This window comes from Lipophrys pholis, assembly GCF_963383615.2.
Source record: "Lipophrys pholis genome assembly, chromosome: 2".
Lineage (NCBI taxonomy): Eukaryota > Metazoa > Chordata > Actinopteri > Blenniiformes > Blenniidae > Lipophrys > Lipophrys pholis.
In genome coordinates, this window is record NC_137636.1 from 4,130,470 (window position 1) to 4,202,558 (window position 72,089).

General features: G+C 45.0%; 1 protein-coding gene across 2 annotated transcripts; it reads right to left on the reverse strand.

Annotated features, from left to right (window-relative positions):
* Positions 1 to 7,963: 7,963 nt before the first annotated feature.
* Positions 7,964 to 48,244, reverse strand: tle3b (TLE family member 3, transcriptional corepressor b). Of its 2 annotated transcripts, none has more exons than XM_080458374.1 (21): positions 47,821 to 48,244; positions 47,189 to 47,425; positions 46,664 to 46,764; positions 45,645 to 45,708; positions 43,139 to 43,183; positions 34,113 to 34,175; positions 32,856 to 32,930; positions 23,741 to 23,945; positions 22,514 to 22,530; positions 17,519 to 17,641; positions 16,755 to 16,805; positions 16,358 to 16,513; positions 15,287 to 15,422; positions 14,455 to 14,633; positions 13,208 to 13,284; positions 12,875 to 13,124; positions 11,346 to 11,593; positions 10,567 to 10,714; positions 10,321 to 10,471; positions 9,442 to 9,518; positions 7,964 to 8,945 (listed from the first exon to the last, which is right to left on the reverse strand). In XM_080458374.1, exons 2-21 carry the CDS (start codon positions 47,210 to 47,212, stop codon positions 8,838 to 8,840), a joined length of 2,298 nt encoding a protein of 765 aa, XP_080314500.1. In that variant the 5' UTR covers positions 47,213 to 47,425; positions 47,821 to 48,244; the 3' UTR covers positions 7,964 to 8,837. The 2 variants fall into 2 exon arrangements, with proteins under 2 accessions (XP_080314500.1, XP_080314499.1); XM_080458373.1 differs by having other exon boundaries at positions 32,826 to 32,930.
* Positions 48,245 to 72,089: the final 23,845 nt, after the last annotated feature.

The window sequence follows — 72,089 nt, forward strand, 5'->3', positions numbered from 1 at the left end:
TAGAATATGAACCGCGAGACAAACCACTACGGGTCGGCCATGTTTGTTTTCAAATGGATGAGCAGAAGGAAGAGGAGGGAGGAGGAGAGATGAGCAGTAACAGCCTCCATCAGTCTCAGCAGGAATAGCGACCGTGAAAGAATCTTTCCACCTCGGGAGCCGGGATGAAAACTTCACGGATGCAGTGGATCAGAACACCGGTGTCGTGTAAACGGACCCCCCCCCCAAAGTGAAGAAAGTTTTGCAGATACACTCGAATTTGTTGTCGTGTAAACGGGGCCTGAAACGAAAACACAAGAGCAATACATTTTCACTTGAGACGTGTGAACAAGGCCTCTGTTGCCCCCTTCTTGTTGCCCTCACCGTGAGGCTGCGTTGCCCCTGTGTTGCAGGCATGTCCGCTGGTCCGCCGGTCCACTGGTCCACTGGTCCCCTGGTCCACTGGTCCACTGGTCCCCTGGTCCCCTGGTCCACTGGTCCCCTGGTCCCCTGGTCCCCTGGTCCCCTGGTCCCCTGGTCCACTGGTCCGTCTCACTCTGAGAGTTATCATGGCCGATCTGAAGAACCGCCGTCTCATTAAAGAGCCAATTACTTGATTCATGGCCGTGGAACTGCTGGAGAAAGGATGGAGGGCCGAGGGGCTCGTCAAGTGATCTGTGGTGTTGGTGGGTGGAAAACTACCCCCCAACACACACACACACACACACACACACACACACACACACACACACACACACACACACACCACCGCAGTAACACACTTTGCTCCCGACACACACAAAAGCCCTTTTCCAGCCTTCCTGAGGACAATAGCTGTGCAGCGAGGTGAGACTGCAGGAGGAAAAGCATTTATCCTGGCGGAGTGGTGCTGATGACCCTCCCTGCCGCCTCCTCTCCTGCTCTCCTCCCTGCGGGCGAACACAGGAAGCTTTTGTGTCGGCTGGACGGGGAGTGGAGGAGGTGGGGTGGTGGGGGTGGGGGATGGAGAGCTGGAGGCGGGCGGACCGCTGTCACACCACACACAGCTTTTTCAGGACACGGGCTGCACTTTTGACATGTGTCTACTGACATTACCCATGATGCAGCCCCCCCCCCCCCCTCCCCCCGCCAGGGTTGTCTCCTCGTCTCACAGGGGTAATGGTGTGTGAGACAGGTCGAGTGTGTGTGTGTGTGTGTGTGTGTGTGTGTGTGTGTGTGTGTGTGTGTGTGTGTGTGTGTGTGTGTGTGTGTGTGTGTGTGACAGAGAGAAACTGGCACAGAGTCGACGAGGAGTAGAACTGCTTTTGCTTTCTGCAGTTGGTCTGTTTCCTCTGGTTGTTTCTTCCTCTTTCACAGTGTCACAGTGTTTACATACAACACTGCTAACGCTCATGATTCTATTCCGATGTGTGAGCTGCGGGTTCAGGCTCGTCGTGTTTCACATCACGACAACCTGTCTTTCATCTCTGTGTGATTAAAGCAGTTAAATCACTAATAAATCTGTTCAGCTGCAGGATGTCAGGGTTCCTATGAGGCTCAAAAAATCAGTTCACTGATGCACTAAATATATTTTTTAGAACCGGTCCCACAGATTATTAGCAATGAAAACAGCTGCAACATTATGTAGAATCACTAAAAATACTCCAGAATTACCATCAACTCCCCAAAATCCTATAGAATGCCTGTAAAAAATGACCAAAACAGATTTAGAATGATCATATGTCCATTAAAAGTGCTCTTGAATCACAACCAAACCACTAAAATGGTTCCAGAATGACCACATATCCAATCCGATTCCTGTAAAATTACAAAAGAAATGGTGCTTGAATGCCCCAGTTGAAAATATTTAAGTGACCTTTGCGGTTAAATGCTAAAAGGTAAACTAGTGAAACTCCTCAATCAATATTAAAACCCTTTAAAATGTCCAGGATCTCCTTAAATATGTAAAAAAAAATGAGATTCAGAGTCTGTTGGTGGACTAAAGGTTCCTCCAAACACTCCCTGGTCTTCTTCACGTAGGTTGTGATGGAAACATCAGAGGTGTGCCTGATGCTGCTTCCTGCCGTCGGCCTTCAGTCACAGAGCTCCTGGATTATCCACACAGATTAAATCCAGTTTACACAGCGGTGGTACGTTCCGGCGGGCTTGTGTCCGCTGCTTTGAGACCTCGTCCTTCGCTCTGCTGCCACTGTGACAGCCGCAGTCAAACCCCCCCTTCCTCCTCCTCCTCCTCCTCCTCCTCCTCCTCCTCTTCTTCCTCCTCCTCCTCCTCCTCTTCCCTTTCCTTTGTTTCTGTTTGAACCGTTTGTCACTTCAGCACTTAACTTCAAACTAATTATCTTTTCAGCCCGAGGCACTTTTTCAAACAACGTCAACATAACACACACACACACACACACACACACACACACACACACACACACACACACACACACACACACACACACAGTCGCAGATTATTGGAATGTTTTATTTGAGATTATTTCCTCGAGGGGTGTTTGTGTTTTTGTCGTTTCTTTTCTTTTGTTTACTTGTTGTTTTTGTGTTTGCATGTTTCTTATCTTGCTTTTGTTGTTATGTTATTTTGCCGTGTTTGTTTTTGTTTTGGGGTTCGATATTGTTCTCTGTTCGTAGTCTTTTGTCTGTTTGTGCCTCTTCTGTTTATTTGTTGTTGTTTTGGTGGCTCTTCGTATTTCTTTTTGTTTCAGTTTACATTTTTCTGTTTCTTGTCTTATTTTGCTTGATTTTTATTAGTTTGTTTTGTTTTCTCTTGGATTTTGTTTGTTTTTGTCCAATATTATCTTCTTTTGTTTATCTGTTGTCTTTGATGTTTTTTGTTTTCATTTGTTTATTTCTTTGGGTTTAGTTTGTTTTTTTGGTTTAGTTTATTAAGTCAGAGATTTTTGTGTTCGTTTTGTTTTCTTCTTTTGTTTTGTTTGATGTTGGGTCGTTGAATTTCTTATGTGGTTTGTTAATTTTATGTTTCTTTTTGGGGGTTTTTATTTTCTCTTTCTTTATTCTCTGTTTATTCATTGTTTTGGTTTTGTTAGGTTTTCAGATTATTTGTTGTTTTTCATCTCGTTTCTCGATTAATTATTTTTGCAGAACAAAACTAAAAACAAGGTTCCCAGGTTCCCCTGCAGGTTAATCTGACAGATTCTGGTTCTAGTCTGAGAAGCCTGCGTTGTGTTTTCAGAGGTGACAGTAATAGTTGGAGCTGCTCAGCAGTTTCTCTTTGGTCCCGTGATCCTCATTATCTCTGAGGACTTGCTCATTACTGCTCCGACTGATGGAGGAGGAAGGAAGGAAGTTTATAATCATGTTCAATTAGTGCTCCTTCACACTTTATCTCAGCCCTTCCACTCTGCTAATGACTCATTTGTACCAATTATTTGCTTTGCTGAGCTTGTTAACCCGCGTGTTCACCTTGGCGCTTAAAGTGAGGAGACTTTTACTGTTTCCATTTTACGGGTCCGACGAAAGAGAAAGAGCCGATTCCTCTGGCCGACACAGAACTCTTTGCAGGTTCTCCCTCGTGGGGCTTTTCTCCAGGTTCCGAGTCTGAAAACATGATTGAGGTTCACTGCTGACTCGACATGTCCGGTCGTCGTCCTGCGATGGACTAAAGGTGTTTTCAGTTTGATCCGGACCAAAGTTCTCTTTGTTTGGGCGTCTTGAACGTTCCCGAACTCTGAACCGGATCTAACAAGCGATCTCTGTTTCCAGCGGGGGGGGGGGGGGGGGGGGGGGGGGGGGGGGGGGCATGGGGGTGACTTAGTGCGCAATGCATTCTGGGTAAACAAACAAAGCTGGCCACGTCAATCAGAAGAAGCAGAAGCACAAAGAAAAAGTTTGTAAATATCTTGCGGGCAGACGTGAAGCAGTGAGGAAGACTCATTGATGTCTGGTCTGATGACTGTATATCATGGTTGTTTTTAGACACGAGCTAATTAGCCTAGCCACCACGGGCTAAAGCAGCGGGACTTCCTCTTTCGGTCTGGACCAATCAGTGAGCTGTGTTTCTTCTTTACTTCCTCTCTGGTCAGTGCTGGTTTCAGGCGACAGCGCCCCCCGAGTGAGCAGCTGTTGTAACTGCGTGGCGTTTCCCAGGCGGTGTGGTCCGGTCCCAAAGTGCTGCTTGAATGTCAGAACCAGCGTTCAAGACAGGAAAAGTAGTGGACAACTTCCACTTGTCTGAAGTCGTCATCCCATCCATCCCAGAGCAGCCAGTGAAGACAAATAGGAATTACTCACAATCTTTCAGGCAGCAGTCAGTTTCAGCCATGAGCAGATCAGGTGAGTCATGGCGGTTCAAGCCTTCCATCTTGGCAGTGATAGTGCAACACGAGCGGAGGCCAAAGGCTCCCGGGCAGCAGCCACGGAGAGGAAAGTCAGCAGCGACCAGCGTCGATGGCTTCATCTACTGGAAGTCTGAATAATTCCGCCCGCAATGGCAACAAATTCTGATTTAATCTAGTTTCAGTCCACAGTGGACTTAGTCGACAAAGTGTTTCTCCAGAATATCCAGTCACTGGAAATATCCATCATGGTATTCTGGTTTCAATATGCAATACTGGCACAGATTTAACATTGGCAATACAAAACATGTATTTTATTTTATTCTCAATGTCAAAAACACGAGCATGGCATTTTCACAAAAGACAATCTCGCACGAATTAAGCATAAGTCAAGTCACCTTTATTTATATAGCACTTTAAAACAACTGCTTATTTCCACTTGGCCCGTGGCCATCTTTGTTTTCAGACAAGAGGCTGAATAAAGAGGGAATATATTTACTTCATTATCCTGACAGCTTCGCTTTGCTAGCAGAATCTGTTAAAAAATAATAAAATTTGAAAAAAATATGTTTTCTTTGAAATTCTGACAGTTAGCTTGGTGGTTTGGCGGTTTGGCGCCTCCTGCAGGCCGGTATGTTTGATTGAAACCCTGAACTGGTGTTCACTGTGAAAAACGTCTCATTGGTAAAGTGAAAAAAACTAACGAACCCACAGGAGCGACGTCTCCAACACGTCGGATTTGATTACGAGAGGCGTGTTTGCATGAGGTGACTGTAATCAGATTACCCATGGTGGCGCTCTGATCTTTCGCCTTCACGTTGAGCAGGAAGCTGTTAGCCGGTCTTCGTTTTCTTTGTACCTGCGGAGCTTTCAGCAGAAATGGAGGGAATCCAGTGGCCTCGCTGCTCCGTGTGATCAAAGATCAAAAGAAGAGCTTTTATAGCAGAGAAAGCATCGAATTATACACAACAATATGAATCCTCAGAGCGCGCACACACACACACACACACACACACACACACACACACACACACACACACACACACACACACACACACACACACACACACACACACACACACACACACACACACACACACACACACACACACACACACACACACACACACACACACAGACAAAGAGCCCCTCTAATTTGAACGCTGGTCCTGAGTGGGCTCTCGTGTCGTGCAGAGGCTGATGAAAGTGTCTCATCTTGAGGACGGGTCAGAGGATGGAGTGAGGCGCGTTCAAAGGGACCTAAATGACCTCTGGGAGCCGAAGCGCCTCCTCGCCCGGCCTCCCCGCCGCCTCCCTCCTTTAATCTCCTGCCGCTCTCTGAAACCTCTTGGTTATCCAGGGAGGCCGAGCGGCGGAGAGCTTCCTGTGTTTTCATCTGTTGTCTGGCGCACACTCCCAGTCTTCCTCCAGGCCACTCGGTGGAGTGGGATCGATGTTGCCGGGAGCAGCAGAGAAACATCCGAGGAGACGTGGGAGATGAAGACATAAGAGGCCGTCCGGGAGAGAAAAGGCTTCTCTATTCCGTCTCCGCGGCTGTGAAAGAGGTGAACCGAGACGGCTGTCAGCAGCTCTCCTCCCGACGGTCCAGAGCTTCCACGGCGAAGAAGAAAAACTCCTCACATCACGTCTTCACAAACCAACCGAAGAGGCTCCGCAAAGGACATTCCCTCCAGCGAAACATCAAGATTTATGCCAACAACCAAACACAGAGAAGAGAGAAAGATCTCTCCTCGCTGCGTTTCCTGTCTAACTGCTACTCAGAGGAGACGCTCCGGTATGGAGGAACACCCAGAGGGTGCTGGTCTATTCCGGCCGGGTCCGAGGAGAAGCTCCTGGCTCAGACAGCAGCCGCCTCTCTCTTGTTTCCCTTCACTGGAGGAGACACTTAATTCAGGTGAAAAGTTCAATCAAAAAGATCAAACTGAGTGACGCCCTCACAAAAGTCTTGTAAGGCGTGCAGTCGCTGTAGTCCAGTGGGAGAAGTCCTGTGTTCGATTTCCAGCTTTGCAATAGTTCGATCAAGAATTCCTTCACGTTTAGTTCACTTGAAAGATGCACTTTTTCTGTTTGGTTCGTTGGTTATCCTCCAGTTTGTGCTCAACCTTTCCATTGGGTGCTCGAGCGCCGGCACACTCATGGAATCGGCGTGAATCTATGACCCCCTGGAGCTGTGGACAGTCGCTGTAATAAGAATCCAACTTGGTCGTCTGTTCATACGAATGTCTTTCTACTCCCATTGTTAATGTTTATAGCGCGTCGTTCTCTGCAGCATGTGTGTGGTTCCATTACAAAAGCAAACAAACAGCACCAAGTCGTGGCCCAACATGTTAACGGCCACATCCACACGGGCCCAAACCATCTTCTTTCTCCCCGGGGGTCTCAGAAAGAATTCCGTCCACATGCCACTATGAACACGGCTCAACATGAGGTTACATGTTAAAAAACACATGTTTGCGCCTCTAAAGCTCCGCCTCCTGTGGATGATCGGCCAAAAACGAACCATTTTTGGCCGATTTTGGCCGCTAATTATGGTATCGAGATGGTATTCAATTCTTACTGTATTCATGATCAATTTATGGTTTAATCTCTGATGTCTTGAGGAGAAACATTTATTTATTGGTTACTGTATTGATGAAAGAATGTTTTATTATAAATCGAATTATTCTTTGGTACAATAAGTGGATATATTTCGCCATGATTGTTCAATTTGTGTGTCGTTGTGTGAATGTTTAAATATTTTGAGCCTCTGGTGGTTGAGCCTTTGTACTGCTGCTGTTTCGCTCTGTTAGCGTTAGCTTTAGCATTTGTGTAAATAATCTTAATCCGTTTACTGAAGAAATGCCTCATTAATGATCCTGAACGAACCTCTGGAGCTAGCAGTAGCAGTAGCATCCTGCAGGTGAAGCAGGAAATGCCGGTTTGTGACACACAAGGTACCAGATTACATTCCACACACACACACACACTGTGGCTCACCAAATATCCTCACCGACACACACATCGAGACATGACATAGTTACTCAGGTACACGTACGTACACACACACACACACACACACACACACACAGCAGGAGGTGAGTACATTCATTTTCACTCGTGGAGGTTTTGGCCGAGGAGCTGCGACTTCTGACTGTGCCTGAGAGAGGTAGGTGTGTGTGTGTGTGTGTGTGTGTGTGTGTGTGTGTGTGTGTGTGTGTGTGTGTGTGTGTGTGTGTGTGTGTGTGTGTGTGTGTGTGTGTGTGTGCTGAAGGTGTCGTGCATATGGCGGAGCTGTGTAGATTTCAACGCGGAGCCTCCAACGTTACACGTCTGTTGTCGTGATCACATATATCTTCCACTTCCGAAACACAAGTACACGATAACAAATTACGTTTTTATATATATATATATATATATATTAAATATATGTTGCTATTGTGATTATACACTTCACACACATTTCATTTATAGATATACGTAACTAGAATTTGTAACGGTGGATATTGTTACAATTTGATAGACGTATTTTCCTGGCGACCGGATCCTCGTTAATCTGAACCGACGTGTTAAATAACTATACATGAATAATTATAGAGCATCTTCCTCCATCAGACCAACTTAACGAGTCCCTCACCTGCTGGCAGCTCAGCCAATCCCAACGCTTCAATCATGGAGGAAACGTGCGATTCTAGAAAAACAGTTTTATTGATTTATTAACACCTGTACATTTCTTTTCAGTGCCGACAGCGTTGCTACATACTTTGGTGTGGTGTGGGGGGAACGGGGGGGGGGGGGGACGGGGGGAGGGCTTATCGCCTCCGTTTCCAGTAGGAGCTCCTGCTCCGGATCGTCCGTCCAAACAGAACACAAAGCGAAGGTCCCTCCTCCTCCTCACCAGCCACCAAATATAATCCAGAGAACACGAGTCAGCCAGGGTCCGAGCGAGCTCCGATTGACGGGGAAAAAAACAAACAGCACGGACAAACCAGCACACGTAGGACACCGTTTAAAGGCATCTATATATATATTTTTATATATATATATATATATGAAATAAATTTACATCCGATGGTCCAAAGTCTCCGTGTCTGTCGTCCAATCAGAGAGCGGCAACAAAAAAGGCCGTTTAAAAATCTCCTCCCGACGTCTGTAGGACGTCTCCAGAGTGTGCTTCACTAAAAACCAACCAGTAAAAACTGCTACGCTAACGTCTGGCGGCGCTCCGGTATCGCAGAGCGGATCCTCAAAACAAAAACAAAAAAAAAAAAAAAAAATCACAAGTACAGCCAGGACCTGAAAATATATTTATATATTCTGATAATATATAGAAAATGTTGAGTATTTAATCCGTATGTACACTTTGCACAGGAATGAAGCGCTGCTTCACCGGGTTACATCCCCCAAAAAAAAAAAAATTCTTCGGGTAAAAGGGAGAAATTGTGCGACCAGGGAAGGAATCCTCCGGAATCAGAGCGCCGGGGGGGGCGGAGTACCTCAGGGAACCGTCCTGGGCCCGGGGCCACGGGTCTGTGCTGGTCTCGGTAGAAGTGACGCGGCTCCTCAGTAGATCACCTCGTACACTGTGGCCTTCTTGTCTCCCGACCCCGTCACGATGTATTTATCGTCAGCAGAGATGTCGCAGCTCAGGACCGACGACGACTCCTTCGACTGGACGAGGAAAACAAAGAGTCACCGTCAGCGCAGGTCCTTCATCAACCAGCTGTGTGTGTGTGTGTGTGTGTGTGTGTGTGTGTGTGTGTGTGTGTGTGTGTGTGTCCATTTGCTGCACAGCTGTGTGTAGTTGACTGTAATTACTGATGAATTAGAGCTGAAACGGTTTAATTATGTGGACGTGATTCAGACCACACACGCACGCACACACACACACGCACGCACGCACGCACGCGCACACGCACGCGCACACGCACCTCAATCATCAGCATTATTACTAACATTATCTCCACAATCATCCGCATATTTAACAGCATTATCACCTTATTATCAGCATGATCACAATCATTATTAACATTCTCATTATTAATGCCATTAATTTCATCTTTATACTTTAACAAACTATCATCTACGTTCCATGTATGAAGGATGTGAGTAAAGTAGGAACCTGGAATGTTTAAAAAAGAAAAACGTTTGTTGTTTGTGTTGTTACCTGGAAGATGCTGGCACCATACGGAGTCCTCCATGCGTTCAGCAGGTTGTCTTTTCCTGTGCTCACGAACCATTTACCTGCGCACACACACACACACACGAGGTGGTGAGACACACACACACACACACACACACTCACAGTAACCTGGACCATTAAAAGCTGCTCGGGGGAAACTGGCGTCACATCAACAGTCATAAAAAAGCACATAATGAAGGAGAGTCACAGCACTTCCTCTCAGATAATTATTTAAATCAGCCTCTGATTAATTACCCCTCCGACTAGTGGGCTAATGATTTAATTAGTGACGGAGGGCGGTGGAGCAGGCGCTGTGGTCTGGAGGAGATACCAGCTGAAAACTGAAAGCAGCCGCTCCGCCCGGCCGACTCAAACGTCACAGAGAAATAGAAACATTCCCTGAAGAATTGGACTGGAGGACTGGGAGGACTGGAGGGACTGGAATGACTGGAGGGACTGGGGGGACTGGAGGGACTGGAGGGACTGGGGGGACTGGAGGGACTGGAGGGACTGGAGGACTGGGAGCCACAAGGTTTCAACATTTCTACTGAGTCTGAGGACGTTTTGGCTGTTTATTATTAAAATAGATAAAAATATTACATTATCAGCTATATTGCTTTTAAAATAGCCACATTATGTTATTGGCTTTACATTACTTAAAATATCCCAAATTGTGTCATTCATGTCTCTAACTGTTCCATTAAAGGCTTTATTATGTTTAAAATAGCCAAAATCATGATGTCATCAGCAGGTATAACGTTATTGTGGTGACAAGCCGTCACAGGATCCTTTTATTGTGCGACTCGTCGTAGTTGATTTCATGGTAGAAAACGGCGTCAGAGTTCAGTAAACACTGCGTCTCACCACAGTAGGCGAACTTGAGCGAGAGGACGCAGCTCTCATGCAGGTGCAGCTGGTACTTGTCTGGCTTGGTGTGGTGAAGCACCTCCACGTTGCTGCTCTCCATGCCCACGGCCAGCCACTCCCCGGTGGGACAGTACCCCAGAGAGAAGATCTGCAACGGGAGGTCGAGCGGTGAGGTGTCAGACAGAGTCTCGGAGGAACACGAGGAACACGAGGAACACGAGGACGGTTCCTGTGAGCTTCTACCTGTGAGGTGAAGTCGTGCTGCTGCAGCTGCCGGCCCTCCCTCAGGTCCCAGGACCGCACCGTGTTGTCCAGGCCGCCGGTCCACAGCTTGGTCCCGTCGTGGGAGATGTCGATGCAGCTGGCGCCGTCTGTGTGGCCTTGGAACTGCCTGAAGACAAAAGGAAACAGGAAGTGAGGCGAGAGAGAGGAGGAGGAGGAGGAGGAAGAGGAGGAGGAAGAGGCTCCTCGAACCTGTTTCACACTCTAGTTCTGGTCTGAATCACTTTGTTGCTGTAAATCAGTTCAGGGGCCGCTTACAGCTCAATGTCGTCTTTTCTCAAATGAACGCAAAAATCTTTTATAATATATTTGCAAATCTACCATGATAGATCATGAAAATCAGTCTGAGAAATCTCTACAAACTTTTTAAATAGTACGGAAAGAGGACAAAAACAGTGATGATTTAGAAAGACGTCTAAAAACTCAAAAAATGGGTCAAAACATTCCAAACAAACTTTCCCAGACGAGTCTAAAAGATGTCATCAACCGGTCTAAAGTGTTATTTACAAACATCCAAAGACCGGTTTGAAAAAAATCACTATTAAGTCACTACTCTTGAGAAACATGTTAAAACTTCAGTGTTTGGTAGATCAGAGTCTCGTGGGGCCTGAAGTTTGACGCTCCTGCTTTAGAACATGAAGAAGAATCTCATCCTGAAGAGACGCTGAGATGTTTATTCTGTCGTTCCAGACTTTTAGACACTAAAACCTAAATGTACAGGCTGGAAGCAGAACGCCGACCTGACGAGGGTCTGGTTGTGCAGGTCCCACACGGCGATGTTCCCGTCGGAGCAGCAGGAGAAGCAGACCTTGGCGTCGGGGCTGATGGCCAGGGCGTAGCAGGCCGGGGCCGACGACGTGAGCTCGGCCTTGATGCGGGGCGTCTGCGAGGCCAGGTCCCAGATGGTCAGCGTGCTGGCCTCGCCGCCCACGATCAGAGTGCGGCCGTCAGGCAGCAGCTTGCAGGAGCGGATGTAGTTGTCTCGGTTCTGCGGCGGAAACGGAGAAGAGCCGACTTTCAAACACAAACAGCTGAACAGTCGCAACGGTCCGCTCAGTGGAGGAGCAGAAAAACATTTCAGATTGATATATTCACGTGTTCCGTCTCGTTCTCGAGCTTTGTTCAGCTCAAATTCTTCTTCGGGGGAAGGATTTCAGGTTTTTTGGGCCTTTTTAAACATTCCACCGAGCATAGCGTGGGCGCTGTGGAGGATTAGCCACAGCATCTCAGTTTTCGATGAGAGTACAGCCGCAGCCGACTGATTGGTCCACTTAGTATCTGTGTTTTCAAGGAACATCAGTAATCGGCCTTTTCTCACCAGCGTCCATTTCTCACATCTGATTACTTCCTACTGTCAGAGATTTGTGCTGTTCCGAACTGAGCATGTGCAGAAGTGCTTACTCCGGCGCCGCAGCGCCGACGTTTCAAAGCTCAGTTAAAACAAGCAGTGAGCACAAAGCTGCGTCTGTCAACAACAACGTGAGGATTCATTCGGCCAATGTGACGATCCTCACTGACCAATCAGCAGACGGCTGTGTTGCAGCTCCTCCTGATCTGACCCGCTCCGTGGTGCTCGGTACCTCAACGGCGGGGTGACAAAATATCGTAACTGTTGGTTACGATTGTTTCGGTACCAGCCACAACTTTTGCAGTAAAACCTGCCGTGGGACATTCTGTGCAGTGGAACCGAGGCTAAACTGTCCCGTCATCATGAGAGTCAGACTGTGAAAGACTCCAACTTTAAAAACCGTCACGCATCTCGTTACTTCATTGGGATTTTAAATACAACCTTCTGGAGGAGCGCTGACGTAACTACAGATTCACAAGTCCATCTCGGTCTGTCCATGTCTCCCAGTGTCCTTGGAGAAGACACTAAATGTGCAGAGTGGTGTGTTGGCACCTCGTGTTCTGGCGAGTTTCTCTGCTCTAAGTGGAGCGGATCGTTTCTATCTCGGCCTTAGTAAAGATGTGGATGTCAGCTTTAACAAGAGCTGCAGCTGCTGGCCCGGCTCCTGCACATCGATCGGACTGTGGGATTAAATCTGCCCCCGACGGCTTCATACGACCCGGCTGCACCTCCGGGCCACGAGTCCACCGGCGTGAAGCGGCCGGCTCAGAATGAGGAACGGGAGGCAGTTGGGGGAAGTAATGAGCTGCGTAATGGCAGCCAGGGCCGTCCAATCAGAACATCATTACTCAGCAGTGAGGATTATTTCAGCGCGGTGGAGGACGACTGTGGATTTTGTGGGGCTGCAGGAGGAGTCCTCACCAGACAGTCCAGCTGAGACACCGGGCTCTTGCTGCCCGGCTGGCTGATGTCCCAGATCTTCACGCAGCCTTTGCCGCCGGTGTAGACGTGACGCGTGGGGTTGCTGATGGTGACGGCGCACACCACCTCGCCGTGGCTCAGCGTGTTGATCTGCCGGGCGTGCCGCGGGATGCCCGGGCCGATCAGGGCGTCCGGAGGGAACGGCACCGGCTGCATCTGCCCGTCTGCGCTGACGTGGAAGGAGTACGCTCTGCAGGGGGCGGAGCCTCAGCGTGAGAGGAGAATGTACTCAAGACACAGAAAATACTCGAATCCAGTAACCGAAATACTCACGGTTTTCCTCCAGAGATGGAGGTGAGGCTGGCAGGAAGTCCCGGAGCCCTCATGTGAGGATGAGGATCGAATCCCGCCTGGACAAACAGACGAGACGTCACAACTACTGGATTACAGTTACTAGTTACTCCTTTATAAAGTACCAGGTGTGAGGGTGATGTAAAGCAGGATGTCAGCAGAAGTCACATCACTTAGCGGAGGAAGATGCTCTATAATCTCACAAAACCCTCAGTAAGCATAATATTATTAATAATTTCAGTGGTAACAATCGTTTAGGGTTGCTAATGCTACTTTGATTAGCGGCTAATGCTAATCAGGATATTTTTCAAGTTGCTAGCAGGAGTTCGTTCAGGATTATTGAGACGCTTCTTCTCACAAATGATTTAAAAAAAAGTGACCATGAAGACCAACGTTTGAGCTAATGCTAACAGCCAGGTGAGTGAGTGAGTGAGTGAGTGAGTGAGTGAGTGAGTGAGTGAGTGAGTGAGTGAGTGAGTGAGTGAGTGAGTGAGTGAGTGAGTGAGTGAGTGAGTGAGTGAGTGAGTGAGTGAGTGAGTGAGAGACAGAGACAGAGACAGAGACAGAGACAGAGACAGAGACAGAGAGAGAGAGAGAGGCTTTACAACCGTTTTGAAGTCAAAAGCTTCAGTATTTCTGCTGCTATATTTCTGATTTAGTAACTACGGCTGAAAGTAGAAATGTGTGACTTCAAGACGGTTCTCAACACGGCAACATGCATCAGCCGACAGAGATAAACGAGACTGCTAATGTTCAGAATGCAGCGCGCGCCTCGCTTCCGCAGCCAACGCCTGCAGGAACTCTCGTTCTGACGTTTCCAGGCAAATCCCTTGAAAGGCGGCGAGCCGGGCTGCATACAGAGAAGCTTTACACAAGGCTACAACATCCCACTTGCTAATGCTAATGAAAGCCTGGGAGATTTTCAAACATGGAGATGCATTTTGGGGGCGAGCCTCTTTTTTTTTTTTCTTTCTTTGAAAGCCTTCAGAGTGCTAACTAACTAACATCAAAGGGAAGGAGCCGCACCGTCTTTGTACTTCCTCATTATGTACACACAACAAGCCGCAGCCAGCCGAGCAGAAACATTCGCAGGCGCGGAAGCCCGGCGTGAATGCTCAAGTTTCTCAAAGTCATTCTGCAGACTGACTTCATAACCCGGAGTGGCGCCGAGGATTCAAACAGGAGGGACTAATGAAGAAGAGGGAACGTGGAGACGGCGGAATACGTACAATCGGTGAGCGTCCGTACGCGGCGGCGGCGGCGGCTGCGGCGCTCATCTGAGGCGAGATGAGACCCGGGTAGACGGCCGGGCTGGTGAGGGAGCCGTTCATCTCGTGGTGACCCATCATGGCGAACGGCGTGGCGTAGGAACCGGCGATGGACAGCGGGGTGCGGAGGGCGGGGGCAGCTGAGGACGAGAACAAACAGCAGAGCTGGTGAGACACTGAACGTGTTCAGAACACATTTTATTGACGTATTTATTATGAATGTCGGCTTTGATCACATGACCGGAGGAAACCATGTTAACTTTAACATTTTAATCCTCAACTCAGTTTAATATGAGGAACAAGTTCAGCCCTGAACAACAACCTAAAAATGTTCAAATGAATGTAAACACCCAGGGATGCACCGATAACACAGACGAGTAAAAGCCTTTAGTCTACCTGCTGCTGACGTTACTGACCGATGACATCACGCAATACTCATACTGTATATAATACACACTACTGTTATCAGTAACGGTACGTATCGGTTTATACTAGTTTCATGTCCTTCATTTGCAGCTCTGATCGTCTCTCTAAATGTTGTTGCATCCAAATATTCAGCAAATAAACTTTGTGTTTTGTGGATTTTGGTGAAAGTCTGTGACTTAGAGGCTGAAGAGGTCAAAGTATCCAGAATATAACAGTATTTTGATGTGTGAGTTTACAAATAATAAACATTAAAAAGTTATCAAACTGTTCCAGTGTTTTCTTAATGTCAGAGATTGTGAATGTCTCAGATTTCACTGTTGAGAGAATCTGTGTTGTCGATATAAGGAGGTGGTGTGGTTGCTGGTACCTAGCGCCTCCATGCCGGGCGGTTTGCTCATGGTCAGAGGTCGCAGCCCCGGCGTGGTGCTGGTGCCCGGAGTGGGCGCCTCGCTCCGGGGCGTGGGCGTGTTGGACTTGAGGCTCGGCGTGGACGACTTGTCGTTCTGAAACAGAGGAAAACTTTTACCTCCTGCTGGAAGTGCAAACACACACATAACCCCCCCCGCCCCCCTCTCCCTCCCTCCCTCCCTCCACCCTCCACCCACCCATTCCAGGCGGTGAGTCAAAAATACCCCCACAGCCAATGAGTGACAAACTGAGAAGACGACTCGAGGTAATCCAATCTAACACCGACACTTCATTACTGTGTGTGTGTGTGTGTGTGTGTGTGTGTGTGTGTGTGTGTGTGTGTGTGTGTGTGTGTGTGTGTGTGTGTGTGTGTGTGTGTGATAAAACTCTGCTGAGGAGTCAAGCTTGTTAGAAGCAGCTCGACATGCAAGATGGCCGTCCAAACGCTTCTTAGAACTAATCCATCTCCTCCGTCCTCTGCAGTGTGTGTGTGTGTGTGTGTGTGTGTGTGTGTGTGTGTGTGTGTGTGTGTGTGTGTGTGTGTGTGTGTGTGGTGACACTCTAATGAGGGTCGGGGGAATGCTGGGTGTCAGTGTGGGTGGGAGGGAGTGATGTGGATTATAAATCTAAGTGGTTTATGTGAGTCTATCTGTGCCGTGCTTTGGGTTTACAGGAGACGGGGGTCTGGTGGGTGGGGGGGTGGGGGGGGGGGGGGTGACGGGGAGAAGAGACAACGCAGAAAACAGGAGCAGTCTTCCCGCTAGCGTGTCTCGGGGTTATTTACAGCGCCGAGCCGGGCCGGGGGAGAAATGACCATTTATTGGGTAAGCCATAAAGGAGATTGAGAGGACTGAGCCACCGGTTTGATTTCCTGAGAGTGCGCTCACCCTCGGCCCCCTCCAGCCACAAGCCAGCCAACTGCTAAGCCTGCGTATTAGTCTTTCACACACCCACGCTACTTGACAGATGCCCTCTGGTGTGAGTGCACCGCCCCCACCCCACCCCACCCCACCCCACCCCCATCACTCACGTGGGCGTGGTCCTTGGCTTTAGAGGACGGCGTGCTGCCCGAGGACGCCACGGAGGCAGGGCTATTGGGGGCGGCGTCCTTCTTCAAGACCCGGGATTTATCCAGACCGTTCTCCGGAGGGGAGTGAGCGGGGCTGGTGCGAGGGGTGGCGGGATCCTGCAGACAGACAGACAGACAGACAGACAGACAGACAGACAGACAGACAGACAGACAGACAGACAGACAGACAGACAGACAGACAGACAGACAGACAGACAGACAGACAGACAGAATGAGTAAACAGTGCAGGAAATCCACTGCCGTCCACATTGAGGTCAAACAAACCCAGCAGAGACACAGGTTTCATTCACCGTCACACCCCACACTCAGTCTTACGTGAACGACGGCGTGCACTCACCTCGTTGGAAACGTCCACCACCAGGTCGTCGCTCTTGTCTCCGTCGCTGTCCTGAAATGATTGGAGCAGTGGGAAGGTCAGATTACCTGAGACAGCGCTACCAAGGACAGCTTCATCCGGGCTCATAACGTGATGTCAGGCCACTTGTTCACAACGTTTCAAGTACAAACACAATTTTATTTCAGAAAGATTTTACGTTTCCACAGGACTGTTTTGAAAACAATGTCTGCTCACATGGGAATGGCAGAAACGCTAAAAACGATGTAGTTAGCATGTTTGGCCAGGAGCTGGCGCTGGCGGTTGTTTTTGTAATGAAACTAGACACACATGCTGAGAGCAATAAACGTTAACAAATGGGAGAACACAGACATTCTAGTGGACAGACTGTCAACTAAGTCCCAGGAGAACATGGACTGGGAGTCGTGGCACTGGAGGAAAACTTATTGTTCATCTACTGAGCATGTGCAGCTCTTTAAGCCCCCCCGACATGTTCTGATGTCCCGCCTCACACTATTCAGCCACTTCAGTGAAATTATTATTTGCAGGTAAACTTCACCTACAAGACTTTCAGGAAGTACAAAATTCAGAGGAAACAAACACTGCCTACATTAGCCAGTGATGTTTCAGTCGTTTCTGAACACCACACACACACACTCACCCACACACCCACACACACACACACACACCCACACACACCCACACACACCCACACACACACGCCCACCCACACACCCACACCCACAAACGGATCTGAACACACTCACATATCTGCTCATGCTGTCTTTGTCGTCCACTTTCCGTTTCTTGGAGTCGAGGCCGTAGTCCGAGGAGCCGCGGTGCTTCTCGCTGGCCGCCCGCAGGCTGTCCGACGGCGACACCGAGTTATTCTGCCAACAGCAACACAAAGGGTCAGTCGGTACAAAAACGCACGTTGCTGTGTGGGGCCTGAATATCACATGGAACAAACTGGTCTTCAGCCTGCGGCTGCTGTAGGGACTTTATGGGGTGGAGTTTGCAGGATGCAGAATAAACTCAGTCAGCTGCATGTTTGGAGGCTTTGACACACCATGTGACAAACCTGCAGGCCGCTCACTCTCAGACTTTCTGTCCATGTGCAAACTGATCCTGCTGCTGGTTCATGTGTGAACACAGCGACCATTGAACACACTGAACAGACGATAAAACAACATGCACAGATCTTTGTTTGTGGGATGAAGGAATTCAAGCAGATTATTTTTAAGAGCTGCCAGCTGGTAAAAATACCAACATATCGTGTCTTTATTTTTGTTGGGCAATGTGGATGTCAGCTGAAGTTATCAATTCATCAGCAACCACTAAACAAACTACATGAAAGCTTGAACTTTCTAGCCACAATATGTGCCTTTTAATGGCGCGTCATGTGAAAGATCACTTGTTGTTGATCAGTGTGTGTTTACGTAGGTTGCCGTGGAAACGACTGTAGAGCTGCGTTCCATCATTCTACACCTCCATTCCTCCCGACGTTGAAGCATTTCATTCAGACATCCAGAAATAAAGTGAAAGGAGCAGAAATTCCCTATGTAATGCTGAAATGTTGAATAATAAGCCCCAAGCTCATTCACGCATTATCATTTATTTATTTTTCCTCTATGGCCACTCCGGGGCTCTGGACTAAAACAAGACAGACGTGAAAAAAAACACCACGAGAGCGACGAGGAGACTCAATGTTTTCTGGCTCTTTGGTCTGCATCCGAGGTTCAGGTCAAACTAGATGGAGCGACCCGGACCAAACCACTGTTACAGTCCGTCTCCTGGTTCCTGGACGAGCGCTACATTGGTGAAATCAGTGAATTAGGACGTTTTGGAGTGACGCAATGACGTGGCTCTCACTTGGCTCCGTTAACGGTGGAAAAACAACCAGTTCTTTGGCGGAGCTCATTTAAGAACCGGCCCTGAACTAGAACCTGGTTCTTGTTGATGTAAAAGTCCTAACACACAGCTAATGTTTGGTAGCACCAGCTCCAAAACTGACAAATTAAAGTAAGAAGCTCATTGAAGCTTCACAAAATAAAACTGCAGTGTTTTATGTCAGTAATGATTCACTGGCGTGTTGCTGGAGCCTCAACATTAATCTATAGCGGATTATCTCAGACCCCGGTGAGCAGGCATAACTGGATGATCTCCCTCCACCGGGAGCTGCTCACGGTGACGTCGGAGGGAACGCGGTCGTTCGAGGTGAGACGCAGAGCGAGCAGAGACCCTTTCTGGGACAGATCGCCGGCGAAGCACGAAGGAAAGACGGCGCAGCTGAGCAAACCCTCCGATGCAGAAATTCACGGGAAGACAAAAGGCACAGTGTGCAAACAGGACGGCGTGCAGAGTGGACCGAGCGAAAACAAACAGACAAATACAGGAGGTGAGATGTAATCCTCCTGCAGAGGCTCGGCGCAAACAGGTCATTTAAAACTACATGAACTGGATAAATCACACACAGGATGCACTGCTGACAGCGATATATGTCTGTGACAACAAAGAGGGAGCACAAACTCTCATAGTGTCGCTGTTACATCCACGTAACTTTCATTACAAGAACCTGCACTCTACAATCGAACATGTTCCAACTTCTAAACTTGTTCCACCAAACCTAGTAAATAGTAAACATTTGGAAGAAAACATTGATTTTTTTTTTATTTCTTAAAGCTGATAAATCATTGATGCTACCATGAAAGCTAACTACCTAGCATTGACCTCAAAGCCATAATGTCAGGGTGAGTTTGTAAAAACACCCACAATGCAACAGCTATCGGAGAAGCTTTCTGGACATTTCACTGGGTTTTGCATGATTAAAAGCAGTTTTGTGTTGAGACTGTAGTCATTTTCTGCAGTAATTGTTTGGTTTTGTGGAAAAAGGAATGATTCCATCATGTATTCTCTGCGCCATAACAAAGAAAAACTTTAAAGTTTCAATGTAAAGGGTATTTTGGTATAATTTACCGGTCTGGCCCTCTCCAACCAAAATCTAAAAATATATATATACACGTTATATAGTTTTACCAGACAGATTCTTGCAGAGTCTGTGCGTCTGTGTAAAACATCCGAGTATCAGAAGCAGACTGAATGCAAAGTTCACGAAAATGAAGCGTATTAAAGAGGAGGAAGGAAGAGAAAGGGGCCATTGAGGGAACCTGGACAAGAGGGGCATGTGAAGAGACAAAGAGGGAGCTGCCAGCACAGAGAAGAGCCATGAAAGAGGCAGAGTGAGAAAATGAGGAGGAAGAAAGACAAGAGAGCAAAACAGGAAAGGAACTTGGCAGGCAATGAGAGCGTAGCAGTGTGGCAATGAGTTCTCCCCGCTAGTGGGAATGCCCGGACAGGCTGGCTCGCTGTCAGAGGCTGCAAACAGGGTTTTTGTAGTCTGGGCACTGGTGTGGCCGGGTGGCACTGCCAAACAGGCCGAAAGGCGGGGGGGGGGGGGGGGGGGGGGTTCGCTACAAAAACCTCTTCCTTCCACAGTAAACACACCGAGAGCAACAAGAGGAGGAAGAACCTGCAACCTTCTGATTGGGAGACGACCGCTCTACCAGCCGAGCCATGCTCAACGTTTCACATGTTCAAGTGGAAACGGCAAACTTTTAGTGTTTAGGGCTGAAAACACAACGGTTCTGAAACGCTGCTACTGCACACCAACCCTACAGCCGTAGGAAATAGCTGTCCTGCACATGCTCAGTAGATGGACAACAACAACGTTTTCCTCCGTCGCGTCACGACTCCCAGTTCATATTCTCCTGGGACTTGGTACTTTTATTTTGACAGTCACTATAATAATCTAACTTGGTCGTCTTGCCCACTGGAATGTTTGTGTTCTTCAGGTGTTAATGTTTGTTTTCTGCGAGCATGTGTGTGGTTTCATTCCAAAAACAAACGGCGTCAACTCGTGGCCTGGCATGCTCACATCATCGCTTTCAGCGTTTGTGCCGTTTGCGTGGAAACGGACAATCCTTTTTTTCAAAAAGTTGCAGCGTAAAGGCAAAGCTTTTGCAAACAAAAGGTTATGCGTTTTCACTTGGAACGTTGTGTAAACAGAAACACGAGAAAGTATGATAGAACAGAGTAGATGTGAAGAAGATATGCGCTGATTCAGCAGTTAATCAGTCTCTTGAGCCAAGCACCATTCCAGACTCAGTATAGAAATATATATGTGGTTAAAAATAACAAAACAAAGAAAATCCCCTTCACTGGAACTTCAGCAGCTTTCACACTTGTATCGTTTGTTCATTAAAGCTCTGCAGCAGAATTCACGTCCACAGAAACAGTGTGTTTTTCCCCTCATACGATGCAGCAGCCACGGTTCACTTTCAGTGATTGGACTTGTTCACTCGGTTCACCCGGGTTCAGTCTTTAATCCTCCGACAGACCGAACAAGACAGGGGATCGAACCGCCTGCCATGGGTTCATGTGAATGCAAAATGAACCAAACCCCAACGCAAACTTTCACTTTTTATTCCAACTCTGATGGAGACCAAACAAACAAACAAACAAACAAACACCCACTGACACAGAGCGCTGCAGCTTCTGTCCGACCGGCAGCTTCCTGCCTCCCTCAAAGAATGTAAACATGCTCAGCCACTGTTGTGGAAAAGCGTTTTGGTCTGGCTCGGAGTGGAGAAACTGTCTGACTGACAGAAACCTGCAGTGTGTGTGTGTGTGTGTGTGTGTGTGTGTGTGTGTGTGTGTGTGTGTGTGTGTGTGTGTGTGTGTGTGTGTGTGTGTGTGTGTGTGTGTGTGTGTGTGTGTGTGTGTGTGTGAGTGAGAAACATGAAACAGAGACCGCTCAGTCTCAATAACCCTCCGACTCTCCTATCAGATGACCTGAGACAACAGCCCAGTGTGTGCGTGCGTGTGTGTGTGTGTGTGTGTGTGTGCGTGTGTGTGTGTGTGTGTGTGTGTGCGTGTGTGTGTGTGTGTGTGTGTGTGTGTGTGTGTGTGTGTGTGTGTGTGTGTGCGCATCGGATAAGGAGCTATTGGCAGCCGCTCGTCACCATCGTGGGGGTGGGGGTGGGGGGGTTTGGTTCCCTTCAGCCTTCAGACATGAGTGGGCTCATTCAGGACGGCCAGTCACTAAGAACTCAATCTGTCGGAGCAGATCGGACTGAGCGTCACGCCTCAGCTCCCTGAGAACTTTACGCCAGTGCAATAAACAGCGACTTTAACATGAGAAGGAAGAGACGAGGGACTGGGTGGAGATGTCCACGATAAGACGGCCACTGGAACCAAAGTGGAGGTACATGGGTGGGGGGGGGGGGGGGGGGGTGTAAGAGAAAGAGTGAAAAGGAGTCGGGCAGTGGACACATGCAACAATAAATCCTCTGAAGTGGTTGAGGAAGACGAGAAGGAGAGTCAAAGTCACTTTTAATTGGCCTGAAATGAAAGGAGGGCGCAGACTACTAATCCTCAGCCAGTGATTGGAGTCATCTTCCACCTGGATTAGATTGCACTGGCTTATTTGGCCAGACCTCATTATTTGATTTCTGTCGGCTTAGAAACCCACACCCCACCCCACCTCCAGCACAACCCCCCACCCACCCCACCTCCAGAACAACCACACAGAGGATCTCCACAGAGAACATGAATTTCTATTCTAACGCCGTGTTTAAGTTGATCCAAAGTACAACTAATCACCAAACACTGAGAACCAGAGACCGACAAAATACACAACAACAACAACAACACACTGACACACACTGACACACACAGACACACAGAGGAGTGTGTGAACGTACCGTGCTGGACTCGCGTTCTTTCAGAGGCATGGCCAGAGGCGAGTGAAAAGATGAGGGTCCAGGAGAGAGAAAGCAAAACACAAATTAGTACGAGAGTCGACCTCAAACAGAAACTTAATTGTTCGGATGTTTTCAGGATTTTCTAATAAAATCGTTGTTTCAGCCTTTATAAAACTATGAACGATGCTGTGGGCTTCAGGGCTTCAATCTGAGGGAGCGCGGCTCCACTAAGGCCTTTTTCACGCCACAATGTTTTGAGTGAAAACTGGTTTTTGTTGCAGCAGCTCCTTTATGCATCGTGTATGTTGTCGGTGTAATAATTCATCATCACAGGGGTTTCAATCAGGGGTGTCAAACGTGAGGCCTGTTGGCCAGAACGCGACCCGCAAGAGGCTCCAACTCACCAAACCACCAAGGAAATGGAAGAAATTTCAAAGAAATCAATGATTTTCTAACAAATTCCTTCAGAGTAGCAGAAACAACACGACAGAGACCCCAGATGAGACATTGATTAGTTTTATGAAAATAGACATTTTCATTCAGCACGAGAAGAGATTTGTCTTTTCACTGCTTGTGGAGCCGAACGGCTGGCGACAATAACGTCTTAGAAAGAGACGAAGTGAAGGGATTCCAGGATTTAAACTACAAGTTTCGAGAACAAGGTGCGGAGGAAAGTTCAACACTTTAAAAAGCAGCTTTAAAGGTTTGTAATGTGGAGCAGCGACGAGCAGCGACAGAGTTACGGCTTGCAAACCTAATAAAAAGTGGAGCCTTCATGTTGGGCAACATAAATTTATACGACAGCGGCACTCATGGAAACATGTTTACAGTTTACAGCCGCAGTTCCTCCTTTTTTTCTAAAGTTAGTTTGAACTGTTTTCGTGTCAGAATAAATCCCGGGTGAGGCCAACAAAACTTCACGAAGGCCTGGATAAATATTTCCTCACACGGTGGCTCGGTACACAAACACTTAGATTGAAAAACATGCCCTGACGTGTGTGTGTGTGTGTGTGTGTGTGTGTGTGTGTGTGTGTGTGTGTGTGTGTGTGTGTGTGTGTGTGTGTGTGTGTGTGTGTGTGTGTGTGTGTTAAATAGATTTGGCTGGAAGAACCTGTTCCTGGCAGGTAGTCACCGAGCAGTGTGTGTGTGTGTGTGTGTGTGTGTGTGTGTGTGTGTGTGTGTGTGTGTGTGTGTGTGTGTGTGTGTGTGCGCGGCTGTGCTCCTCACCTCGGTGCTCCAGGTCGTGGTGATTCTTCTCGTCCTTCACAGGTAGGTGTGCCTGGCTGCCCAGCGCTCCCAGCGCCAGCAGGCCGGAGCCGGCGCCGGTCACCGGGGGGAGGCCGGGCGGCTGCAGGCCCGACGGGTGGGGGGGCAGCTGCACCGGGTGGCCGTGGGCGGTGTGCGAGAGGTGCTGCGCCTGGAGCTGCTGCTGCTGTAAACAATTGCAAGAGGGACGACACAGAGGACAAGTGGGTCGGCTGGGTAGTGAACCTGTGAACGACCGCTGTAGGTTCGTGCGCCAAACGCCGGCTCGTCCGGCGCAGCGGTTCAAGGCTAAAGCGTTTATGCATAAACAGCAGAGCGAGAGAGCGGCTGCCAACCAGCTGATCCAGCTCAGTCGCCGTCTGACAGCGAGGGAGAACACACTGCAAATACACTGCAGCTGCATGGCGGGAAACGAAGAACACATGCCTGTCTTTTCACTCATTCTCACCCATCAGCCACAACATTAGGACCACCTTCTCATACGCCGTAGCACAGTGAGGTAACTTTATTCAACATTTTCAAGTGAAAACAGAAAACTTCTGGAGCGTTTTGAGTGTCTGGTTATACGACAACGATGGAACTTTTCAAAAATGCTCCAACTCCGTCGTCGTGTAAACGGGAGAAAACGCAACTTTCTGGAAACACTTGGGCTCCGTTGCCGTGGAGACGGCGGAAACGCTGCTACTACTGGGTTTCAAGATTTCTAAACGCGAAACTTTGATTGTTGCGTTTGTACTGTTGCCACGGCTTTTCAGAAATTTGTTTCCATTTATCGTCCAGTCACATTTAGAACTTAGACTTGTGCTAAATGCAGAAAATACTAAAGCGATGCGGTCTGGTGTTTCTCTCTGTATCGTGACCTCAGAAGGTTCCTCCACTGTGTCTTAACAAGAGCTTCAAAGTTTAAGATTTCATTATTCCTAATGGGCAGATATTTGTAAACATTCTTGTGTAAATAATAAATCACACTTTTCTTGCCATTTGAGTTGATAGCAAACGACTTGTTGCTGCCACCTTCCTCCGTCTTTTAGTTTATGGTGATATGTTTTATATAAAAGCCTCAGCACGTTCTGCTCCCTCTGGCCGAAGGGTCATAAGATTCTAAAAGTTCCTTCTATTTGATATCATCGCACCTTGTTTCACCGTGGTCATAATGTTATGGCTGATCAGTGTTTTTCTTATTAGAAAAGTCTTTATTCTTGATGTTACTTTGCTAAAAGAAGAAAACAAAAATCAAGTTATTGACTATTAAGTTGCAGGGCTGCGAAAGAAAATCAAAGAAGCGGCAGAAATTTGTCAAATTTCAAGTCGTCACAGGAAAATCTAAAATAATTGCAAATCAAATACTAAATAAACAAAATATAAAGTTAGCATAAACTTTCATGGGTGTACCAGTAGACGTTACATGTTCATAAGAGCTTTCCATAAACAAACTGACTTTATGTGAACAAACAGAACAAAATCTAAACCTTTTCAATCCTAAACAGAGAAAATTAACAAACGATCATGTGTGAGAAGCTTCAGACGCACATTATTAATACTAAGATTTGACTAAAGAAAAGTATTAGACTGTTCCTCCCCTAGGGGGGGGCGCCAGAGAGCCTGAACTGGGAGCAACTGTAATGGGAACAAATTGTAATTACACTAAAACTGAAACAGGTACCACAGTTGCAGACTAAACATAAAGATTTAACACAAAATCCAAAATGGCAGGAGAAGAGTTTTATCGTTTCCGGATCCAAACAGCTTCTAAAAATATCACCTTATAATGTGAAAAACATCTGGAAAAACCACCGTTCAACCAAAAAAATACTGTGCGACACAAAAGATGGAAGGAAAACTCAGAGGTAGACCAAGAAGCACCGAGTTCACTTTACTGTATTTTCTGGATTATAAGTCACTACAAGTACTTTTTTTAAAATCAGAAGTCAAGACTATTCCCTTAAACATCAACCGAACTAACAAATCCCAAATATCTTCACATAACGAGACATCTGAGAGGTGTACGATCTTATTTCACTCTGTTAATCTTGGAAAAACTACAGAGAACATTGTATCAATTTGTATTTCTGTCATATGGTAAATTTCAAAATGTTCATTTATTTCAGTTTTACTGTGCAGCTTTTTTTTTTTCACGAGACATTTTCTTTGCTTTGTCGGTTAAATATGGAAAGAAAAAACATTTCTGTGGTGCTGTAGCAGCGTTTTGCTGTCATGCAGTGACACCTAGTGGTCAGGGACGGTATATACTGTATATTCTGATGGATAGGTCACATGACCAGCCAAACTTCTCAAAAGATCGGCAACTCATAGTCTTAAGAATTTGGTAATCCTGAGTTGTTGTTTTTTAATATATTTCCACTTTATCAATGTACCAAGTCTAAGTGTAATTTGATAACGTTTAACGATTTATTCACAAAGAAAAATCAAACAGAGTTGAATGTTTGAACGATTCTTTAGTCGTCTTCAAACGACTGATTTTGTTTGTACACAAATGTGAGAATTTGACCTTTGACCTGGAGTTGGTTTATTCTGCCAGAATCAGATCACGCTCTACGCTTGTTCGAAGACGAGTCCACTTATCGCTGCTCGCGGCTCGTTGTACCTCTGCGGGAGTACGTGACCTTTACCTGGCGGCCGTGTCGGACTCCACACGGTGTCACGTGTTCCCGCTTCAATCTGAGCTCGGATCAAATCGATAGGTCTACACTCGAAAACCTTAAAAACCTTTCAACACTCTGGAAAACCAAGGGAGCATGGCCTCCTCCAGCAAAACGCTGTTAAGTAGGGGTGTGTGTGTGTGTGTGTGTGTGTGTGTGTGTGTGTGTGTGTGTGTGTGTGTGTGCGCGCGCTGAGAGTCCTGAGAGAGACGGAGGCAGTCGGAGTAGATAGACAGCGGTTAAATAGCCACTCATGCTAGAGGGAAGCAAGTGCTTTAAAACAAGGTTAAATAACACTTAGCACATCCATCAACTGCCTCTTCAAAAAGGAAAAAAAGAAAAAGGAAAAAACACGATTGTGATTCTGCTTGTTAGATAGAACTTCAATACCCTCATCCATACATTCATTACATAAAACGGAGAAAGTAGAGGAGGGTAGAGCTCGTGGCTCGCCACATTTAAAGGTTTATTTAGCAGCCGGCCGTTATTCAGTCGGCTCATTACGCCGAGCCGGACCTGGAATCGCACGATGAATGGAAGCGACTGAGGGGCGGCATCGTTAATCGATATTGTGCTGGTGCGCAGAGCAGCCCTATTTGTTGTGAAAGAGCGAGAGGGGGAGGGGGAGGGGGGGAGAACAAGGAAAGATGGGAGCGGCGGAATCAGAAAATAACGAGAGAATAACGAGAGAGCGAGTGAGGGATGGAGGCAGGGACGTCCCCATTGAGTGTGCCTAATGAGGAAGAGCGTGCAGGGATCATTATCAAGAAGCCTCATTAGCAAGTTGTGGCTGAGGAGAGGAGAGGGAGCCGCCGAGAGAAAAGAGGGGGGAAATTTCAGAAAATAAATTGCTTCCAATTCAATATTCATGGATAAAGAGCTGGCTTCCTTTCACACTTATCTTTTTTCATTATGTGTAAATGCCGCGGCAGCTCAGGCAACTTCCACAGGAAACAGGCAATTAAAGTTAACTAGGCGAAGCCTGCTCCCCGCAGGACGCCACTGTCAGGTGGAACCGGCGTCGACGCCAACCAGCTGCCGGCGGTCGCCACGCTACGCCCTCATCCTGCTCTCCGCGGTGCTTCTGGAGCTCAGCGCCGCTCCTCCAGGAACAAAACCCACACCGCAACCCGCGAAGCCGCGCCTGCGTGACACTGCAACGCCACACGGCTGCAGCCGGCCCGTCAAGGTCCGACTCACCACGCCGCCGCAGGTCTGCCGCGGCGCCGACATGCCAACGCCGATCCTTCGAGGCCACGGCAACATCCGAGTGAAAACCCAAAACTGCGGTTGTGTTTGTTTTTTTTCCAGTGTCTGTCTACATGACAACGTTACGTGAGGTACGAAAACCTTCAAGTGACAACAAACGTGGGTGTCCGTGTGCATGACGACGGCGCTTGGAGCCACTGAAAATGCAACCTTTTGAAAACGGCTCCCAAGGTGGAACTTTTTGAAAATGCTCCAGTTCCATGAAACCAGGGGAAAAAAAACAACTTTAAAAAATAAATAAATAAAATTCTCCAGACATCATTTTCACAACATTGCTGTTAAAATGCAAAAGTAAAAAAAAAAAAAAAAAAGCTGCGGTTTTTTTTTCACGTGAAGCGTTGTATAAATGAGGTCAAGTTAACAATGTTGCTGCAATGGTGTAATCTTGTCATATTTAGCCTTTATTTTGTCAGGAGAACCACATTGAGATTAATAATCTCTTTTACAAGTGTGTCCTGAGGGGCTGGGGGGGGGGGGGGGGGGGGGGGGGGGGTGCGAGGGTCCAGTGCGTGTTTTATTTTTTAATTGTTCTCGAACTGTGGGGAAAACCGGAGTACCCACACACACACACACACACCAAAGTCCAAAACTGGTGAAAAAATATCAAAATCAAAAACGGTGTCGGTCCTTAAAAACAATAGTGACGTGAAAAGAGTCCAACCAGCAGGAAATGAAGCCAGAAACAGTCACAAGAAACAATCTAAAAGTATAGTAGCTCTCGAAAGGCGTCCCTTCTACTTGACAATTATACTTCTAATCGGTAACAGAGTACAGCTCAAGCATGGTAACACTTGCTATACTCGAGTACTACTTTACAGTGTGGCGAATGCATTATAAAGTAATGTCACTACTTTTGGCCTTCATACTTAAGTAACTGATCACTTCCCTAAGCCTTGTTGTAACTGAATACAGAGTAATCTCTCAGTAGTACTCCAGTAAAAACTGGTATTTTGAGGCACTTGTAGTAATCATTTTTAAATGTGTTTTTTTGTAGCACTTTGGGATTTGTTTGCCAAATGTAAAGTGCATTACAAATGAAATGTATTATTATTATCTTCATCTATTTTATGGCTCGACTTGAAAACGGTACTTTTACTCAAGTACAGAGTGCAGTAGTTGTACTCGAGACATTCTGTTGTCGCCACAGACGCAGGAGGCCTCGGGGTTTCTCCTCAGATTAGCATTCACGCGATACGTGATGAGCGGCACGCCGCCTCCAACCGGCTCGTTAAAGGTTATCAGACGACCATCTCAGCCGGCGTGGAAATCATGGAAATGAGGGAAGCAGCGTGGAAAGGAGACGCCCGCCGACACTCATCAAATCAGGCCGAATCGTGCGTCTCCCACAAGAGAAAAACTAAAAACACGAGACGCGTCCGTCTCTATTCCCTTCATGTTGGAAATGACATCACAGCTCAGATGATCTTTAGTCCTGCAGCCAAAACTCACACTACATGATTCCGCTACAGAAATGGGGTTTTAGATATTTCTACTCCGTCTAGAATCGACACGCAAAATGTAAAACCCCGTCGTCAATTTAGCTGCAGAGATTCCTGCACATTTTCACAAAGTACTTTCGTGCTAATGCTGCTTGTTCACAAATAAAATAAAGGCTGCTCGCTTTAACAGCGACCGTCCGTATCCGTTTCTCACTTCAGACTGCCGGTTTGTCACGGCGGCGACAGAAACAGTCCAGCCACCTCAAGACCAAAGAACCATTTACATAATATTTTCACGTTAAAAGTAAAACTTCCGTTGTGTTTTGGGGATTCCTTTAGCCACTGAAAACACGACTTTTTGAAAACAGCTCAGATTCAATGCGCACGAGGCAAAACGCTACTTTTCTGAGGTGCTACTAATGCTCATACACACCATGGCTGTAGTAACTAGTTCTACTGCACATGCTCAGCAGATCGACAATAACAACAATGTCTTCCTCCAGAGTGTCGTGACTCCAGATTCTCCTGGGACTTTGGTAGTTTTATAGTTTACAGTCACTGTAATAACAATCCAACTTGGTCGTCAGTTCATACGAATTTCCGTGTTCTCCCATTGTTAATGTTTATAGCCAATGTGTGTATGTGTGTGTGTGGTTTCATCACAAAAACAAACAGCATCAACTGGTGGCCTGGCAGGGTAACTACACCATGGAAACTGTTTCACCGGCAACTTGGCCTTATGTTTGACACCGCTGCTTTGTACCAAACACACCTCGTCTGTGTGTGTGTGTGTGTGTGTGTGTGTGTGTGTGGGGGGACTCGGGTCCGGTTTAATGACGCCTCGGTCGCACTGCAGAGACGTGGAGATTGATCACCTGCCACAGCTTTGGCCCAGTAATTAAAAAGAGCGAAAGAGTGTGTGTGTGTGTGTGTGTGTGTGTGTGTGTGTGTGTGTGTGTGTGTGTGTGTGTGTGTGTGTGTGTGTGTGTGTGTGTGTGTGTGTGTGTGTGTGTGTGTGTGTGTGTGTGTGTGTGTGTGTGTGTGTGTGTGTGTGTGTGTACGCACTTATTCAGGACCTGCACAGCTTTAATGAAACCAGGATCTCTCATGTTTTCTACACTCTCACTGAGGAAAAAAAAAAAAAGGCGGTAATTACCTTTAGAAGTCGGGGTTGTGCTCCCGGCTCATTTACCTTAATCGAATTTCGATATCCGCCTCTCGTTGGACTTGACCCCGGAGCCACGGGAATAAAGTAACCGCCCACTAACCTCGGCTACAGAGGGCCAATCAAAGGGTCAGTTATCCATCAGGGTCCAGAGCCGCCTATTAAAGAGCGACTCTGCTCAGATGATTAAACAAAAGCAGATGGGAGACCAAAGAAAGGCTGTTTGTCTGGACCTGTTTCAGGTTATGGAAACAATTAAGAGGCCAATTACTGATTTTTGTAGTGCACTTCTCTCCTCCACTGAAGTCTGGAGGGCTGCAGATGCTTTTAAGTAAAACTGTGAAATATGAAGGGAATGGGGCTCGCAGAATTAGAAGAGTAGAAAGACTAAAGGGCCAGAAAAAAACAACAACAATCCAGCGAGTGAAGAAAACCTGCTTTCAACAGAGATCTGACACATTTCTGATCTGATTAAAGAATACGATACTGTGGCTGCAGACGGCTCGACAGAGCAGTTACCTCCAGATAAAATCTGATAACACTGATGGAAACGGTTCAGCTGCTTTATGAGGAAATCCGCAAACAAAATGTCTTTTTTTTTTTTTTTTTTTTTAAACCATACCTAGACAAAAACATGCCAAAGCTGCAAAATGTAATCTGTAGTTCAGATGCTCCACTAGATGTGTGCATATTTGAAGTTTGATTTTAGTGGTGTGCTCACTTCACTGCGAGCGTTGAGAAAAGTACCCGGTACTTCACAGAGCTTCACAGTGTTTGTCCAGAACCGTGTTAATATTCTATTGTACTTGTTAATGAATCACTCGGAAACTCGGCTCGTTAGGAAATAGCTGATTGAGGCGGGTCGAATCATGTGACCACGAGGGAGGAGAGCTTCCTGTTCTCCTGATTCTGAACACCTCTTCTCGTCTCTAAAGCTCAATACCTGCGGAGTTCATTCGACTGTAATCTCTGCTGCTGTCGCGGCGCTTTTCTGACAAAACGGCGGTCAAATCCTGCTGTTGGGTCAGAGGTGAAGCCTTTCATCTAATTAAAGTGCAGCCAAAGTGAAACCTGAGAGACCGGATGGCGGTCTGCACGCAGTCTCTTCGCCTCATGCCTGAGGGGAGGAGCTTAGGGCGAGTCGACGTCCATCACGGAGTCAACACAGTAAGCAGTTTGAAATACTCTCAGGCCCAGGAAGAACATGCAAACTCAACCTCTTACTTTGATGGAGCAACACCAACTACTTCACCCTCTGCAGGTGAAGACGGATTGTTGTAAATGTTTGTTCTCTGCAGCATGTCTGTGCTGCTGTTTGATCTTGCAAATGAAACCACAAATTCGTGGCCTGGGATGCCAACTACACAATTTTCAGCATTTCTGCAGAAACCGATTTCGTTTTCAAAACATTGTGTAAACGCAGCCAAAGACAACCTTCCCAGGCTCAATGTCAACATATGCAAAGAAATCGTTAATTAGGTTTCCATGTTTTGTGCGTTCACGCTCTGCAAATTCAAAATATTAAGACACAAAAACTTTGTGATTTCCTCATTAAAAAAAAAAAATAAATCAGCTGAGGTAAACTAGTGGCAAGAGAAAGAACACTGTTCCAAACATCAGCTACTGATCGTTACTGCGATATCCAGCATTATTGGTGATATTGTACCATCCGTTCAGATATTCTAAAATTTAAACTGTTTGGATCAAGAAACAATCATTTAAAAAATGAACTCTTCTTTTGCTGACTTCTTCATTTCTTCAACATATTAACTGTTACACTTCTGGTTTTGCACTAGAGTGTAATTCATAGCTGTACTTCTTCCAATATTACACTCTCAATAAATCTAGTTTTAATGTTTTTACAGATTTCACCCTCTGAAGCTCTCTGCTGCCCTCTAACAGAGAAACACCCCACACATTGACAAGCACTGGTCTACGATAGAATCCCTAAAAGATTCAACGTGCTTTGTAGTTAAAATACATGTCTGTGCTACATAAACAAGGTAAACACAAAAATGCCGAGAAGGCTGCTTTCGCCAAAGAAACGACTTTACATGTGACGTCTGAGAGAAGAAGCAGCTGCTCTGTGCTGCCGACAGGTCATGGTCAACCAACAATCAGACAAATTCCGGCACATTGACGGCATACTGCAAACATCATTAACCCGTATAAAAATATAATAAACCGCTGTAGACGGGGGCAAGTCTGCACAGGAGACGAGGACGCTGCTCTGCGTTCAGCGTCAACATGGAGATGTGAACGCACAGCTGCAGATTAACGCACTAAGCTACTTTTATCCCCTTTCCAGCCCCGTTCCTCCTGGTTCTGTCGCCCTTTTCCCGGGTTATCCTTGAAAAGCTCACTTGAGGCGCCGACGTGTGAAATGACCTGCGAGCGTAAACGCAGCATGCGTAAACGCAGCATGCGTCTACGCCGCGGCGGTCCCCGTCTGGCGCGTGCAGATTTGCCCCCGGCGTCGGGTCGAATGAAGGTAAAAGAGGAGGTATACACACAGTGAGAGGCAGATTGGGAAGTCCACGTACCCCGATGATCGCATTCAGCTCGGTCATGGTCACCTGCTTGGCGCGCTCGACGGCCTGAGCCACCTGCTGCTGGTGCTGCGAGCAGAGATGGAGGTTAGAGAGCTCAACAACGTCACCTCACTCACTTCCTGTGTGTAAAAAGCTTCAAATCACTGTACTCAGTTTATTCAGCGTCTGTAAGAAGGAAGCATTTGTGGGATGAGCAGTGGCTTGAGCCCAAATCTTTTCTGTCAGTTTCTCTTTGCTGCAGCGCTCGGACAGTTCGGCTGCACAATTCAAATTTATCTTTATCGCGATTTTAACTTTACTGACTTCATGCACTGCACGATGACGTTAAAATGTGTTTACTCATTTATCACAAGTCATACTGTAATACTCAACAGCAGTCTATTGATTCTCTCATGTTTGACTAATATCATGCAGCTTTCTCGGGTGGAGTCTGCTCCAAGGATCGGCATGCAACATTTAATCTGGATTAAACCGCGTGTCCTTCAAACTGGTGTCCTACAAAAACGTCAGCGATAAACCGCAGCGTGAGCATCCCAAGAAAACCGTTTTCTGGTCATATCAGGGACCACGCTGTCTTCTGCAGCTCTACAGTGAAGGTTTGGAGGATGCCGATGGCTCTCTGCTCAGATAATCCAGTATAACCGGCACCCAGACCACCTCTGGTCCCATAACACTGGAGGCTTTCCAGGCCCGTTTGCCAGACGTAGGCAGACGGTGTGAATCTGTAGCAGCGTCTTTCTTATTGAAAAAATGAGGATCATCAACATCTCAATGGAGAGAGATTATTAGTGGTATTCCCACATCTCCGCCATCAGTTCTTCGACACATTACTGTTCCTTTAATTAAAAAGTTGTTGAAATAACGATTCGTCTTCGGTCTTCAATTATTCAATCCACAAAAAAGCACCAAAAGAAGATCTTGAACAAATAAAATCTGTTTGGGAAATTTCGTGGGCGTGGCCTGAATACTCCGCTCTGCTGCTGATCCCACAGATGCATGCTCCTTGCAACTTTGGCCACATTTAAAAAGGGAAATAAAGTTTTTCAATGAAATAAGATTAATTGCCGAGAAACATTGTTACACTGAAATAATAAAAAACTACCACACATTTTCTGAAACTTGTACACAGCGCTACGTTTTTCAATTCAGCTGGATTTCTAGGACAACAACTTCTGGTGTCAAGCTGCTGCTGATGATGAGGAGGATGAGGATGAGGATGAGGATGAGGATGACGACGATGACACTCACCTCTTGTGACAAGAACGGCATGATCTGAGCCAGAATCGCATTGAGGCGTTTGGCAATTTCCGTCTGTAAGAGAAGAGAGAGAGAATCTGAGCCGGGCGGTCTGAGTGGGCGTCGTGCCAGGGACCGACACAAGAGCCACGGTTCAATTACCTTTTAAAACAACACTAATGTCTGCAGTGTCCATCAGGGCAGATCATGTCTCTCTTAACCAAACTCGGACGGCCTCAGAACAAATTTACTTCCCCGTCTCTCCTGCCTCCATTAGGCCCGGGCCTTATTTCATTAGGAGCCTGAAATATGCTAATACCATCTGGCTGGAGAAATCCTAATGAGGTCCATACTTCATAATTACAGCACATGCAGAGCGGGGGAGGGGGGCAGACAGGTTAACTCTCCGGTCCTATCTATCAGAGGCATCTTTGGTATCGACCACAGAATATTAGCCGGCAGAGTAAGATGATCCTGCAGAGCTGGACGGAGCACTTTACCGCGTTTGGACAAATGGATGTGCAGCGCCGGCCGCCCACCGCCCACCGCACTCCAGCGTCCCGAGACGATTTGGTCAGGGCTATTTTTTTTTTTTCTTCTCCCCCCTCAAAACCTGCACTTCCCAGTGAAAGAGAGGAAGAGAGGAGGGAGACAAAGAGAAGGAGGAGGAGGAGGACAGAACGGTGGAGTGAAGCCTCTGATTTGACACTAAGGTAATGTGATTTGACTGAACCGGGGGAGGAGAACTAATTGATTGTGAGAGATTCGGGGTGGAGGCCCAGCAGGTGTGGGTCGGTTGAAGAGGTCCTTCCCGCCCGTTTTCTACACTCCTACATTCCACTCATTTTTTTCCTTTAACCTTGTTTGACTGTGAACGGGGGGGAAGAGGAGGAGGAGGGAGGAGAAAGAAAAAAGAAGAGCTTTGCTGGCCTGTTGGGAATTATCTCCAGACCGATCTCAAGTGAAGACGTGAAATTCTCGCTGGAAGGGGGGGGCGGGGGGGCGTCTTTTTACAATGGTGCTCGGAGCCACTGAAATCGCAACTTTTTGAAAACTGCTCCAAACGGTGGAACTTTTCAAGAACGCACGTTGTAGTGTAAACGGTCGAAAAACAGCACCACCTCCTGGCCTGGCATGCCAACTACATCGTTTTCAGTGTTTGTCGTTTTTGTGCAAACGGACATTTTCAAAATGTCACCATGTAAAAGAAAAACTTTTCTGAAAGAAAAACCCAAAGAATGATGCGTGTTCACTTGAAACGCTGTGTAACAGATGCACTGTGCTGCCCTCCTCCTCTTCCTCCACCACCTCCTCCTCCTCCTGCACCACCACCTCCTCCTCCTCCACCACCCCCTCCTCCTCCACCTCAAAGCGTTCTTCACGCCCCTCAATGTTAATCTCCTCTCCTCTGTGCTCCCCCTCCTCTTCCCCCTCTTCTTCTGTTGCTGGGGCAACGCTATCTGGCACGGCTGATCGTTATGTAAATTGGGCTGGGGCTCTGACCAGAACAGCCTGTAAAATCATATTAGGCGCAGCACAGAGGCAGGTCATTAAATTGAATTTTCGGCCTGTCGATCTGATCGGCACGGGAAATTAATGAGGGATAACTGGGGGGGGGGGGGGGGGGGGGGGGGGGGACGAAGAGGGGGAGGAGGGTGGATGCACAGAGGTGGGGGTGGCTGGGGGAAGCTCTTTGGAGACTCATAAACCATCATCATTAGCGGGGGCTGGATACAATGACACGTAGTGGGGTAAGAGTATCACACCACTTCTCTGGAAATGGCTGCGAGGCGAGCAACATGGGGCCTGTAGAAGCAGCGGTGTGCTGATACACTCCGCTATTACAGCTCCTACACTACAAAACCCTCACTCACACAGAAAGGCGTCCATTTGTTCTCGGCAAATCACCACTTCACAGCCACCATTTGAAGCCAGAAACATCGGTGGGACTCAGGTGCACTCTGCCTCTTTTTCAGCGCTTCGATTGTTTATTGTGTCGTGGTAAAAAAAAAGAAATCTGAGGTTTCACTCTGAAAGAGAACGAGGAGCGACCGGGGGCTTCACAAGCAGGGCCTCCTTCAGAGGCAATGCAATGATTGCTGCAATTAGTTTTGTTCAAGTCAGTTTAGTGGCTGAGCTGCTGTCTCTGTGCAGAGCGTCAATTTTGATGAGTTACTTCTTTGTAACCTCCTGTTTACTGGTATAGCAGCGCAGTGTTATGAACGACGCCACATCCTCAATGGCTTATAGAGTTCCAGTTGTTTTTCTAAACAAACACATTCCCATCACATCACAACACTTTAATTTAAGACGCTAGAATCACTGAAAAGGTCAAAAATCTTTGACATAATCTTGAGGAAGCTTTTCCGATCTCTCTGCATCTTCCACTGAGCAGCTTAACGTCACCGTCTCTTTAATGGAGAACTCATCACTCACTGACCCTGAAATAAGTCAATGTTCCTGAGGTACAATTAGCATCGTTACGTCCTTGATTAGACCATATACAGACCCGGTCCCGATTAACCCTTTAGATCAGATTCTAATTTGCAGAACTGACAGAATATTATCAATAACACACTGTGATGCAACATCATTCCTCTTCCGTTTTTAGCTGATGGCTATAAACAAATGAGTGTAACTGTCACTGTTAGTCAGGTTCCACTGAGCTCCTCACTCAGGCCCCGTTTAGGAGATGTCCTCAAGAGAATACTGAAAACTTTTGTTGCATTTTGGCTTTTTCTTTCCATGACGACGCTCAGAGCCACTGAAAACACTCCACTCTGCCTCCATGGCAATACGGCCGTAGTTGATAGTTGTTCTGCACATGCTCAGTAGACGGACAATAACAACTTTGTTTTCCTCCAGACTGTCAGGACTCCATATCCTCCTGGGACGTGGTAGTTTAATAGTTGACAGTCACTTTAATAGCAATGCAACTTTGTCGTATGTCTATACGAATATCCATGTACTCGCCCTTGCTAATATTTATAGCGTATTGTTCTCTGTGGGCACGTGTGTTTAGTTTCATTACAAAAACAACCAACAGCACCAACTTGTGGCCTGGCATGCCAAGTACGTCACTTTCTGCGTTATTGCCATTTCTGTGGAAACGGAAATGATTTTCAAAATGTAAACGTGAAACTTTTCTGAAAAAGGACGTGTTTTCACTTGAGACATGTAAACGAGGCCTGAAAGAGCTTCCGTCCCTCTGTGTCCTGGTTAGTGAGAACACCGTGATGCTTTAGCATTTTACAAAACAGCTTTCTCAAGTAAAAGGTTACTATTCGAAAAAACTCCTGTTTGGCTCGTTCATCCTAAAAATGTGCCTGACAGCTTTTTTTTTTTTTTTTTTTACTAAAAGTTTGCGAACTTCCTAAGAAATTAACCCCCGAGCTGAAATATGAGTTTAGAGACAGGAAATCAGACAATGGAGCAGACTTCCCTTTCATTTCTATCTCTGTTTTTCTTTTCGCCGCCTATTTTTTGCAACGCCGTAGGATGTTAGGGCAAACATAACTCACAGGTCGACCTGAGGAGAATTACTCCGCCGGGCCGTTATCGGCCACATCTCGTGCTTCTTTTTCAAATTTACTCACTTGGCTCCATTCAGAGTTCACACGTGTTAAAGAGGGTGAGCGGGCACGCGGCGTGTTTGAGTGACTTTTTGACAGCCATTTTGAAGGAGGGGAAAAAAAAAAAACCACTGGTAACACGTCCAACGACTCGCAGCACTCCAGAACGACTCCCACTTTACTTTGGAGGCTCTGTTTTCCACGGTGCTTTTAGTGGCGGGCAGCGACAGGCACTGGAAAGGGTTTATTGTCACTTAAAACCACTGAGAACAGAAGCCTTTGAGCGAGCAGGAGCTTTTCACTGCAGCGCCACAATTACAGGTACTCAGGGTTGTCTAGTAGTGGCAGAGCTTGGAGAGCCCCCCCCCCCTCCCCTTCATCTCCACCTCTCTCCACTGCATCCCCCCCGTCAATGGTGCGTTGAAAGCCATTTGGCTGTTTGTCGCTGCAGGCATTAGCCCCCGAGTGGAGAACAGAGTCTCCCTGACGAGGATTCAATTGGCGAGGAAAACAAGTGGCATATGATGTGGGGGGGATGGGGGGTGAGGGAGGAAGGGGGGGGGGGGGGGGTGGGGGGATGCCTGTTTGGGAATCATCTTCTCAGTCGGAGCAGAGGAAGAAAGAGGCACTTAGAGGTATCTTGTTCATTACAAATGCATGAAGGATAGTTTGCATGTCGTTCTATTTAGAGCTCACACACAGAAAAAGAAGAGTGACATGTTGTTTCCTGTTGGGTGGGTGGGGGTGGGGGTGGGGGTGGGGGTGGGGGTGGGGGCGTGGGGGGACTGTTTTGTAAAGGATTACATCTGATTTCGTTCACATCACCTCACAAATTGTTGGGTTTTTTTTGGGGTTGTCATTCTGAATTATGCAGTTTCCATGTACACACAGGGTCACGTGGGTGGTGCAGTGGTTAGCTATGGGAGCCTTCGTTGGTGGAGTTTGCGTGTTCTCCCTGTGCGTGATTAGTTTGTTTTCTTGCACGTAGGATTGTGTGTCTGCGTGCTTGACCCGTTGACCTGTCCTGAGTGTAACCTGCCTATTTACCACGTCAGCTGGGAGCACGTGTCCCATGAACCTGGAGGTTCTGACTCAGCGTTGTATCCGTTAGCGTATGGCGTGTTACTGAACCATCAGTTCATGGTAAAGCTCCTTTCTACGAGCCGTTTAATAAAAGCAGTAGCTGATATGTTGTTCATAACCAAACATCAACGAGATGATGAATCTGGGTTCAGTTCCAGGTTTCAGTTGTCGATGTTTTCCTTTCGTGTGTGTGTGTATGTGTGTGTGTGGTTCACAGCTGCTACGCCCAAAAACTCAACTGTGTTGACGTAGAAAAAAAGAATGGCCGTATGAAAACAGCCAAAGTTGTATGAAGTGGGAATAGACGGATGGATGTACATGGAGGGAGGAGGGGGTGTAGCACTGTTATGGTCCTCCTCACGCTGGGCTATCGAAATCAAGCACGTCTCACAGCCTCCGGTAACCTCCACCTCCCTGGAGAGGCTGCTTGTGTGATCTCAGAGTCAGTTTGTTTTGGCTTTGAGACAGATCGGCCATCATCACCTTGGCAAACAATTCCAGGAATCCTGTATAAATTATTCATCTGCACAATCCCCCCGTCCTCCTCCTCCTCCTCCCCTCCCCCTCCTCCCCCTCCAGGAAACGGACACAGCTTCCCTCCATAAAGCACTTTCTCCTTTTCATTCATTCAACAAGTGAGAGAGAATCAACGCCGGCTGGCGAGATGGCTTAAAAAAAAAAATAATAAAAAAATTCCTGCTGCTCGTTTTGTTTCCAGTTCATCAGAAGAGGAACCGAAAAGGTAGATATAAACAGCGACCACATCAGAGAGGAGAGGCGGTGGAAAAACAAAAAAACAAAGCAGCCCCCGCCACCGAGTCAGCAGGGCAGCAAGCTGAGGCAGCCTAATGAGCTGCGCTAATTAAAATCACTTATTGACAGCGAGTGAGGGTGATTACCTCCACCCTGCACTCTGTGCATCATAAGAGACACTGTCAAAACAAATTACCCCCCGGCAGTCTCATAGCAGCAACACACACACACACACACACACACACACACACACACACACACACACACACACACACACGCACACACACACACACACACACACACAGTGTGTGTAAGGGCCCACTGACACGACCATCATTTCAAGTGAAAACGTGAAACATTTCGTTTAGAGTGCCATAACGCTGCTCAGAGGCACTGAAAATGAGACTTTTTGGAAAAGGCTCTCTCAGTGGAAATTTTCAAAAATGCTCGGGCGCCATCGCCACGCATCACAGTAGTGAAAACATTTTTTTCCAGCCTCCCAGCTATTGAGCATGCGTACCACGGTCACAGCAAAGAGTTTATCTGCACATGTGGGAGTCACCAACCACACCAACCACCAGGAAGAACATGCAACCTCAACTTCTTTGATGCTAAAAACTTCCCCTTCTGAAGGTGAAGATGGATATTAGTAAACTGAATAAGGCGCAGTTTACATTTTCATAGTGATTTGGGGTCCGTTTACACGAAGCCACTGAAAATGTAACTTTTTAAAAATAATCCCTCTCTGTGGAAACGGGGGAAAATGCAACTTTTGTGAAACTCTGCAACTGCGCATGCGCAAAACGACCATAGTAAATAGTTTTTCTGCACATGCTCAGTAGATGGACAATAACAACAATGTTTTCCTTTAGAGTGTCATGACTCCCACTTCATATTCTCCTGGGACTTGGTACTTTTATTTTGACGGTCACTGTAATAACAATCCAACTTGTTTGTCTTATACGAATGTCTGGGTACTCACATTGTTAATGTTTATGGAGTATTGTAATCTGTACACGTGTGTGGTTTCATTACAAAAACAAACAGCACCCACTAGTGGCCCAACATGCTAACTACATCATTTTCAGCGTGAACGTGGTTCAGCGGTTGCCATGTAAATGGACATTGTTTTCAAAATACAAAAAAGATCTGTTTTCCCTTGTAAATGAGGTCTAAGACGTTGCCTCCCCTCCTGCTTCTTCTTCTCGCTGCAGATTGAATTCAGCTCATCTTTTTCTGTTATAAATCTTCAGCACGAGTGAAGTAATGAGCCGCCCGCATCCAATAGTGGAGCCTCCGTCCAATAACAGGGACGGCTAAGGACCCGTCTGTTTACCCCACGCTGATGTCATCACAAACAGCCGATCAGCAGGGATGGGGTAGATGCGGGGGTGGGGTGGGGGTGGGGGGGATCATGCATTATTCAGAGAGGTGCAACGTCTCCAGCGGGCTTATTGATAAACAAAGGAGATGCACCGGAGAGGACAAGTCGATTAACCCATTTACCAACCCAAAGCCTCTCTCTGCGGCCGTCTCCACCCCTCCCCCCCTCCTCCTTCAACCCCCACCCTGTTGGTGATGAGTGACGTGGTGGGAGAAGGCAGGTGAAGCTCCTTGATGAAGAGGGCACACACCTCGCGAACACACACACACAAACAGCAGCAGCAGCAACAAAAACACGTCTGATGAATTACGCAGCATGCCGCTGTTCCAACAGACCCACCCTCCCACTGATGCCATTAACCTTCTGGATCTGAGGGCCACAAAGACCCTGCACCCCCCCTCCCGCTCTCATACATCATATCACACCACTAATGACACGGGCCATCATTCACATTGCATGGTCGTGGTGGAGGAGGGGAGGGAGGCAACAGAAAGACAAGAGGGCAACCAGAAGGAGAGTCTGAATCAGGAACTCTACCGTGAAATAAACTAAAGTATCAATTAGCGTTAGTGGATTTGTCTGAAGAAGGAAACACGTGGGCCTCGTTTACGTGACAATGTGAGGTGCAGAGGAACTATGTACTACGGCCAGGGTGCACATGCACAGCAGCGTTTCAGGGAGGCTGTGATTCCCCCGTTTCCACGGCGACAGTCTGAACATTTTCAAGAACTGATGTCCCACCCCCCCCTCCTCGGTTTCAGCGAGATGGAAGTTATCGCATTTCTAAGTGGCGTTTTCAGTGGCGCTGAGCACCGTCGTCGTGTAAACAGACGGCCAGAATAGAACCAAAGTTTTTCAGCATGATGTATTTAGATTCAACGTACTCCATTAAAGATCTTCATGAGCGGAGCTGACTTCTCAGATCACAGCGTCTCGGGGTAAATGATGTCAGATTTGCTTGAGTAGCTAGCATCGCTACATGCCGCCTTGTTTTCATTTCCCCGATGCGAGTACTGCCAAACTGAACAGTTTTTTTTCTACCGTCCGACATCGCTGTAGCCCCATCGAGTGTAGCTCCATCCACCGGCTATATGACCATGACTACATGGAGGAAACTAACCGGGTAAACAGAATGATATCTGCAGGGCTGATTAGCCGTTTAATGGTTTAACCAACCAGTTCAAGTGTGTGAAAATGTTAAAGTGAGTGTAAAATAAGAGCATCTGGAGAGCATGTTCATCTTTTCTTGCTCCTTTTAGGTGAGCAGAATAACACATTATGCCGCCTGAACGGCCTCGGGTCGCATCCTCCACCGAATCGAGCCGTTTCACAGTGTTGTTTACAGGAGTAATGAGACTCCAACGGCTCTGTGATTAATAGAATATCACGTATTCAGCAGGACTGAGGACCGTCAGACACATTCATCTATCAATCAGGGGTGTTTCTTTAAGGATCATTCTGCCTTCAGGACACACAGCAGTGTTCTGCTTCACAAACAACCGAGAAGCCGTTCTCTGAAGTCCGATTTACCAGAACATTACAGCGAAGCCAAACGCCGAGGGACACACACACACACACACACACACACTCTCACTAAGATACAAAGGCATAAGCCTTCAAAATGAAAGCATGTAGCAGTTTCCCAGGTCCCCGTAGAGCCGGGTGTTACAGAAGTTTCACGTTTACGTGGCAACATTCTGAAAACAATGTCCGTTTACACAGAGACGGTAGAAAAGATGAAAATTATGATCAGAGAACAAAACACTGTAAACGTTAACAGTGTGAGAAGACAGACATTCGTATGGACAGACGGCCAAGTTGGATTGTTATCACGGTGACTGTCAACTGTAAAACTACAAGTCCCAGGAGAATGTGGACCACCTTATGTTGTTTTTGCCCTGTTGGGTCTCAAAGTTTCTCCACTGCAGTGTGATGCTCAGCGCTGAGTGGCAGCTGAACTAATGAGCTTTTAACCCAAAAAGCTGGAGAGAGGCAGCGTGCACACACACACACATACACACAGTCTGCCAAACCCTTGACTCTAATCTTATCAAACCGTCCCCATCGGGCAGCGTGCCCTTCGCGTTGTTTAGCCTGTCAGCGTTTTCTCTGCAGGAAGCCGGCGTGTGACGGCTGCTCAAGGTGTTTTCAGGATGAGGGTAGACACTGGGGTCAGGTACGCATGCATATGTACGTGTGTGTAGAACAACAGTAGTGTTATGGCTGTACACAGGGCGGCTCCATACCTGTTTGTGCATCTCGATGTTGAGCCCATAGGACATCTCGTAGTACTGTAAAACAAAGAGGAGAGGAAACGTTAGCAGATAAAGCCCGAGCTGCGAGGACTGAATCGCAGAAGTAATTACAGGCAGATGTTTATCTTTAATAATGCACTGACATCCATCCCTAATTGTGCAGAACAAAATACAAAGTTCCTCTTGACTTTTCCCCGCTGAGGAGCAGAAAATGTGTTTGTGCAACAAGGCTGTAAACACCAGAGCTCTGACATTTTTATTAGTCCTCAGACGCACGCGGACAATAAAAAGGGAGGCTGAATACGCGCCACAGAACGAGACGTTAAAAACTCGGCGACATCAAACAAACGGGGACGACTTAATGTGGCAACAGACGCCGTTCACACCACCAAGTGAGCGCCAGAAACGGTTGGCTGTTTGCACGAGGACAGTATTAGTTACAGCGCTACTTTGACCTGTGATGTCGTGACTGAAGCTGCAGGTTGGGGGGGCGGAGCTAGTAACTAGTAATAACAAAGGTCGAATGAAGTAATAAATACAAGTAGTTTCCCGTTTACGCAACATTTCATATGAAAACTCGAGTTTGGTTTCAGGGACATTTTGCGTTCACACAGCAATGTTTTGAAAATGACAACGGTTGTGGTAAAATGTTTTCCTCCATCGTCTCCTGGGATTTGGTCGTTTTATAGTCGACCGTACGAATGTCCTTGTTCTCTCGTTGTTAATGTTCACGGCGTGTTGTTCTCTGTGAACATGTGTGTGCTTTCATTACAAAAAACAAACAACAGCGCCCACTCGTGGCCTGGCATGCTAACTACATGGTTCTCAGAGTTTCATCGTTTTCAGAACGCGGCCATGTGAAGGTTTTCTGGAACGAAAACGCAAAAGCGCGGCGTTTCTACTTGAAAGAAGTAAACAGGGACTTGGAGGCTGTGAGGAGAAAATGTTAAATAAATTATTAATGTCAACTGGAACTAATTTTACTCCAAACTAATTTTTAGGCACTTCACTTTTTAAATTTGCAAAGTTTTCTTCTAAAATCTAAACGATTACCTAAGTTAAGCTGCTTACAACTTAGTGAAAATATGTACTAGTTAAACTGTTTCACTTTTTATAAGTCACATTTTACTCTTTAATTACATAAGACACAGTGAGGCTCTAAGGTTTCATATTGGAGAGGCTGTAAAGAGCAAGAATCATATAAAATGTGGCTTAAAAACACCCAATAAATACAACTTCATCATTTTCAAGCATCATCGAAATGTTTAGAGTATAATTCTATATCTGTGCAAATCCTTTACTCAAAGGCTGCACAAAAATCGAAAGAAATTAAGCGTACAGTTCCACATTATGTAAAGAAATGTATTAAATTTACATATGAGGAGGTGTTAAGAGCAAATCTTTGGGTTCATCATGAAAATCGATGCCAATTTTCTGGTGGCGTTTTTGCTCGGAGGGCTTCTTTAAAATCCACAGAAATGTAGATTACGATCGTAGTATTCAGATAAAAACCTTCAAAGTTCACATGTGAAATGAGCAAATGTCACACTTGCAATGGTTTGTCTCTCATTCAATAAAACCGGATTTTTTTTTTTAGAGTTTCGATTCGTTATCAAAACAGATTTTAAAGAGTTTTGACTTTTTCTGCTTGAAGGCAGTTTAGAATCCAGACAAGTTGTAGAGTGAGTAAAAAAAAATACTCATAATTTGCATTTTACAGGCTTTAAATGACTCATCTGTATTTTCAGTGAAAAAAAATGTCTGATTAGTTCTATTAAATCTAATTGCGTTTTATTAATGGAGCACAGATCAAACCAAAGCCAGGAAACTGAAGACCTCTATCACCCCATCTATAACCAAATAAACTTTTATTTCTTTGGTTAATTCTAAGATAAATGCATTTGTAAGAACTATAACCTGTAATCTATTTAGGAAAAACACAGTCTCCTGATATGTGAGACTCCCCCGCCCCTGGTGTGACCCCCCACTGCTCCCTCAGGGTGAGTTAAGAGGTTAAAAAAAAAAAAAAAGAGCACAGGAAGCCGCTCTGATTCATGCACAAAGCCTGCAGACCCGTCATTAACCCCCCGCGGTTCACTCCGGGGGAGGGGTGGTGGTAAAGACGACCTCGGAGCCACAAAAGAAAATGTGGCGGTGGGGGGGTGGGGGGTGGGGGTCGTCACGCCCTGCAATCAATAGCTGGACATTTGACCCCTCTGCTAGAGTTTAACTGCCGAAAACACTCGGACAGTGTCAATGGGGAGAATACAACTTTTTGAAAACGTTGCTACGGCGCATACAAATATCTGTGTCGTCGCCATTTTTCAATGTTTATAGCATGTTGTTCTCTGCGTGCACGTGCGTGTGGTTTTGTTTCAAAATTAACCGACAGCGCCAACTCGTGGCCGGGCATGCTAATGTCACAGTATTCTGCCGTTGCTGTGGAAACGGACATCGTTTTCAAAACGCTGCCGCGCAAACCAGTAGCTGCTCTCACCATGACGTAGTGACGCTGCATCTCCGTCTTCTCGTTGGCCAGTTTGTCGTACTCCACTTTGAGGCTTTGAGGAAGAGAAGAGGGATTGTTAAGACTCGCAGAGCGAACGCTTTCCCCCGCAGGAGGAAACCCCGAACATGTGTTTTCACTGTGTTTCACACAAAGAAGCCGGAGTCAGGTAACCAGACGGGAGGCGTATTGTTCCTGTTTGAAAGAGTCAGTCTAAAGCTGCCTTCACACTGCAGGCAGGTCTGTGTGACCCAGTCTGAACAGCAGAAATACAGTTTTTAAATCTGATCCAGATAACTTTCCCACATCGGTACAGCCTTTTGAACTCAGACTGTTGGAGTCTAACTGTGGTGGAGGCAGGTCGTATGGATGGATACATCAAATTACCAAATATAATAATTGATACAAAAACTCTGCTTCTTTTTTTCCCCCCATTGATGAACACAGTAAATTACATATTAATGCAGCGATGTCAAACATAAGACCCACGGGGCAAAGCTGGTCCACACAAAGCAAATGGCAAAAATTTCAAAGAAAATATGAAAAAAAAAATTTTTAACAACTTTTTTAAGAGTAGCAGATACAACTCAATACTGCGTCTCGAGCTGAGGTGTTGGTGATGCTGCCATCAAAGAGAGTTGCCCCGTTGCTATCAAACTAGCTTCAAAGCCATGCTGTCAGGGTTAGTTTGCAAAAACATGCATAATGCAACAGTTTGGACATTTCACTACATTTTCGCACAATGAAGTTTCATTAAAATTGGCTTTATGTTGAGATTATTGTCATTTTGTGGAGTAATTGTTTTTTTTCTTTGTGAATATATAAATATTTTCATCATCTGCATAAAGAAAAACTCAAATGTAAAAAGGTTATTTTGGCACTATAACCGGTCCGGCCCACTCAAAATGAGATTGTGCTGTATGTAGCCTTAGACGCCCCTGAATTAATGAGTGGAACTACAAAGCAGCAGCTTCCTCTTCTTGTTTTTGTTGGGTTTTTTTAGCCGTTACCTGTGGTACTGCGCCTGCAGGAACTGAAACTCGTCTTTGATCCGATCACAGGACTCGGCCACAGTGAACTTGAAACCAGGCTGTCCCGGCTGGTGAGGTGCCTGCAGAGTGCAAAGGTTGGAGATACCACAGGTGTAAATATCATCGTCTCACACACACACACACACACACACACACACACACACACACACACACACTCCTCCACCTCCTCATTGTTTGTCTCAGCTCCCCAGAGGAAGGAGAGCGTGCACGGTGACAGAGGTGGATCACTCAATCTGTCCACAGGTAGATAACAGGGGAGGCCTCAACATGTGGCATCTATGTGCCGTTAATGTGTTGAAATGCCTCTCTGACACAGTGCACGGAGAAGATACGGACAAGAGGATGATAATCCACAGAGGTTCAACAAAATTTGCATTTTCTCTGCACACCATCAAAAGTGAAAAGATGTGGAGGAGCAGCTCCACTCTCGACATCTAATGAGGCTCTTTTAAAAAGGGCAGAAAGGTGGCTGGATGCACTCACCGGATGCCGGCCTTGTGGATACATGTCGGTGCGTAACACGGATTGAGAATGGGTTGGATTGGGGTGTTTTGATCTGTCAGTAATCCCGGAGAAGGTGCGGTAAATCACCGCCACCCCCGCCCTGGCTGGATGCGCAGGATGGCGGCGGACAAAGCCTTTTTCTGGGCAATCAGAGCCCAAGAGGTGGATGGATGTGCCTCCACCTCCTCCACCTCCTCCTCCGTCCTCCTTTTGTACCTAAACAAACAGAAAACAGAGCTGAGGAGCTGGGTTTATCATCAAATTAACTTCTTATTCCTCCTGATCTGTGCCAAAAAAATGCATCAATCTGCAAAGCAAAGTGGGCAAAAAAATCATGTCGGATCACAAGCATGAAAGAAATCCCAAAGTTTCTAAAAAAAATCTTAATTTTTTTGCAAGAATTGCTTTTCTTTTTTCTTGTGAATCTACTGAGTTGTCTTCCACAACGCGTGTTTTTCGGTGGTCCGGGAGGATCAGAAAACAAGGAACTGGCTGCTTTCAGAGGCATAAAGCCGCCTCACCACCACCACCACCACCACCTCCACCTCCTCCCTCCTCCCGCACCTCCTCCTGCCGTCTTGTTAGCTTCTCTCCACGCAGCCCCTCTTTACCTTTGTCTCGTACCGAGTCCTCCTCTGCACAGGTAACAACAAATAGTATCCACACACGGGTTTAAAATCCTCCACTTGTCACGACAGACCGGATAAAACAGACCGGAAATTAACGTGCGTTTCTTCTCGTCTTCGCTCTCTCCCCCCCGGGAGTCCGCGGTGCTCCCGCCTCGGAGAACCGCCGCTCCGTCCGGGTCGGACACTCTCTCTCTCCCCGCTCGGAAACCACCTCGACCGGGGAAGGAGGGAGGAGAGGAGGAGGGGGTGGGGGGGGTGGGCGAGAGGCGAGCTGTCCACAGACTTCAAAAGAAAACCCCGTTTAGAATCCAGTAGCAACGCGCGCCGCTCGTCCGGTTAGTCCAAAGATTTTCGTTGTTCTTTTTGGTTGTTTTTTGGTGAAAAATGTCCGCCGATAGGAAGCCGCGCGCCCGCCTGCAGTCGGTACCACACACAGACTGTGCAATGACACGAGGACCCGACGAACGGGAGAGGGCCAGGCGCCGACCAATCACGTCGCTCCGATCCCACGGGCCAATCAGGAGGCGGAACCCCCACGTGGGGTGCGGCTGGTCTCCGCCGCGCTCTGATTGGTCCGCCATGCGTGACCTCACCTTGTTCGCCATTTTGGATCTGAAGTGACATTCAGTTGCGTTGAACAACTTGTTTTGAAACAAAGTTCGATAATTTATGTCTTCGCAGCTTCAGTACATCACTTCATCACACATTCTACACTCGTATCAGTCAAAACCGAACCTATTCTCACTCGCACGCTTCTGTAAATTCAAAAAATCCGAGAATATCTTGTGTTTGACTCCATGAACGGCAACAAACCAAAGTAGGAACTGACCAACGTGAAACAGAAACTTTAGGCTCCAAGAGAAGCACAGCACCAAGAAAAAGAGAACTTTACCAACATTCATGTACAAATCACAACTAAAGGGTGCTTTAAGGTCAAAAACGAAAGCTAAACAATGAAAATAAATCACAAAAAGTCAGTAAAGCTACATTGACCCCACTATTGTGGAGTTTAATCCATTTAAATGTCCTGGATTATCGTAAAAGTATTTCTTCAACTTTGCCTATTAGACAATTAGTGAATTATTTTAAAGCATAAATACCCATAAACATGGCACAAACACAATAAGCGGCTTTAATAACACGGCTTGAAACAAAAATCATTCACACAATAATACAAAATAGAAATCGGCAGATGAAGGACCACCACCCATTAAAGTCAACAACAGGGACGAAATTATGCTTGTGAAGTCAATATAATCAATAAACATCTAATTAGCTTCAAAAAAGATATTCCAGAAATACTTAATTTCCCCACGAGGAACTTTCCAGTTAGACAATAATCAAACGTATTTTGGACAAATGGACAATAACGTCCTTTAAAAAAAAACACCAACACAGTACTTCTAGGAGCTCTCCAAAACTTACCACATTACCAGTGGGAAATTTCTTGTAATTTATGAATCTACCACATCAAAGTGTACATGGAAGATCACCTATACTTATATAATATACTATATATACTCTAATTGTTTAACACACACCAAAAGTCTCCCGCTATCATCATTTTCTTGCTACTGGTGAACGCACCATAACACCTACTTATGTATATCAAGAAATTCATCTGGATTAGTTACATCAACGTGCTGCATGGGAACTGGATGCTAGGACCTTTTCCCATTTCCCACACCAGGCACAATAATAACGGTAACTTCACTTGTAAAATAATACAAACAAACTGATTCAGGGAATTGGCAAGTGGGACATATCCCAGTTACTCATGGATGCACAATAACACCAATATATGTTTATAAAGATTGGAACCTTTCCAAAATCCCACTTACATGACTGAATACACATTGACACCAACATGTATATGAGGTTTTACAAACACATTAAGTAAACTCATAATGCAACAAGAAAAACACCAACGGACCATTTCTAGGAAGTTGGAAATTTCACTGTTTGTTATGATGAACACACCACAATACCAATATTGAGATACTTATAAAGATTAGTTAGGAAATGAAACGAACAGACCACTTCTGGGAACTGAAAACTTTCCCATTTTCGAAATTCCTCTCACTGGATGCACGGCAACATATACACAAATGTGTACAACAAATAGGCACACTACTGTATAATGTAGTTTATCTGCTACAGTTCAATACACACCAGCTTCTGGGACCTGGAAGCATTCCTATTCCCCAGTTGTCCATGAATGCATCATGATAGCAACGCGTAATCATTCACGCTACTAAAGTTACATACATTGAGAAAAATAACCATAATAACTACAAATTCTGAGTGGCACGTAGGAAGAGTAGGGGAGCGATCATATAAACTAGAGGTGTTGCAGGAGCTGGTTGAGGACTGGAGGTGCGTGAATCATCTGCAGCGGAGTGTCCTTTGAGTGACTTGAATTGATCGACCCATTTCTAACGAGACCTCAAGCATCTACAAGCTTTCCTATCAGCAGCGCGGAGGTGGAGGCTCACAACACGTCTGTGGACCCACGTGGGTGTTCCCGCCTCCTCTGCAACTCTCCCCGCCCCCCCTCACCACCTCAGCCAATGGTGTGCCGTCCGCGCGGCCCGGCCGCTCCTCATTGGCCGGTCGGCGGCGGAGCTGTCAGCCTCGAGCCGCGGCTGTCAGTTAAAGCCACGTTGGGTCCGCCGCTGACAAATGCCTGCGCTCCTCCGCCTGCTGCCTGCGAACAGAGCCGGGAATGGCTGCTTAATTAGCTCCGAATGGCTTTTCCTTTCAGCTCAAACAATCTGTCACTACCATGTGGTAAAAAGAGCCCTGCATAAAACAAAAGCAGGGAAAAAAAGCCAGTAGGGGCTAAATATCAGTTTGATTCACCCCAACCCCCCCCCCCACCCCCCACCCCAACACACACACACACACACACACACACACACACACACACACACACACACACACACACACACACACACACACACACTCCTCCGCCATGAAAATGTTTACTAGGAAACAAAGCGTTTCACTTGCTGCATTCATTTTCATCTAAAACCAGAAAATGTAGTTTATTCCGAGGAATTACATTACTTTTACTTTTATTAGGTTTTTTAAACAATGTACATTTACTAATATGTAAGTGTATTCGATATATTACATTTAATCTATTTTACTACTACTATTACTACTACTGCTAATACCACTAATACTAGTACTATCACTACTACCATTATCACCACCACCACTACTACTAATATAAAAATAATCGTTAGTATCCGTTTAAGTAAAGACTACATTGTTTATTTTTACTACCACGACTACTTGCTACTAGTACTACCACCACCACCACTAACAACAACAACAACATCATCAATAACACCACAACTACAACTACAACTACAACTTCTACGAATGTCACTAGTAGTAGTGGCATTATTAGTAGTAGTAGTACTAGTTGTAAGTAGTAGTGGTAGTAAATATGAAAAATGTAGTCTGAACTTAAAGATGCTTGTTGAAGGATATAATGGCGTCCATCCATCCATCCATCCATCCATCCATCCATCCATCCATCCATCCATCCATCCATCCATCCTTCCTTTGTAGCAGATATTGAATTTCTTTTAAAAATACAACACAAACAACAACAAAAAAAAACTGAATTGTCTTTGAATTGTGGAGATCAATCAGTGCAATCATGTGAAACACATGAAAAAGAAAACTCTGCCTCAGTTTGAGGCCTGAAATCATTGAAATGAAGTATTTCCAAACCGCAGACAGAACCACTCAGGTATATTTTTGCACATCTAAAGGCAATTTTACAACATTTTCCTGTCATGTGCCGCACAACAGAAGTCGAGTGTACCAAATTTCAACCGTAGCTAGCACGCTGTGAGCTTTAGCTGTTGCCTAGCAACAAATGCATCCCTCCTGCAGATGTGGTGACAACAGTGGGGATAATAACTCACGTACCGAGGGCATGTCAGCGAGCGGCACGCTCGCCGGGAGACTTTAAAGAAGGTTTTCACCCCAAACTTCTCCTAATGATGAATCATCTGCGACGTCCCGGTCGTAAGCGTCGGAGTCTGAACAGGAAGAGACTGTAAACTCTTCACTTCTCTTGATGCACGCTTCCTGAGGAAACTCCATTAGTTCTCAGCTGCTGGTAATAATCACTGTTGATAAATGGAAGCAGACAATGACACACAAAAAAAAAATTACTTCCTGTATTAACATTATGTAGAAGTTCAGCATTGAAATAGTGGAACATTCTGCAACATTTATTTAATAATGAGTGAGGCTGTTTATTTGCAGACTACAAATCGAATCTTTCTGATTCCTGGAAGATGAACAGCGTGTTTTATCAAATAACAGTAGTTAACTAGTCATGACAAATCAGATGACTACACCTAGATTTCTCTCCTATAATCTGATTTCTTTGTGCATTTTAACGTGTAAATCTGATTTATTTCGTTTTCACGTTTGCACGCATGAGTATTAGCACGCAATATTAGTTAATATTCAAAGTAATTGCACTTTATTTTATGATCATTAATCAACCGCGATGCACTGAATACTAACGTAACAACAAAGGTTCATTAAATTATCTCCTGCGGTCGTCGTTGTTCGTTTGTGTTGTGGAGTTCAGTCTGCGGTTTCATTAGAAAAACAAACAACAGCACTCCCTCCTGGCCCGGCATGATAACTACATCGCTTTCACTGCTACTGCCGTTTCCGTGGAAACGCACATCGTTTTTTAAAAACCTTTCTGAGACCCCGTCGTGCAAATGGCTTCTTAAAGACCTGCCGTGGTGATGAGAAGCACTTCTCTTCATTATCCGAGCTTCTCGACACAAAACATGGAATTTAAACCTTTTTCTACTCATAGTACGTCAATCTGTGAGAAAAGAAGTAGGCTACACTTACAGTATTCAGAGTGAGAGTACAGCGATGAGTCTTCTCTGTTTGATGTTTTTTTTTTTATTGAAACACTTTGTGAAGCTCATCAGTCTTAATAATGGCCGGTCCTCTGGTGTCATTTCCTCCCCGCTGGTTTGAACTCCGACCCGCCTCCCCCGGTCAGATGTCGGCACCAGAACAGAACGCTGGATTCAGGATCAGTGTTGTGTCGTCGGGGAGCGCGGCGGCTCTGAGGATCAGTGGGTCGCTTCACCTCACAGGCTCGTTTCTGTCCCGACTCTGTTTGTGTGCGTTTCCCCACCCAAACAAATTCCTGCGCCCCGCCGGCCAGGTGCATTAGAGACTTAATTGAGTTGAGACGAGAGTGTGAAGGTGTCTCTGTGTTAACACTCCTGCTCGGCTGCATCCAGGCCTCAGTTAGTGGAACGAACCGGAGCTCCTGAAGTGTTTGTTTTGTAAAGTTTGACCAAAGTGGTGGAGAAAAGCAACAAGCTCCTTCCTTCAGGTCGAACATTAGACGTCGTTAAAGTGCTCTACGTAGCGAGACACTGTGTTCTGTGTATCGGCGCGTCTTCAAAAGTTTAAGTCTTACAATTCTTCATTTAAAGTAGAAGTTCACATAGTTGTGTAAAATGAAAAAAAGCTTTAATTAAAAGCATCCTGAATATTTTTTAAGTTGTTGGGAGGTAGTCACACACGCGCGCACACACACACACGCACGCACGCACGCACGCACACACACACACACACACACACACACACACACACACACACACACACACACACACACACACACACACACAGTGACCAGGATTAGATTGAACTTTTATCAAAGTACTGATACTTTTCAACAAATACTATGAATTCCAAAAGGAAGTCTTACGTTGAACACTACTTAATGTACCTGGGTTACTTCTGCAGCTTCAGAGTAAAATGTACAAATACCTTGTTTGCGCCTCTGGTTGCACCTTCACCAACATCTGACCAACGCTGAAGCTACGATCACGCTGCAGGAAAATGTGACCACATGTCAGATTTTCTGCTCACGAACGACCCGCATCCGATCTGTTTTGTGACCAGAATGAACGGATCCAGATTTTTGTGCAGCAGACTCAGGCCTCTGAGAAAACTGAGAGGTTTTGTGTCAGGGAATCTCCTTCTATATGTATTTCTCTAACAACAAACTCTTTGTGGCGTCGGAGGTTCTTCTGGGCACGAGGGTCACTTTGGGGTCGGATAACGTTCAGACTGCAGTGTGATGGAAGTCACATAAAATGTAGTTTGAACGATCACGCAAAGGAACTGGTTGTCACCGAGAAATTTGAATTGGGCATCAAGACCTCAGGTTGAAAGTAGCCTCAGTGCATCTGAATGATTATGTTCGGAAAAAATGAAGAAATCAAAATCTTGCCTTGTGTAAAGCCGTCAATAAGGAAATATTCATCAAAACAAATATCGCATATTAAAGTTTGAAAAGTAGATGAACAATAACAGTGTTTTCCTCCAGACTTGGTTGTCTGCCCATATGAACGCCCCTGTTCTCCCAATGTTAATGTTTATAGTGTATTGTTCTCTGCGCGCGTGTGTGTGTGTGTGTGTGGTTTCATTACAAAAACAAACAGCGCCAACTAGTGGCCCAACATGCTAACGGCGCACAGACAACTTGTCCATGTGGTTACAGACTTTTCGTACATGACACATTTTTTCAGCATTATTGATTTGAAGGATTTCAAAGTGTATTTGACACACAAATGTATATATATATATACATATACATATACATATACATATACATATACATATACATATACATATACATATACATATACATATACATATACACACACACACACACACATATATATATATATATATATATATATACACACACACAAATGTACAGGAAATCAGGGAGTGTTTCCCTACAAGCCTTATAGTCGTCCACCAAGATGCGTCTGGATCTCCGGGGACCTTCTTCACTCGCTTCACGGGGCCTCAAACTGAGCTTTTCATCAAAAAGTCATTCCTAAAAGTGCATTTACATGCACTTGGTCAATTTGTTTACCATTAAGGTAAACAAAGAGAAACAAAGCCATATGACACTATACTAAATATATATGGACATATACTGGATATATGAACAATATATAAGATATCATTTAGGAATAACAATATTCAAAAGTACATTGTACAGGATTGATTTATTATTTAAAATTCTGAAATCTCGTCCTACAATCCATGCAAACTACATCGTTTTACATGTTCCTGCTGTTGCCGTGTAAACGGGCATCGTTTTCACAGCATTGCCACGTTAATGTGAATCTTTGTTGTTGTGTGAAGGAGGCCTCAGTGCGTTTGTTTTTGTTTGCACGTGATGGTTGTATTTACTATTTATTATGTCAGCACTTGTTTTTACATGGGACCCCACAAACCTGAAACTAAATATACAACGGGGAAAGAACTCGAGTGAATACATTCAAACCCGTCCAAGTTCAAGTTCTGGTCGTAGTGGAGGGTCCAGAGACTCGGCGTGGCAGCGCATCAACATCGTCCTTCATCCATCAGATCTGTACTCAAGTATGCGTGTCGTGTTGATTTAAGTCCGACTGTCGGTCGATCGTGCTGATATTTGTCAGTTTGCTCGGGGATCGCTATGTGTAGGCCCAGTGTGGGGATGTGGGTTATCTGGGAACGGGCAAACACAGCGGTGGTCTGGAAGAGCACGTACAGACAGCCGTTATCGTACGGCTCCATCTGACACGTCCAGGGCCGCGAACGTGTCGCGCACTGACTCGCACGCAAACACTCGCACAGAGCTTCACTTTTCATCCCGCTCAATAGAGAGTGGCCCAGATTAAGCAACAACAAAGGACTGGGCTTCACCTCTGGGATAAGGGGGAGGGGGGGGGTCAGTCCTCCCTTGTAGACCTCTGCACTGTTTATTTGCACTGGAAGCCCAGACGCTGTGAAACTCCCACTCTGAGGCGCTGCACAAATACTGAGGCTATTTGCAGAGGTGGTTTTAATTCTTTGCAGAGCAATGATTGGCTCTTTCCACTCCCGTCTCTGCAAGAGCTTCACCAGTGGATTCCTTCAACCCACTGCGCCACCACCAGCACCACCACCACCACCACCCAAACCAAATCACACCGGCTGTAAAACAAATAAAACAATGTATATTTTAATGGCGTTAGTGGCCACTGAAGGCTCGAATTGTGTTTATTCTGCTTATGATATCACATTCTCTACTCAAACAAACACTCAGAACCGAAACCACACTTTCTATAGCGAAGAACCACCACTGGTCTCTGCTGCAGATCCGTCCGTCTGATCGACCAACCGACCGACCGATACTCTACTTACCTATCTAATGTTAAACTGAACAAGGCAAAAACCGTTTCACCGACCAACCAACCAACTTACAGAATGAACAATCAATAAACCAACTCAACTGAAATGACCAGCTGAAGTCTACCACATTTACCTATCTAGCTATGCATCGGCCAACTGACCAATATTGCTAGCTAGCCATCTACCTACCAACCTACAAACCTACCAATCCACCTACCTACCTAACTAACTACTGACCTACCTACCAACCTACCTACCTACCTACAAACCTACCTACCTACAAACCTACCAAGCAACCAACTTACCTACCTACCTACTGACCTACCTACCTATCAATCCACCTACCTACCTACCTACCTACCTACCTACCTACCTACCTACCTACCTACCTACCTACTTCCCTACCTACCTACCTACCTACCTACCTACCTACCTACCTACCTACCTACCTACCTACCTACCTACCTACCTACCTACTGACCGACCTACCTACCTACCTACCTACCTACCTACCTACCCTCCTACAAACCTACCAACCTACCATCCATCCATCCACAAATCATGATATGACGTTGCGCGTATAAAACCCGAGTTTCTACAGTGGTTCTAGTGCTGGTGGCGTTTCAACTGCTGCTCTTCAAAAGGCTCCTGATCCTCTGAGAGGACGAATCGTGTTCAGGGTGAAAACATGGAGATGCTGGTGATGGTGAAGCAATCAAGCTGCTCTCCACCGTGGTATGCGAGTCACAAATGAGGAGAGATTGCACACGGATTAAACTCTAATTAGTGCTTTTCTGCTTGTGAGAGTGGTCTTACCTTGGGTGAAGCTGTTTGTTTATCCACATGCATCAGATTAATGACTTCATCCATTCAGCCCCCCACCCCCACCCCCACCCCTCCCTCCTTCAGCCATGGCAGTCACTTTTCCTTGGAGTGGAAGCTAAGGCCTGTTTCCACAGCGGTCTGCATTGTGGGACGGTCGCAGCGGTATTGTGAAGCACCCACTGACTCGGGATTATTGACATGCTTTCACAGGCGAGTTCAGGCCTTGAAAGGCGACATTCCTCCTCACAATGGGCCCAGTGTGTTTCCCGGGGGCTGCAGACATGAATAGAGCCCCTAAGTGTATCACTGTGACTCGTCAGCCTGTAATCAATGCAAACAAGATGAAAGGGTCTTATCAAAAGAGACAAACACAGACATGAGCAGCGTCTGAACAAAAAAGGTGAAGGCTTTTATTTTTTTTCTGGGCTGAAGTCCTTACATCAATTCATCCTATTGGGGGGTTGTGATGGGGGTTGGGGGTGGGGTGTGTGTGTGTGTGTGTGTGTGTGTGTGTGTGTGTGTGTGTGCGTGTGTGTGCGTGTGTGTGCGTGTGTGTGTGTGTGTGTGTGGGGGGGGGGGGGGGGGGGGGGGGGGGGGGGGGGCTAGACACATCCATGTGGTGATCAAAATTAGATTTGCATGTCAATGAAAAATAGAACAAGACTTAGTTTGGATACTTAAGAAGAGTCAATGGAACCACAGTTAGTCTTTAGCAATGTTACTGTAAATAGCGCCTTGCTAGCTGAGCCCTTGTTCACAAGGTTTCAAATTAAAAGGCATAATTTAAGCAGTATTGTTTCAGGAAAAGTTTTTGTGTTTACACGGCAATGCATTGAAAATGATGCCTGTTTCATCGTAAACCTCAGAAACGCTGAAACTCGCCATTGTGAATGATTATAGCGTATTATTCTCTGCACGCGTGGACGCATGTGGGGTTTCATTTTGAAAACAACCAACAGCACCTAATAGTAGCTGCCTTTTCTGTGGAATCGGGCATCTTTTTCAAAACATTGCAGTGAAAACACGAACCTTTGCTCCAACAAAAAACACGTTTTCACTTGAAACGCTGTCGTGTAAATGTGGCCTTAAAAACCAACTCGCCTGTAAAGAAGAAAGTTGGAAGTGTCCATTGTTTGTCTTCACTGGAACATAAACACAGAATGGAAAAAGAAAACCTGAAAACTGTAAAACAGTCTAAAGCTTTGACCTCACTCTGATGTTTTGGACCCAACAGAGATCGTAATGGGGGCTCTCAGTCTTTCTAAGAGGCAATCTGGACGTGCTTCAGGTGACAAAGTTTGTGAGTGTCTGAATTAGTGGATGGTGAAGACATTAAGTCTGGGGTGTTACAGCACTGCCGATAGGACTCATATACCAGCAGGAAAGCAGAGTAAAAACACTCCATGGTGTAATTCAGTCATTAACAGACGACACTGGGTCACACAGAGCTGAATTTCAAACACACAAAGCAGATCTCGAGGAATTCCTCGTTTTAAAATCCTATCTGGCGATTCGCAGTAATCCCTCCTTAAAGCGGAAACCATCCTCCGCAAAGAAAACCTGTGACAAGTAATCTTATCAAAACACGGCTGTCCATCAGGGCGATTCGTCACGCGAGGAAAAGTAAACAGGAGCGAAGAAGAGAGGAAACACTGGAAGCTCATCACAGCGATCCCACTAATTCTCTCCTGTCATCTTTTAGTGAGCGTGGAGGTATTAATGCTCAGAACAGAAACCTCCGAGACAAAAGTTTTTAAACAAGCCAAAGGGGGCGCCAGAGAGAGGAAAAATCTCAGTGTCAAGAACATGTCTTTACCCAATAAAATTATTTAAGTGTAAAATATAAAAATATTAAAGATAATTATTCTTTAGAACAAATCCTTAAGTGTTACCAATACAACATAAACAGGCTATATATGAAGACCCACCAGGTATTTCATCTAAAAGCATATACGTAACGAGAAGCGTTTTGATTTTAATTTCCTTTGAACAATAATATCTTATAATGTAAAAAACTTTAAGAAATACGACATTCGACCAACAGGACAATGTTTTCAAGTGAAAGCTGAACATTTTCTGAGCAAAACGATGCTTTGGAACAGCTAACTACATACATTTTCAGTGTTAATGCTGTTTCCATGTAAACAGAAATCATTTTTCAGAATGTTGCCGTGTAAACAGAGAAAGTTTCTGAGACCAAAAGACAAAAATGCTGCATTTCCACTTGAAATGTCGCGTCAACTGGACCAAAGAAACATCTAATCTCAGTATTCTCACTTTATCTGGAATTTTCCAGACAAAACTAAACAATCAAACTATAAATAAATGTGCTTGAATGAACCCGTATGAGGCTTTTGAATCAGTTTGTTTACGAGTTTCATGAGTGAAACCTGTTAACGGTGGAGCTTCGTGACGCCAGGTGAGCAGTGGAGTTGTTGTAGGACCTCGGATGTGAAAAGAAGTGCTCATGCAGTCTGAGCTCTAATGTCCCTTTAAAGTGAGTTCAAAGTTGTTTACGCTCAAAACGAGAATGTGCTTTTTTATTCTGCGCTCTCGCTGAGTTTTAATGAATTCAGAGCCGCGCTGTCATTAATAAGCTCATTTCATGGCCACTCATTGTGACCGGGGGTCCACAGGCCGGCCCGCCGCGCTGCTCTTTAGTGGGTTGGTGTTATTTTTTGTGATTACCGTCCAAGTGGCTGCGGTAAAAAGCAGGTCAACACGGCGACCTCGTGGCGTCCTTCAGCTGGAGAGTGAAAGAGAGCCGGGCGAGGACAGCGATGCCACTTCATCAGCTGAACCAGAGTGTTCATGATAAAAAGCTTTGGCTCATAATACAATGATACCAACATGGATTAATATTATTATTTTTTTCTATTTTGGGTTTCAACGTTGATGAAAACACGTTTGAATCATCTTACAATTTAATAGGGAAATAACTACATCTGATCACTTCCAATCTTTTCTTGTCTCTTTTAAACAAAACACTAGAACAATTCAAAAACGTCGTTTTTTGAATAAAAAGAAGACTGACTTGGAAAAAGTGACAATAGTAAAATATTTTTCCTGTGGGCTCACCACCTGTAGGAAAGGTTCTTAATCGGTGCAATGTGATCTGGGTGACGGTGCTCAGACTGCCACCCCCGCCACCCCGAAATGGATAAGCGGGAGAAAATGGATGGATGGATGGACAGTAAAATATTTACCATATTTTCTGGACTACAAGTCAAACCTTAAAAAAAATAAAAATCCTCATGAATAGGGCAAAAACATCTATAACTCTAACAGGTGTATCAGAACATTTATTTGTCCCAATCTATAACCATAAAAATGTAAATAAAACCGCTTTAGAATCTGTATTTAAAGACGAGAGGTTCCTGTGATGACTGTATTTTCTGATCTATAACTCGTATCTGTCATGAAATGTGCTTCTTAACCTTTTTCCTCTGTAGATAATAATATTTCATATAACTGATTGAATTTCTATTCAGTTTTATCGATGTTTTAACTGTTTTCTATTTGTTCTGTGTTCTTTCTGTGCGGCGCAAGGCTACAAAGAATTTCCCTCTGAGATTAATAAAGTATTTATATTCTATACATGTTACTGTAAATATGCCACATTTAGCACAAGGTTAGTTTCCATCCGTCGTCACACATTTTGAAATGTAAGTTGCATGAGCAGCCGAACAACTAAAGAATTTGCGACAGGAATTATGGTAATCTCCGAAATAACAATTAGTTGGTGGGTTTTGTTTTTATTCAGAATGACTAGAAAAAGAGAGAAATGTAAAAAAAAATAAAAATGAAGAAAGAATAAACAGAACATATTTTCGCGACTATAAGTTGCATCTGTCAAAAAAGAAATGATCACGAAGAGGAAAAAACATCTAGAATTGTCTCTGGTTGGTTTCGTTTTAGTTTGGCGCTGATGTAAAACATGACGACGTCGTTAATCATCAGCAGAGGTTTGTGTGTCTTGTTCTTATATAAACCTACGAGAGGAGCAGGAAACAGAGACGCACAAAGTATGTGAGAGCAGCCTGACATCTTACTGACATTTCAAAAGTCTCCTCCATGTAATGATCTTTTTTTTTTTTTCTTTTCTTCTTCTTTTTCATCAGCCTCTCGGCAGGCTACTAAAGGACCGACTTCATTATGGACCGGAGAGCAAAATGTGGTTTCCAAGGGAACAAGGCCCGACCGGCGGAGAGCCTCAGGACTGTGGGCAGGATGAGGTGTTTGCACTCTTGTACACCTCGGAGGAACCGTGTAGGTTTTATGCGTGCTTTCGGAGAATATGCAGCGCTGTGCACGCGGAGCCATTCAGCCCTGCCAGATAAATGAAACCAGCTAAATCACCTGGGAGATTGCAGCCAGGCCATTGATTTCACGGGTCATCAGATAACGCCGGGGCTTGCTGAGCACATGCCCTTCAGCACTGGGAGAAGGCTATCATTTAGGCCGATCAATAGCTCTAATTACCGCGCTCCACCCACCGCCATAAATTCCTCTCATACGGTTTTCAAGGAATGCGAAAATACAGTATCACTATTGCGATCGCATCCAAGCCACAGTGAACCAAAACCACTCCTTTAATAGCTTCTTTTAGCTCGATATTAGGAGGGAAAGTCAATTTCAGTCCATGTTTTTTTATGTCAACGATCCGTTTTTGCCTCAGACAGTTCTGGTTTAATCTGTACTCTACAATCTGCAGCTATCGCAGTGTTAAAACGTGACTATTATGCTCATTTCAATGGACTTTCTTCTTCTAGGACTCCACTGAAGAAGCTTTTTATGACTCAGAGTATCAACAAAAAGTTCTGATTTGTCTCATACATTTTTTCGGCCTCTCAGTTTAGCTGTCTTTCATGCTTGCCTGCTTTATTTAAATGGGTCACAACCAAAACAATCCTGTCTTTTAGCAGCTGCTACAACCTGTAGGATATTTATAGTTTTATCAACTCACAGCCAGCTACACCGGATGACACCGATCTAAACGTTAGGCTACGACACAGTAACCAAGAAGCATCAATACAACAATGAAATAATTAAAAAAGTCAAACTTATAGAGTCTAGTCAGTGTTTTGAAGGTGGTCAGTTCATCTGGCGGCGCACTTCAAGTTACATTTACTGTCTGAAAGTTGCTTTTTTGATAAAAGATTGATTGATTGAACACAAACAATGAAATGCCTACAAATATAATGAGTTCACTCATGAAACGAAAGAGGAGAACACAAATCCAACATTAAATGACCAAATAACCAATTTCATCAACCCTATTGCCACATTTCCGGAGCTCCTGCCCTTCGTGTCGCAGACGCACATTAGAAAACAAACATTAGATGTGAGTTAACGGATTTGGCAGCTAAACGCGCTGATTGAAGCAGCGCCACAGGATGTTTCTCATGTCTTACAAACCGAGGCAGCGTGTGGTTTGAAAGCTGCTGCGTGACTCCTGGAACAGAAAGTTATCATGACACAGATCCACCGCTTCAGTTGTAAAGGTGGTTTGTGTTTTCTGAGCCTCGTCTTCACCGGATCTGAGACAAAGGTGCAGAAGAGGAAGCCGGAGACTTTCTCAGCTTCACTCAGCTCCGACTTCCTCTCCACGCCACCTCTGCTTGATGTGTCATTAACTCAAAATGAAAAAAGAAAAAGCAGAAGAAGATAAAAAAAAAAAAGAGAACATGTTGGCGTCTTGTGAGTCGTCCACTTTTAAAGTGGGGCTGCTCTCGCTCTATTTGTCGGTCACCTCTGACACGCTGAGCGCTGCCGTTCCTGCTATCAGGTTTCTCCACTGGAAGCTGTGATGTGGAGCACTTATCACCGAGGTTGGCCCGCCGCCCGCCGCCCGTCACTCTGTGCCCACCACTCTCCCCCTCAGACCAAAGAACAAGGCTAATGTGTTAGAAACGCCTGTGTTCTGCTGTAATGGGTCCTACCTGCCAAGAATCTGCTTAATATTGAGTTATTATGTCTGCGTAGGCTGGAAATGTACTTAAACTATCCAGAGAGCAGCAGAGGACCAGCAGCAGGAGGCGAAGGAGGCAACATGTATCAGAAACAGACCAGCACAACCCCCGGAGACATTCAGGCCCAGTTTAGACGTGAAAACGCTTTTGTGCTTTGGCACCTGTACGGAGAGCAATATACTATAAACATTATTGATGGAAGAACACGGACATTCTAGTGGACAGACGACCAAGTTAGATGTTATTAAAGTGACAATATAGAATAGGTAAATAGATAACTGATCTATGAGTAAAATTAATGTAGCTTGTTAAAAGTTCCGTATGGATGGTTTCATTAGAAAAACAAACAACCACTCATGGCTGGCTAATAGCTGCATCGTTTTCAGTGTTTCTGCCAGTTCCGTGGAAACAGACATGGTTTTCAGAACGTTACCATTTAAATCAATTTTTCTTAAACTAAAACGTAAAAACAATGTTTTTCACACTGTTGTGTAAACGGCCACTGAAAGAACACAGAAGATGCGATTCCTCGGGTCCACATCCAGCGGTCGAGTCATAAAAATCTGTCAAACTCCCCTGAAGACAGAAACGTTTTGGATAGAAGACAGATGGTTTGAGGAGGAGGCGGTTTGCGACACTATCTCTTCTCCATTTACAACAGCGGTCCGTCTACTCTGCCAAACAAATTCAATAATCCAGCTTCAAAGGGTCACGGTCAATCACAAGTGACCTTTGAACCCAGTGTGAACTCATGCGGCTCCAACGACCACGTTGAAGGTTTTTAAAACACAAGGGCGTGTCAGGAGTCACACCCACCCACAACATAGAATCCATCAACATAGAAGCCCGAGGCCACTGACATAATGAAACCTTGGTGACAAACCCCAAGAGTTTGAATACCTGAGCTCCACCTTCTAGTTGGAATAAGCAGCCTCATCTAGAGCAGTGGTCCCCAACCAAGAGGCCTGACCCCTATGGGGGGGGGGGCAAAGATTCCAGTGGGGTTGTAACGCCCTCGTCATCTTAAGGCAGGAGAGTCAAACTTAAGGCTGGGGGCCCGAAATCAAAGGGCTCCAATCCGAAGCGACAAACCAAGGAAGTTGTTAAAATTTCAAAGAGAATAGAGATTTTTTTGTGGTGGACACAACACGACACTGAGACCCGAGCTGAGATATCGGTGATGCCGCCATGAAAGCTGGCTGCCTCGTTACGATCGAACTCACCTGAAAGCCCCGCTGTCAGGGAGAGTTGGTAACAACTAGCACAGTTTTTCAAAACGTTGCTGTGTAAATGTGAAACTCTTCTGAAACGGAAAAGTTTTTACTTGAGGCCTTCTTGTGTAAACGTGCCTTATCCCGATGTCTTTGCAGACACACCTGTTTATCTGCTTTATTTCCTTCTTTTCCATGCACAAGAAGCACTATTTTCACCAGTTCTCACTTCTTCCAGTGAAAATGTTTTTCATGAAGGAGTGGACGAAGCTCGATTACATTAATACTGAGGACAGACGTTTGATGGATAAAAACAGTAGGAAGGACAATGCTAAGACCACATCGAAATAACAGTCTGCTGCAGTCTTACTTCACTGTGTTAACATGAAAAAAAACAAATACATCGTATAAATACATAAGATCTGATATTTGGAAATAATCTGATGGCACTCAGTTAATACATTTTATGGTCATGTACGCGGGCTCAGTGTGGTCGTTGCTATCCGGATTCATGTCCGTGTGTTTATTACCGATCCATCAGAGGGAACTGGCATCTGCACCGCCGGCTCACGTCCAAACACATCCAAACATGCCCGGCAGCTGGCCCCGGGGCCCCCGGAGCTGCCCGGCCTGTAATAGTGACTGATTAGAATAGCAGCGGCGTGAACCGAACCCAAAGCAGTTGTTGACAAGGCATATTAAGCAAAGTGGGGGAGAGCTGTGATGATGCCACCAGGGAAACGTGTGCTGGCCCGCAGAGCCGCTTCTCTTTAACACCGTAACGTCCAAACAGCTGATAAGTCTGCCCGGGACACCGGAGCAGCGTCTCACTGTTTCACCACGCGGCCGAGCAGCAGCCGGCGGAGAGCAGGAGCAGAAAGATCCCAGAATGCACTGGGGAGAGCCCGCTGGGGTCACCGAGACACTGCAGCATTTCTTTTAGGTCACATTTACACAACGATTTCAGTGGAAACGGAAAAAGTTTCGTGGCGTTTTACGTGTTCATTTGGTGCTCCGGGGAACAGAAAACACAACTTTTTGACAACACTCCGTCTATGTGTGAACAAGGAAAGAACGCTGCTCCTGGTGTCACGACTCCCAGTCCAGATTCTCCTGGGATTGGTAGTTTTACAGACGACAGTCACCGTAACAATCCGACTTGGTCGTCTGTCCAGATGAATGACTGTATACTACCATTGTTAATGTTTTTGTTCTCTGAACATACGCTTTTGGTTTCATTACAAAAACAGCACCAACTCCTGCTAACATGCTAACTCCCAACATGCTAACTACATCGTTTTCAGTATTTATCCCGTTGCCATGTAAACGGACATTTTGCTGAAACCAAAATACAAAAAATATTTTATTTTCACTTGAAATGTTGCGGCGCACCACAAGAGTTGCTGTAACACGGGTGGGAATTAATTTCCTCTTATGTCATTCCCTTTGCATTACCTTGCTTTACCTGCGGCGTTCCCACGTTTAATCTCGCGAGAGTAATGTCACCCGCTCACGTGACCCGCTGCAGCCTATCGCGCTCTATAGCGCGATAGGCTGAGCGTTCCAATATGGCTGACAGGTGCGGTGGCTAAGCGTTGGGGGGGAAGTCGAAGCAGGTATGTGTAAAGTTCTGATTTACCTTCCTATCACGAAAACAACCGTCCAACAGCTTGCAACTAATTGTGAACTTATAGGTGCCGACCATCAGAGCCGAGTTGTTACGGGCGAGTGTGTCGATGCTAAGATATAAAGCGGAGTTGGTCAGTCAATCTGGTTGCTAACGGTAGCTACTAGCCGTATCCATGTATTTCTTATGGGCGGTTAGCATTGGGTTTTAACCCCGTTTTCCTCCATGTCTCCGAATGAATTTAAGTCATATTTATGTCGAGTCTTCATTGTATGTATATATACATGGTGACTAAGTGTTGTGGCGTTTTAAGGCCACCTGGACGTTTTATGCTATGATAGACAATGAATGAACGCTGCCGCTGGTGCGCAGTTACACTGGTCATAGTGACAACACTGTGTACGTTTTCATTTGGTTTCTTGTACGTGTGTACTATTATTAGTATGTATATTACACGTATGACATTATTGCATTATTGATTGTAGTTGGCATTGTTAATACGAGCAGTGTTAAGTTTATTAAGATTTGAGGTATAGATAGATTACTTTGATGTGCGCGCAATGATTAAACTGAGGGTCCTGTGTTTTTACACTGCCGTCAAGTGAGCCGGCGTTCGCTGAAGCAGCGTCAACTGAGCCCGCACTTGTTTCTTGCTGCGCTTTTTGTAGCGTCTTTTTGGTAAAGCACAAGGGAGTGTACGGCCGCAATGCTGAAAGGGAACCCTTCAAAATAAAAGCCCAGGAAGCAGCGATAGACAGATAGAGAGGTAGAAGGGATGGATGGATGAATGGATGGTCGGATGGATGGATCAGTGAAAATAAACCCTTCAACCCTTGTTTTCAATGAAAATTAATGTCTTATAGGTTTACACCTTATTTCACTTCAGTACAATACTAGACATGCTCCTTTATTACTACAAGCAATATGAAAGGAAATTACTGTAGAAATTTGGAGTAAATTGCTGTTAAACATAGGATCTAACCATCGAAAGTAATGGTCTCTTGCCTGTATTCAATTGGCCATAAAAATGAATTCCTTATAGGTTTGCTCCTAATTTCACTTCAGTACAATACTAGACATGTTCATTTATTACTACAAGCAATATGAAAGGAAATTACTGTAGAAATTTGGAGTAAATTGCTGTTAAACTTGGATCTGACCATCGAATGTAATGGTCTTTCACCTGTTTTCAATTGGCCATAAAAATGAATTCCTTATAGGTTTACTATTTAATTCACTTCAGTACAATACTAGACATGTTCCTTTATTACTACAAGCAATATGAAAGGGAATCACTGTAGAAATTTGGAGTAAATTACTGTTAAACATAGGATCTAACCATCGAAAGTAATGGTCTCTTGCCTGTATTCAATTGGCCATAAAAATGAATTCCTCATAGGTTTGCTCCTAATTTCACTTCAGTACAATACTAGACATGTTCATTTATTACTACAAGCAATATGAAAGGAAATTACTGTAGAAATTTGGAGTAAATTGCTGTTAAACTTGGATCTGACCATCGAATGTAATGGTCTCTTGCCTGTATTCAATTGGCCATAAAAATGAATTCCTTATAGGTTTGCTCCTAATTTCACTTCATTACAATACTAGACATGTTCATTTATTACTACAAGCCATATGAAAGGAAATTACTGTAGAAATTTGGAGTAAATTGCTGTTAAACTTGGATCTGACCATCGAATGTAATGGTCTCTCGCCTGTTTTCAATTAGCCATAAAACTTTATTCCTTATAGGTTTACTCCTTATTTCACTACAGTACAATACTAGACATGCTCCTTTATTACTACAAGCAATATGAAAGGGAATTACTGTAGAAATTTGGAGTAAATTACTGTTAAACATAGGATCTGACCATCGAAAGTAATGGTCTCTTGCCTGTTTTCAATTGGCCATAAAAATGAATTCCTTATAGGTTTACTCCTTATTTCACTACAGTACAATACTAGACATGCTCCTTTATTACTACAAGCAATATGAAAGGAAATTACTGTAGAAATTTGGAATAGACACAAAACTAATCATAAGAGTGATACATACATGTCATTATCACACACACAGAAATATAAAAATAGGAAAAAGAAATGATGAATAAAAGAAATAGATACAATAAAAGGGGGGATCTGTCAGGGTGGATCGTGTGTTTATCTGAATATTCCATAAAGGGTCGCCAGAAAGTGAAAATCTCATCTTTTCCCATTTAATATAGGTCAGAACCTCATGAAGCCAACTATTATGCGTTGAGGGAAGGCATGTTTCCACTTAAATAAGATAAGACGTCTCGCTAGTAGCGTTGATGATGCCATTACACGACATTTAGCTGCCGGCAAGCTCGATATAGAGAGGGGAGGGCATCCAAAAAGAACCGTGCATGGGTCCGGGTCAAGGTCCAGGTCAAGCACCACCGACAGTGTGTGAAAGACCTGATGCCAAAAACCAACAAGACTAGGACATGACCAAAACATATGCGTGTGATTAGCAGGTGATTGAATGAACCTGTTGCAACTGTCCCTGACAGAAGGGTAAATCTTGGCAAGTCTAGCATTAGTGTAGTACACTTGAAAGAGAACTTTGCATTGCAGTAGACCATGCCAAGCACAAATTGAAGAGTCAACACTGAACAACAAATGTCTACAGTAATTCCCTTTCATATTGCGTGTAGTAATAAATGAGCATGTCTAGTATTGTACTGAAGTGCATTAAAGAGTAAACCTATAAGGAATTCATTTTTATGGCCAATTGAATACAGGCAAGAGACCATTACTTTCGATGGTTAGATCCAAGTTTAACAGCAATTTACTCCAAATTTCTACAGTAATTTCCTTTCATATTGCTTGTAGTAATAAAGGAACATGTCTAGTATTGTACTGAAGTGAATTAAAGAGTAAACCTATAAGGAATTCATTTTTATGGCCAATTGAAAACAGGTGAAAGACCATTACATTCGATGGTCAGATCCAAGTTTAACAGCAATTTACTCCAAATTTCTACAGTAATTTCCTTTCATATTGCTTGTAGTAATAAATGAACATGTCTAGTATTGTACTGAAGTGAAATTAGGAGCAAACCTATAAGGAATTCATTTTTATGGCCAATTGAATACAGGCAAGAGACCATTACATTCGATGGTCAGATCCAAGTTTAACAGCAATTTACTCCAAATTTCTACAGTAATTTCCTTTCATATTGCTTGTAGTAATAAAGGAACATGTCTAGTATTGTACTGAAGTGAAATTAGGAGCAAACCTATGAGGAATTCATTTTTATGGCCAATTGAATACAGGCAAGAGACCATTACTTTCGATGGTTAGATCCAAGTTTAACAGCAATTTACTCCAAATTTCTACAGTAATTTCCTTTCATATTGCTTGTAGTAATAAAGGAACATGTCTAGTATTGTACTGAAGTGAATTAAAGAGTAAACCTATAAGGAATTCATTTTTATGGCCAATTGAAAACAGGTGAAAGACCATTACATTCGATGGTCAGATCCAAGTTTAACAGCAATTTACTCCAAATTTCTACAGTAATTTCCTTTCATATTGCTTGTAGTAATAAATGAACATGTCTAGTATTGTACTGAAGTGAAATTAGGAGCAAACCTATAAGGAATTCATTTTTATGGCCAATTGAATACAGGCAAGAGACCATTACATTCGATGGTCAGATCCAAGTTTAACAGCAATTTACTCCAAATTTCTACAGTAATTTCCTTTCATATTGCTTGTAGTAATAAAGGAACATGTCTAGTATTGTACTGAAGTGAAATTAGGAGCAAACCTATGAGGAATTCATTTTTATGGCCAATTGAATACAGGCAAGAGACCATTACTTTCGATGGTTAGATCCTATGTTTAACAGTAATTTACTCCAAATTTCTACAGTAATTTCCTTTCATATTGCTTGTAGTAATAAATGAACATGTCTAGTATTGTACTGAAGTGGAATTAGGAGCAAACCTATGAGGAATTCATTTTTATGGCCAATTGAATACAGGCAAGAGACCATTACATTCGATGGTCAGATCCAAGTTTAACAGCAATTTACTCCAAATTTCTACAGTAATTTCCTTTCATATTGCTTGTAGTAATAAAGGAACATGTCTAGTATTGTACTGAAGTGAATTAAAGAGTAAACCTATAAGGACTTCATTTTTATGGCCAATTGAAAACAGGTGAAAGACCATTACATTCGATGGTCAGATCCAAGTTTAACAGCAATTTACTCCAAATTTCTACAGTAATTTCCTTTCATATTGCTTGTAGTAATAAAGGAGCATGTCTAGTATTGTACTGTAGTGAAATTAGGTGTAAACCTATAAGGAATTCATTTGAATGGCCAATTGAAAACAGGCAAGAGACCATTACTTTCGATGGTTAGATCCTATGTTTAACAGTAATTTACTCCAAATTTCTACAGTGATTCCCTTTCATATTGCTTGTAGTAATAAAGGAGCATGTCTAGTATTGTACTGTAGTGAAATTAGGTGTAAACCTATAAGGAATAAAGTTTTATGGCTAATTGAAAACAGGCGAGAGACCATTACTTTCGATGGTCAGATCCAAGTTTAACAGCAATTTACTCCAAATTTCTGCAGTGATTTCCTTTCATATTGCTTGTAGTAATAAAGGAGCATGTCTAGTATTGTACTGTAGTGAAATAAGGAGTAAACCTATAAGGAATAAAGTTTTATGGCTAATTGAAAACAGGCAAGAGACCATTACTTTCGATGGTCAGATCCAAGTTTAACAGCAATTTACTCCAAATTTCTACAGTAATTTCCTTTCATATTGCTTGTAGTAATAAAGGAGCATGTCTAGTATTGTACTGTAGTGAAATAAGGAGTAAACCTATAAGGAATAAAGTTTTATGGCTAATTGAAAACAGGCGAGAGACCATTACGTTCGATGGTCAGATCCAAGTTTAACAGTAATTTACTCCAGATTTCTACAGTGATTTCCTTTCATATTGCTTGTCGTAACAAATGAGCATGTCTTCTATTGTACTGATTCAGATTAGGTGTAAACCTATAAGGAATTCATTTTTATGGCCAATTAAAAACAAGGGTTAAAGGGTTTATTTTCACTTTTGTGTCTGTACAGATATTGCATTCGATCCATCCATCCGTCCGTCCAATTATTTTGTCACTCTGTCTTTCTGTCTGTCTATCGCTGCTTCTTGGGCTTTTATTTTGAAGGGTTCCCTTTCAGCATTGCGGCCGCACGCTCGCTTGTGTTTTACCGTAAAGGCGCTTTTAAAAGAGCAGCAAGAAACAAGTGCGGGCTCAGTTGACGCTGTTTCAGCGAACGCCGGCTCACTTGACGGCAGTGTTTTTACGCAGGCCAGGTCCCTAAGTCCCGGATGGCGAGCTATAGATAGGAGGCCTCGAGCCTGAGCCCAAGGATCTCCACCTCTCGACTCCTGAACTCCACCTGCTCTGGTCGGGCCGGTATTCCCACTACGAACTATTATACAAATCCCCAACCCGTGTGGCCGTATGAACTGGCGCGTATGAACTTTTGAACAGTTGCGGGATCCGTGAACTGAACTCCATGAATTGAACTATCTCAGTGATGAACTCAACCCGCATTGTTGTTGTTGTTGGTATTCATGTATTTCTGTCTATTTGAAAGGCCATTCCTGTCCATGTTTATCCTCATGTCTAATTGTTTTGTGTCCGCTGTAAATAATCAATAACACTGGTACCATTTAAAAGTAATGTTCGGTGTCCGTCCTATCTCTCCAAGAGTTGTAACCTAGACTTCTGATTAGCTCAATAATAACAACTTGTAGAACACTACTATACTAGCTAAAGTACATGCTACATTGTCTTTTAATTTTATTGTACAAAGACAATGAATCTATTCTATTCTATTCTATTAAAGGTGTTTACATCACTACAGAAAAGACCAATTTTATCTCCCTGGGGGGGGGGGTGGCATAGACTCAGGGGTATGTTGTTTTATTTTGTCGTTATAAGCAAAAACTTTAGCTGATGAGTCATGAAAAAACAAACTAATACATGTCAGAAAAATACAATATTCCATAGGATCAGATGTTTCTATTTTATTAGGAGACCAGAATTATCAAAACACCAAGACAATTCTGATGAGTGTGAAAATAACTAACTTTTTAGAGAAATGCTTGTATTCAGGTGTATGTGAACATGTCAGTACATGCTTCTGCTCCATTGTATTGATTATTGCAGGTAATAAATAAATAGCAAATAGTCTTTGCAGCTATTTATATTTGCAGTGTATTTTTGGTTTTTCCAGCAGGTTCCTGCAGAGCCGATACTGTCGCCTTGCAGACTTCAGATCAGCCTTGACAATCCATTAGCATCAAGCCGA

Excerpts from the sequence above, each read along its gene's own strand:
- tle3b (XM_080458373.1), bottom strand. The coding sequence starts at position 47,212 with ATGTATCCACAAGGCCGGCATCCG. Across the intron at positions 46,765-47,188 it reads ATCCACAAGGCCGGCATCCG|GCACCTCACCAGCCGGGACA; the intron begins GTGAGTGCATCC and ends TGCACTCTGCAG. Across the intron at positions 13,125-13,207 it reads TCCATCTCTGGAGGAAAACC|AGCGTACTCCTTCCACGTCA; the intron begins GTGAGTATTTCG and ends CGCCCCCTGCAG.